This window comes from Anastrepha obliqua, chromosome 6 (genome assembly GCF_027943255.1).
Source record: "Anastrepha obliqua isolate idAnaObli1 chromosome 6, idAnaObli1_1.0, whole genome shotgun sequence".
NCBI classification, from domain to species: Eukaryota; Metazoa; Arthropoda; class Insecta; order Diptera; family Tephritidae; genus Anastrepha; species Anastrepha obliqua.
This window is the reverse complement of record NC_072897.1, coordinates 79,058,600-79,130,688: the sequence shown is the minus strand read 5'-3', so window position 1 is coordinate 79,130,688 and position 72,089 is coordinate 79,058,600. Positions and strand designations below refer to the sequence as shown.

At 36.7% G+C, this 72,089-nt stretch overlaps 2 protein-coding genes, 1 long non-coding RNA gene and 4 pseudogenes across 5 annotated transcripts; 2 read left to right on the top strand and 5 right to left on the bottom strand.

The window, feature by feature from the left end:
- Positions 1 to 10,681, bottom strand: part of LOC129250797 (uncharacterized) — a 13,092-nt pseudogene extending 2,411 nt beyond the window's left edge.
- An 8,596-nt stretch (positions 10,682 to 19,277) lies between these two features.
- Positions 19,278 to 24,801, bottom strand: LOC129250796 (uncharacterized; annotated as a pseudogene).
- Positions 24,802 to 32,210: 7,409 nt separating this feature from the next.
- LOC129250795 (uncharacterized) lies at positions 32,211 to 37,094 on the bottom strand (annotated as a pseudogene).
- A 1,800-nt stretch (positions 37,095 to 38,894) lies between these two features.
- On the bottom strand, positions 38,895 to 46,250 carry LOC129250793 (uncharacterized; annotated as a pseudogene).
- Positions 46,251 to 59,398: 13,148 nt separating this feature from the next.
- LOC129250834 (uncharacterized) lies at positions 59,399 to 60,027 on the bottom strand. Of its 2 annotated transcripts, none has more exons than XR_008582817.1 (4): positions 59,949 to 60,027; positions 59,801 to 59,889; positions 59,679 to 59,746; positions 59,399 to 59,619 (listed from the first exon to the last, which is right to left on the bottom strand). It is a non-coding gene; the product is annotated as an uncharacterized LOC129250834 (long non-coding RNA). The 2 variants fall into 2 exon arrangements; XR_008582818.1 differs by having other exon boundaries at positions 59,821 to 59,889.
- Positions 60,028 to 65,691: 5,664 nt separating this feature from the next.
- LOC129250792 (uncharacterized) lies at positions 65,692 to 67,141 on the top strand (the record flags this gene model as incomplete). The annotated part of the gene is made up of 3 exons (XM_054890386.1): positions 65,692 to 66,682; positions 66,968 to 67,078; positions 67,134 to 67,141. Coding segments are annotated over 3 exons (1,110 nt in total), but the record flags the coding sequence as incomplete, so codon positions are not given.
- On the top strand, positions 66,866 to 68,251 carry LOC129249929 (uncharacterized). Of its 2 annotated transcripts, XM_054889594.1 has the most exons (5): positions 66,866 to 67,078; positions 67,160 to 67,302; positions 67,363 to 67,575; positions 67,843 to 67,996; positions 68,062 to 68,251. In XM_054889594.1, exons 2-5 carry the CDS (start codon positions 67,204 to 67,206, stop codon positions 68,190 to 68,192), a joined length of 597 nt encoding a protein of 198 aa, XP_054745569.1. In that variant the 5' UTR covers positions 66,866 to 67,078; positions 67,160 to 67,203; the 3' UTR covers positions 68,193 to 68,251. The 2 variants fall into 2 exon arrangements, with proteins under 2 accessions (XP_054745569.1, XP_054745570.1); XM_054889595.1 differs by having other exon boundaries at positions 66,866 to 67,302; positions 68,075 to 68,251.
- Positions 68,252 to 72,089: the final 3,838 nt, after the last annotated feature.

Here is a 72,089-nt window from a genome sequence, read left to right as displayed (position 1 = left end):
AAACAATCGTATCAGCGCTGAGATATGTGCGCTCTTGACCAGGTAGCATATCGACTATATCGAGTTTATGATGGCACATTGATCATTTTTTGGACATAATATGGCTCGGTCTTTTAAATTATCAATTTCTATTATTCCATTATTTGGTTGGAAAACCCAGTCAATGAGGTTTCCGTTTTTTAAAAGAATTTGATCAGGAATTTTTACTCTTGATGCATTGTCTTGCCCTTCGCCGTGTCCTATGCGCAAAAGAAAATTACAATAGTCGGGTTCTTGACTACGCATATTGATTGTGAGCTTAAATGATTTAAAAAATTTCCACAAAGAGCAACGTTTTAAACAATTATCAACTCTGCCAGTTCGCGTACTTCTCGGTACCACAGGCAAAACTTGCCTAAAGTCTCCACCCAGAATAATAATTTTCCCACCAAAAGGCGTCTCATTTTGGTGAATATCGCGCAAAAGACGATCTAAACACAACAGAGCTCTGCCAGGTACCATGCTAGCTTCATCCCAAATAATAGTTTTTCCTGTCTTTAATGCCTGACCAACTTTAGTGTTTGGTTTTACCAAAGAAACTGACGATTCAGTCAACGGTATGGGAAATTTAAAAACGCTGTGAGCAGTTCGCCCGCCTGGCAACAAAATTGAAGCTATACCTGTCCAAGCTACGGTAATCACTGTTTCTCCAATACCACGAATATAGTGAGTAAGAGTTTTATATAGAAATGTTTTTCCAGAGCCACCAGGTCCATCAATAAAAACAGCTTTAACAGATATGCCCTCATCATTTAGCATTGTACATACTTCGTTAAAAATGTGTTTTTGTTCTCGATTAAGCTGATCTTTTAATGTTTGTGCGCATATCAAATCGACTTCAATGTCAGTTGTTAAAGTTGTAAGGTTGTCTGCAAAAGAAACTTCCGGCAAACCAAAATGTTTTAAAGATGTATTGTGGGAAAGTAAAATTTGATTAATTTCCCGCAACGCCAATATTTCACTTTCTACTACATTATTATCTCTTACAAAATCTTCAATAAAATATTCTTTAAATGTTGTCCAAAGTTCAAGGGGCGAAGTAGGTTCTCCAAACACGCAAATCATGGCAAAAATACGTCTTAACTGTGAGGGCATTTTGAAGGTAGAAACTTCTGTCAAAACAGCAACCCATTTCGAGTTATCCACTAATAGCTTTCGTTTGACGGCCGATTCCCAAAAAGAAGAGAGGAGCTCATTACCAATTGTCAATAAATCATTGTATCATTTAGGATCCTTTATGGAAACTAACAGTAAACGTAATGCAAATCGTTCTCGATCCTTTGGATCGACCGTATAAATTCTGCCTATTGCGTTGGCTAAATTTTTTCTTCTCTGCCACGAACGTGAGCCTTGCTGCCAAGTGTAATGTTCAGGAATTTCTTGGTAAGTCAATGTATTAGCAAAAGTATCTATTGTATTCAGCTTAAAGTACGCAGTAAGTGTAGTGTCTCGGAATTCCGTAATCGCTTCTGCTATAATAGCACTTTCTTCACGAAAGTAAATATTTTGTAAATTTGGAAGGTGTACCGCAAGAGGTTTTACTGTGTGTGATTTTTCCTGCATTGGAAATTCAAAAAGTCTCCAACACGCTTCTGGTGCGCTTACATACCTAGCATCTACAAAAGTCGTTATCTCATCAAAATTAATGCAGTTACTAACAGGTTGTTCAATGATCTGAATACTTGCACAATCATATCCTTTATAGATATATTTATGTAGGTACTTAACACTTTTGATTGAAGAACATATTTCAACATTGATGTGAGCGGCATATTTTTTTGTTAAGTATTTATTATATGGTACGATCCATCGATTATCTAATTCAATTTGGTTTTGATTGACTCGAACTAAAACTTTGCTCCCGTCATCGCGGCGACGATACTGGGGATACCCATTGACATCTTGCAAAGTAACTTCTTGAAATAGTTTTGGATATTTTTTTGTGCATTCTCCAGATTCAGACATGCAAGGCGATGAAGAATTAAGTGGGCCACATTTTCTAGTTCTGCTTGACGCATAACATAATCGTGTAAGCCAGCATATGTTTCAACTCGAAGCTGATGTTGGTGATTACGCAAAAACGCCAACCTTGCACCCTCTATTCTAACGTACTGATCAACTAAATATTGTTGCCAAAGTTTACCTGAAGCATGAAGTAAGCTGAAACCTCGAATCGCCATTCGATATCCAACGAATTGCAACTGTGTGACCCTGAACCTGCAACTTGTTCTGTATTCTTGCTCATGTAGTAGTGCTTCGTCGTATCGTGGCTCACCATAGGGAAATAAAAGAGGGTAAACCAAGGGATCGCAAAATCTATGTAAAGTTGAAATCGTGGTGCAATACTGTGTTTCTAAGCTGTGAGAAAATACTCTTAAATCACGGCTTGCCGGTGGTTCACCATCCTCAGTTGTGAAAACGGCTGCAATTTCAGAGCAGTTAGGCAAATTATAACGCCGATTCGCATGACTACTGAAGAAAATCACCACTTTGTGCGGAACTCGATTGGCCTGTCGTGCCCTCTATTCCTCCTCGCGTTCAACTTGTGCCATAAATTTATACTGACGGGCTAAGGGATTCACGGTTGATATCATCTCGTGTAGGCATTTCATCAAGGAACTATCGCAATTTGCATTCCTTTGTAGTCGAATGTCAGTGGCTTGGTCAGTATCAAGTATATAAAGCTGTGCGTATAATGAGTTTGAATCATTATTAGCATGAAGAGGACCCACTCGATGGTAAATTGATCCATGTATCCGAAAACAGTAAGGGCCACGTCCTGGTGGCCACGTCCTCTACAATTTTAGCTTTAAAAGATGCAAATGCGAATGAGCTATTTATTTGTCTTATATTCTCTAAGTAATGGGACCGGAAAGAGTTCAAATTATTTTCAAAAACCCTTTCCAAAAAATCAGGTACGCGAGGTATCGGTATCTGCACTTTCCCACCGTGGCAGCATGTAAGGAATTGATTTCTTCCCTATAAAAAATTTTTCTTTATCAAGTTTACCAAAGTTTTTCACATTTAAAATGTTTAGCATTGCAATGCAAACATATACTGGTTAAACCACCAAGCGTGTTATATTCTGCATTAAATGCTGGATCTAGAGCTTTTTTGTATGTACTTGTGCTTGCATGAATACGGACCTAAAAAACATGAAATCGTTTAAAACATATATTATATGAAGCGGAAGCAAAGAAATATAAGTTTTCAACAAAAACCGATTTAAGCGCACAACCACTTTGTTAAAACTCTATCTTATTTGAAGGATAGACATGTACTCTTTTCTAGTACGACACATCGCGTGCCAAATGCCAAAAGGGCGTTTACAGCAAGTAGATGGATCCATGCCAAAAGCGTATCAAATAAAAAACTAATTTGTCTCTCTATCTTCATTTTTTAAAACTATTTAAAATTTTGAGTTTTGCACAAAGGATCAAGCGGACACAAAATTTTTAAATACATGCACAGTCACCGACTAACGTTCGTTGCGTACGGTCACTATCTCTTCCGCTGTGTAGTAGTTGTACTCTCTTTGCATTCATATTCGTTTACCTACGTAAACACATTAATAAATTCACTTAAATTGCCCGTGTACAGTTGCTTTCGCGAGTGATATCCGAGGGTTTAGTGTTAATATATAGGTGTGAAACAATGCCCCTTGGGGCATCCCCACCTAGGGAAAATAGGTTCGCCCTACTTTCCCCTGGTGTTCATAGCAAGCGTAAAAAACCCAACAAAACGCGAGAATCATACCCCGAACTACCTCCAATTGTTTTTGCGAAAACAGACGACCCTAAATTTATTGTGATAAAATCAAGTGAAGAAACAAAACCAATATCCAATTATTCCTGCTTTGCAGTGCACAAAGCTATATTAGCTATCAGCAAGGACATAATTTCCATTTCTGAGTTGCGTGATGGAAGCCTCTTAGTGCTTACTAAGAATAAAAAAATCGCTGAGAAATTCATGTCTTCAAAACTTCTTCCCGGTATATGTTTAATTAATGTAACTTATCAAACAAATCTAAACTGTGTAAAAGGCACCATATTTGCCCCTTTCCTAAACAACCTAACCGATTCAGAAATCGTTGATGGCTTAAAAATGCATGGTGTGATCGCTGCATACAAATTTCAAAAGAAATCACAAGACACTCTAATTCCAACTGGCGCAATACTTCTAACATTCGACAGCTACTCTCTGCCAGAAAAAATCGACGTCGCCTGGAGGAAAGTTTCTGTTCGTCCATATTATCCAAACCCAATGCGATGTAAGTCATGCCAATTACTTGGTCATACTTTAAAATACTGCAAAAATCCTTCCACCTGCGCCATATGCAGCCTACCACCCCATGTAGGGTCCGAATGTTCCAGAACAATGTGCGCAAACTGCGCTGGCGACCACCCATCATTTGCAAGCAACTGCCCAAAATTCGTACAAGCTAAAGAAATATTAAAAATTAAAACAATAAATAAATGCAGTATGCGCGAAGCAGCAAAAAAATATAATGCCTCCACCACCTCTAAACCCTCCGCCTCAACATTCTCTCAAATCATCGCAAGCACTTCTTCTTCTGCAAAAAGCACAATCATGCAAAGCAAAGAATTGACAACTACCAACAATTCGACAACAACCCAGTCTTCTCTTGCCACCGCCTCCACTAATTCCTCCTATCCCACATATTCTCAAATAACCGCAAACACAGCTCCCTCAACAAAAAATTCAATTATACAAACACCTAAAGAATCGATAGCAACACAAAATTCAATATCATCCCATTCCTCTACTTCTATAGCTTCTACTACCTCTTTCATTCCCTTAACACACCCTCCTCTAAAAACCAGCTTCTCAGCTGACTCTATCGCAAAAACAAGTACAAAGAACGATAACCCCCCTTTGTATTCATTTCCTAATTCGAACAATATAAATTCAACAGTTTTCAACATTCTTAATACGAGTACTAAACCAATTTATACTAACAACTATGATTCCGTTTCTCAGACACAGCTCACCTCAGATTGTGATGACGAAATGTCTACTGTCTCAGTTCTCACTAAGACAAATGACATTTCACCACGCGTCAGCTCAGATTAACCTTCACAGACGACTCGCTCAGCTCTGCCTCGCAGAACTTTGATACGTAGTCAAGTCGAGCTTAATCTTTCTCTCTACTTATATCACTTTCCTTTCTTTCTATCCTTATGTTCTCAATTATACAATGGAATATCAATGGCTATTTCAACAACTATATTCACCTTGAAATCCTCATCAATTCTTACTCACCTGCAATTATTCTCTTAAGCGAAACTCACCTTCCTCACAATTACGCACCACATACACCAAGAAAATATATTGGTTACTTTCACAATTTGCCCAGTATTAATACAAATAAACAAGGCACGGCGATACTAATTAGGCGCAATATTCCACACAAACAAATATCAATCGTATCAAATGTATCTTCCATAGCGCTAGAAGTTGACTTGCCTAAAAAAATTGGTATTGTCGGCCTATATATCCACCCTACACAACGTATTGTTTCGAGTGATATCTTAGGAATCATAAAACAACTTCCTTCTGATTTAATTATGGGCGGGGATTTCAATGCTTGGAGTACAATTTGGGGTTCCGCGTATACCAACTCAAGAGGCGAATGTATCGAAGATGTTTTAATGTCCTCAAACCTTATATGTCTAAATGACGGGTCTGCAACACACTTCTCCACCCGGAATTCCTTCACTACTGTGGATCTAACTTTCTGTTCAGCTTCGATTGCACCACTATGCTCATGGCAAGTCTCTAACTCTCTTCACGGTAGCGATCATTATCCGATCACCATCCAACTAAATGCCCAAACCCAATCCACATTTAAGTCAAACGCTAAGTTTATCCTAGAATCAGCCGATTGGGCGAAATTTAGCACTAAATGTATTAATTTGTGTGAAACTGTACGTGCTTCCAGCAACGTCAACCAAGAAGCAGCCAATATTTCAAAAATTATTCGAACAGCAGCACATCACGCTATACCACAAACTTCACCAAAAAGTAGTAAGAAAAGGATTCCTTGGTGGAACTCTCATTTATCCCAACTTCGTGAAAACAAACAGAATAAATGGCACGAATACAAACGCTTTCGCACTATTTCAAACTTGGTAAGCTACAAAAAGGCAAATGCTCTTTTTAAGCGCGCCGCCAAAAATGCCAAGCGTAAGAAGTTCGAAGAGTTAACGGCTAGCATAAATCCTAACACTAAGCCCCGAAAAATATGGCATGATATTAAAATGCTCACTGGTTCAGGTAAGCAAACTACTTTCGCCCACATTAACTCCACAAATGGCGTTATCAGTTCTCCACTCGAAATAGCCAATTATTTTGCCTCCTTCTACGCTTCTAACTCAAACGACGCCAGCTTTTCAAGCAACTTTTGCTCAGCAAAATACAACTGTCTAAACGACCAAGCAAACATTATAAACAATTTATCACCTGCTGCCAGGACAATTGAATCGAAAATCACTATTAATGAATTGGAGTTCGCGCTCTCTACTGTGAAAGGTAAAACTCCTGGGCTTGATCGAATCTCTTATCCTATGATTCAAAATTTACCCAGTTGCATGAAATGCAGACTAACTAGTCTGTATAACCAAATCCTAAATTACGGCTTTTACCCTCAAGCGTGGAAAACTTCCTATATCGTACCAATTTTGAAACCCAATAAACCTCCTACTTCTGTTGAAAGCTATAGGCCCATCTCTCTGTTATCATGCCTGGGTAAACTAATGGAAAAACTGGTTGCAAATAGGTTGATGTGGTATATTAAGAACAACAAAGTTATTAGTTCTAACCAGGTAGCATATAAAAAAGGCAGTGGCACAATTGATGCTCTTTTGCACCTTGACTATGTCGTCACAAACGCACTCTCGTCAAGAAACCATGTTTCACTTCTAACAATCGATTTGGAGAAGGCTTTCGACCGAATTGGAGTGCATATCATTTTGAAACAATTAACCAAGTTGAAGGTTGGTTCCAAAATTATAAACTTTGTTAAAAGCTTTCTAACTAACAGAAAATGCAGAGTGAGAATAAATGGTTTTGCCTCAATTATTGTAAATCTAGAGAACGGAACGCCACAAGGGTCTCCACTCTCCGCGCTTCTTTTTATAATAGCGTTCGATGAAATTGCCAAGCTTTCAGCGAACTATCCCAGTATAGAATGTCAGCTCTACGCCGACGATGTTTTCTTTTTCACGAAAAATGCTAATCTTCTTTCAGTCTCGCGTATTTTCGAAAGCATTCTCCGAGACATAATGACATGGTCCTCAACCTCAGGCACATCAATTTCTTTCGAAAAATCTAAAACTTTGCACATTTGCAAAAAATCTAGTTGCTCTGGGTTGCCAACACAATTTTTTGGCCATTCCATAATGCCAGTAAATGAAATAAAAATTCTAGGTGTAATTATAGACTCTAAGTATAAGTTTAAAAAACATTGTAAATACATAAAAGATTGTATTATGACACGGTTAAATATAATTAAATACCTATCTTCTAAGAAATCTTTTGTACATCCGTCTTCACTTGTTCATGCATGCAGAGCACTCATCCTATCAAAAATCGATTACGGCCTTCCTATATACGGAAACGCAGATAAACGTTCAATTAGCCAAATATCATCGCCTTATCACTCTGCGATACGCAGGAGCATTAGAGCGTTCCCAACTACACCACTTCGAAACTTGTTTGCGGAAACCGGTTTGCCAAAGATTCCAGATCGGATCGAAGACAGTACTCATAAACTTTTACCAAAACTACTTTTCACATACAATGTCAATCTCATTAAAGATTTCAGAAACGCATCTTTAAGAAAGAGGCATCCTAAAATTATGTCGGTTGTAGCCAAATGTTTGAGCTTGCAAAGGAGACTTGAACTGCCGGGTACCCTTCGCTACCGCACAGCTGAAACGCAACCTCCATGGACGATACGCAATATTCCATTTGCTATTAACACGCTGCAGCGACCAAAAGAACATACAGCGAAGGAAATTTACAAAGCACTGTTTACATCCGAAAAAGAAAAGTACTCCAAACAGGGATGGAATTTTATATTTACAGATGGATCAAAAACTCAAACCTCAACATCTTTTGCCGTCACAAAGGAAAACGGGGACACGATCAAACATGGTTTTTTGCACCCAATATGCTCTGCTTTTACAGCAGAAACAGCGGCATTGTTAGAAGCCTCCATTTATGCCAAACAAATTAAAGGCAAAATAATTATATGCACAGACAGCCAATCATGCATCAATGCAATCGGTTGTCCAACACACGATCAAACTCATATAAATACAATTAGAAATATTCTCATAAGCTATCCAAACAAAATTAAGCTAATGTGGGTTCCAGGACATTCGGGGATTACCGGCAATGAAAACGCTGATGCCGCAGCTAGAAGCGTTTCTAATCTACCGTCAATGCTTCATAAATACTACTCTAAAAGTGACATCCTCCTAGAGATCACAAAACAACGGCGCATTTATCTGTTAGATAACTGGAAAAACTACCAACACCACTACGCTTTCTTAAATCCATCTAGATCAAAGATATCACTTCCTTCCGACCTGCCATTAAAAGTTCTCAAACCGTACTCGCGCCTACGCCTGGGCCACACTATTCTCACACATGCACACCTCCTACAACGTACGCTGCCAGCCGATTGCCCCTTCTGTGAAGAAACCGTAACCTTAGATCATATTCTACAATCTTGTCGAAATCTACACACCTCCAGACAACAATTCTTTGGATCCTCTCCTGCACTGGATTTTCTTAAAGAGCCATCTGCAAGTAATATACTGACTGTCTACAAATTTCTAAAAGCCAACGACTTGTTAAGACGGATCTAACATTTCCCTTTGTTTATTTTATTTAGTTATAAGCATTTAAATATTATATGATAATTACTTAACGTTAGACCTAATTTAAAGTACATTTACATTTTTTGTTATCTGACAGCCGATGGCCTATGCTGCTAGTGCTGCTGCTTTCTTATATTTGTATAACTTGTTATTATACAAATTTAATAATAATAATAATAATAATAATAAATACATACATACGTTTATATATTGTAGATCAATTGTACCATATATGAACGAAAACAAAAGTGGATCCTTCTACCAATCATATCCAATACGTGACGTTTCAAACATTTATCACTTACTTACCTGCTCTATTCCTCCACTTAAAGTAGGAACTCTTCTACGAACTCTTCTACGAACTCTTCTTGGGCGTCCTCTAGGCATATTTTAAAATTAAATATGTATGTACTTTTTTCTCAAAATAAATTCTATTTTGCGTCTGCCCAAAACTCTTACTAATTTGCACTGTTACCGTTGTTTTAAGTGAACTGACAAATTTCAAGTAAATTGTCAATTTATACCACATCATGGCAATACCATCACAACAAAATTTTGAAAAAAATTCGCAGCAACCGTTGGGACTATGTTCATGAATACATATGTATTTATTAGTAAGGATAACAAAACAAAACAATTATTGAGAATCCAAATGTATACAATGCTGTGCTCATTAGAAAGAGAGCTAAACAAAGCAAACGTACTCATATACATATATGCGTATATTTGTGTGTCAACCCGCTTTGCATAGACATCGCTGTTATCAATATGAAAATTTTGATAACTTTACACGCAAATATTTCATGAACTAATTAACCAATTTTAATTTTTATAATTTTCCGGAAATATGCTCATCAAAACCTTTCTTTTGATATATAATATATTTCATATCTGTACATATTGTAGTTAAGTTAGAATAAGCGCCATGTTTTAAAATAATACTATAGACTAGTATGTAAACCCCGAAAATCGGGTGGGCTTTTTTCCCACTTAAAGTAAACGGCATATGTGACACTTTTATATATTAAAAGTTATGATGATTAGAAAAGTGTATATTTTTATTCATATGTAATACCTATGTAAGAACTTATGCATGCCTATAACATTTTTAAAATTTTGTTCAGTTAAATGAGTAATTTTCTTTTTTAAATTACTTCATTATAAACTACATTCAACGTGAAGTTTTCGTTATTGCCCATTTGAACGCGTATATTTTCTCAGGATCTAACCCGGCTTAACGCAACATAAAGTTGGCCGTGGGCAAAGCAATCCTCCTTTAAATGAAGCGCCACCCTTGATAATGTTTGCCCCTGGGCCTTATTTATAGTTATGGCGAAGGCTATTATAATTGGAAATTGGCGACGCTTCAACGTGAAGGGAAGTGTGGTTTCGCTCGGCTGCAAATTTATACGAGGCAATAGAAATCGCCTTCCCTGAGCCTCTCCGCATAACACTTCCGCGTGCAAGCAATTCGGATGCATTTCTTTTACGATAAGTCGTGTGCCATTCACCAATTCTTCTGCTGGGCTTAAATTGCGAATCAACATTATCACTGTTCCAATTTTCAATTGAAGCTTATGCGGCGGAGTTCCACTAAAATTGAGGGAGTGTAAAAATTCCACTGGGAATCTTACCTGATCTTGTGAATCTTGTGAAACAATCGTATCAGCGCTGAGATATGTGCGCTCTTGACCAGGTAGCATATCGACTATATCGAGTTTATGATGGCACATTGATCATTTTGTGGACATAATATGGCTCGGTCTTTTAAATTATCAATTTCTATTATTCCATTATTTGGTTGGAAAACCCAGTCAATGAGGTTTCCGTTTTTTAAAAGAATTTGATCAGGAATTTTTACTCTTGATGCATTGTCTTGCCCTTCGCCGTGTCCTATGCGCAAAAGAAAATTACAATAGTCGGGTTCTTGACTACGCATATTGATTGTGAGCTTAAATGATTTAAAAAATTTCCACAAAGAGCAACGTTTTAAACAATTATCAACTCTGCCAGTTCGCGTACTTCTCGGTACCACAGGCAAAACTTGCCTAAAGTCTCCACCCAGAATAATAATTTTCCCACCAAAAGGCGTCTCATTTTGGTGAATATCGCGCAAAAGACGATCTAAACACAACAGAGCTCTGCCAGGTACCATGCTAGCTTCATCCCAAATAATAGTTTTTCCTGTCTTTAATGCCTGACCAACTTTAGTGTTTGGTTTTACCAAAGAAACTGACGATTCAGTCAACGGTATGGGAAATTTAAAAACGCTGTGAGCAGTTCGCCCGCCTGGCAACAAAATTGAAGCTATACCTGTCCAAGCTACGGTAATCACTGTTTCTCCAATACCACGAATATAGTGAGTAAGAGTTTTATATAGAAATGTTTTTCCAGAGCCACCAGGTCCATCAATAAAAACAGCTTTAACAGATATGCCCTCATCATTTAGCATTGTACATACTTCGTCAAAAATGTGTTTTTGTTCTCGATTAAGCTGATCTTTTAATGTTTGTGCGCATATCAAATCGACTTCAATGTTAGTTGTTAAAGTTGTAAGGTTGTCTGCAAAAGAAACTTCCGGCAAACCAAAATGTTTTAAAGATGTATTGTGGGAAAGTAAAATTTGATTAATTTCCCGCAACGCCAATATTTCACTTTCTACTACATTATTATCTCTTACAAAATCTTCAATAAAATATTCTTTAAATGTTGTCCAAAGTTCAAGGGGCGAAGTAGGTTCTCCAAACACGCAAATCATGGCAAAAATACGTCTTAACTGTGAGGGCATTTTGAAGGTAGAAACTTCTGTCAAAACAGCAACCCATTTCGAGTTATCCACTAATAGCTTTCGTTTGACGGCCGATTCCCAAAAAGAAGAGAGGAGCTCATTACCAATTGTCAATAAATCATTGTATCATTTAGGATCCTTTATGGAAACTAACAGTAAACGTAATGCAAATCGTTCTCGATCCTTTGGATCGACCGTATAAATTCTGCCTATTGCGTTGGCTAAATTTTTTCTTCTCTGCCACGAACGTGAGCCTTGCTGCCAAGTGTAATGTTCAGGAATTTCTTGGTAAGTCAATGTATTAGCAAAAGTATCTATTGTATTCAGCTTAAAGTACGCAGTAAGTGTAGTGTCTCGGAATTCCGTAATCGCTTCTGCTATAATAGCACTGTCTTCACGAAAGTAAATATTTTGTAAATTTGGAAGGTGTACCGCAAGAGGTTTTACTGTGTGTGATTTTTCCTGCATTGGAAATTCAAAAAGTCTCCAACACGCTTCTGGTGCGCTTACATACCTAGCATCTACAAAAGTCGTTATCTCATCAAAATTAATGCAGTTACTAACAGGTTGTTCAATGATCTGAATACTTGCACAATCATATCCTTTATAGATATATTTATGTAGGTACTTAACACTTTTGATTGAAGAACATATTTCAACATTGATGTGAGCGGCATATTTTTTTGTTAAGTATTTATTATATGGTACGATCCATCGATTATCTAATTCAATTTGGTTTTGATAGACTCGAACTAAAACTTTGCTCCCGTCATCGCGGCGACGATACTGAGGATACCCATTGACATCTTGCAAAGTAACTTCTTGAAATAGTTTTGGATATTTTTTTGTGCATTCTCCAGATTCAGACATGCAAGGCGATGAAGAATTAAGTGGGCCACATTTTCTAGTTCTGCTTGACGCATAACATAATCGTGTAAGCCAGCATATGTTTCAACTCGAAGCTGATGTTGGTGATTACGCAAAAACGCCAACCTTGCACCCTCTATTCTAACGTACTGATCAACTAAATATTGTTGCCAAAGTTTACCTGAAGCATGAAGTAAGCTGAAACCTCGAATCGCCATTCGATATCCAACGAATTGCAACTGTGTGACCCTGAACCTGCAACTTGTTCTGTATTCTTGCTCATGTAGTAGTGCTTCGTCGTATCGTGGCTCACCATAGGGAAATAAAAGAGGGTAAACCAAGGGATCGCAAAATCTATGTAAAGTTGAAATCGTGGTGCAATACTGTGTTTCTAAGCTGTGAGAAAATACTCTTAAATCACGGCTTGCCGGTGGTTCACCATCCTCAGTTGTGAAAACGGCTGCAATTTCAGAGCAGTTAGGCAAATTATAACGCCGATTCGCATGACTACTGAAGAAAATCACCACTTTGTGCGGAACTCGATTTGCCTGTCGTGCCCTCTATTCCTCCTCGCGTTCAACTTGTGCCATAAATTTATACTGACGGGCTAAGGGATTCACGGTTGATATCATCTCGTGTAGGCATTTCATCAAGGAACTATCGCAATTTGCATTCCTTTGTAGTCGAATGTCAGTGGCTTGGTCAGTATCAAGTATATAAAGCAGTGCGTATAATGAGTTTGAATCATGAATCCATGTATCCGAAAACAATAAGGGCCACGTCCTGGTGGCTCTACAATTTTAGCTTCAAAAGATGCAAAAGCGAATGAGCTATTTATTTGTCTTATATTCTCTAAGTAATGGGACCAGAAAGAGTTCAAATTATTTTCAAAAACCCTTTCCAAAAAATCAGGTATGCGAGGTATCGGTATCTGCACTTTCCCACCGTGGCAGCATGTAAGGAATTGATTTCTTCCCTATAAAAAATTTTTCTTTATCAAGTTTACCAAAGTTTTTCAATAATGGAAAGTTACCTTTTCACATTTAAAATGTTTAGCATTGCAATGCAAACATATACTGGTTAAACCACCAAGCGTGTTATATTCTGCATTAAATGCTGGATCTAGAGCTTTTTTGTTATGTACTTGTGCTTGCATGAATACGGACCTAAAAAACATGAAATCGTTTAAAACATATATTATATGAAGCGGAAGCAAAGAGATGTAAGTTTTCAACAAAAACCGATTTAAGCGCACAACCACTTTGTTAAAACTCTATCTTATTTGAAGGATGGACATGTACTCTTTTCTAGTACGACACATCGCGTGCCAAATGCCAAAAGGGCGTTTACAGCAAGTAGATGGATCCATGCCAAAAGCGTATCAAATATAAAACTAATTTGTCTCTCTCTCTTCATTTTTTAAAACTATTTAAAATTTTGAGTTTTGCAAAAAGGATCAAGCGGACACAAAATTTTTAAATGCATACATACGTTTATATATTGTAGATCAATTGTACCATATATGAACGAAAAGCAAAGTGGATCCTTCTACCAATCATATCCAATACGTGACGTTTCAAACATTTATCACCTACTTACCTGCTCTATTCCTCCACTTAAAGTAGGAACTCTTCTACGAACTCTTCTTGGGCGTCCTCTAGGCATATTTTAAAATTAAATATGTATGTATGTACTTTTTTCTCAAAATAAATTCTATTTTGCGTCTGCCCAAAACTCTTACTAATTTGCACTGTTACCGTTGTTTTAAGTGAACTGACAAATTTCAAGTAAATTGTCAATTTATACCACATCATGGCAATACCATCACAACAAAATTTTGAAAAAAATTCGTAGCAACCGTTGGGACTATGTTCATGAATACATATGTATTTATTAGTAAGGATAACAAAACAAAACAATTATTGAGAATCCAAATGTATACAATGCTGTGCTCATTAGAAAGAGAGCTAAACAAAGCAAACGTACTCATATATACATATATGCGTATATTTGTGTGTCAACCCGCTTTGCATAGACATCGCTGTTATCAATATGAAAATTTTGATAACTTTACACGCAAATATTTCATGAACTAATTAACCAATTTTAATTTTTATAATTTTCCGGAAATATGCTCATCAAAACCTTTCTTTTGATATATGTATAATATATTTCATATCTGTACATATTGTAGTTAAGTTAGAATAAGCGCCATGTTTTAAAATAATACTATAGACTAGTATGTAACCCCCGAAAATCGGGTGGGCTTTTTTCCCACGGAAAGTAAACAGCATATGTGACACTATTATATATTAAAAGTTATGATGATTAGAAAAGTGTATATTTTTATTCATATGTAATACCTATGTAAGAACTTATGCATGCCTATAACATTTTTAAAATTTTGTTCAGTTAAGGGGTCAGTCTACTTTGGAGACTCGAAAAAAAGGCTATATTCGTGATTTTTTTTTTGAGAAAACTATAAATGATAGTAATATAAAATTTGTTTGATTTATTAAATAAAGTCTTAAAATTCAGAAATAAATTTTTTTTTATTCAATTTTATAGTATTTTTAGTAAAAAAATAGCAGTGAAGCGTAACGTCTCAAACATGGGTTGGTGAGGCAGCTCCATCAGAACTCAAGAACGGCTTGTCTGAAACAAAAAAATCAAAATGTTTCAGATTCAGTAAGATACTGGCTACAAAATGACCCTCGGATATTAGGTTTTAATGAAGACAAAAAAAATGGCTGATAAAAATGGAAAATTTTTGATAGAACGGTTTTTTTTTCGCATATTTAAAAAAAATATATAGTAAAAATTTAAAATTTCAAAACCCCCGAGCGTCAATTTGGTGCAAATTATGTCTAGAATAGGTGATCCAAATTTTATGAAAATCGGTTGATTAGTTTTTGAGATACAGTGGAGCTAGATTTTGAAAACGTTGTTTTGAGAAAAACGCGTTTAAAGTTTTTATACGCGCAGGTAGACGAAATAAGGTACTGATGTTCAGGTAAAAAAAAAAATAGTTAGAGTGCTCGGATTTTCTTAAAATTTTTACACAATATTTCTGGATATATATACTTTCAAATTATGCAAAAAAAAAAAATTTAAAAATTTTAAAGTGACAAAGTAGACTAACCCCTTAAATGAGTAATTTTCTTTTTTAAATTACTTCATTATAAACTACATTCAACGTGAGGTTTTCGTTATTGCCCATTTGAACGCGTATATTTTCCCAGGATCTAACCCGGCTTAACGCAACATAAAGTTGGCCGTGGGCAAAGCAATCCTCCTTTAAATGAAGCCCCACCCTTGATAATGTTCGCCCCTGGGCCTTATTTATAGTTATGGCGAAGGCTATTATAATTGGAAATTGGCGACGGTTCAACGTAAAGGGAAGTGTGGTTTCGCTCGGCTGCAAATTTATACGAGGCAATAGAAATCGCCTTCCCTGAGTCTCTCCGCATAACACTTCCGCGTGCAAGCAATTCAGATGCATTTCTTTTACGATAAGTCGTGTGCCATTGTTCCAATTTTCAATTGAAGCTTATGCGGCGGAGTCCCACTAAAATTGAGGGAGTGTAAAAATTCCACTGGGAATCTTACCTGATCTTGTGAATCTTGTGAAACAATCGTATCAGCGCTGAGATATGTGCGCTCTTGACCAGGTAGCATATCGACTATACTCGAGTTTATGATGGCACATTGATCATTTTTTGGACATAATATGGCTCGGTCTTTTAAATTATCAATTTCTATTATTCCATTATTTGGTTGGAAAACCCAGTCAATGAGGTTTCCGTTTTTTAAAAGAATTTGATCAGGAATTTTTACTCTTGATGCATTGTCTTGCCCTTCGCCGTGTCCTATGCGCAAAAGAAAATTACAATAGTCGGGTTCTTGACTACGCATATTGATTGTGAGCTTAAATGATTTAAAAAATTTCCACAAAGAGCAACGTTTTAAACAATTATCAACTATGCCAGTTCGCGTACTTCTCGGTACCACAGGCAAAACTTGCCTAAAGTCTCTACCCAGAATAATAATTTTCCCACCAAAAGGCGTCTCATTTTGGTGAATATCGCGCAAAAGACGATCTAAACACAACAGAGCTCTGCCAGGTACCATGCTAGCTTCATCCCAAATAATAGCTTTTGCTGCCTTTAATGCCTGACCAACTTTAGTGTTTGGTTTTACCAAAGAAACTGACGATTCAGTCAACGGTATGGGAAATTTAAAAACGCTGTGAGCAGTTCGCCCGCCTGGCAACAAAATTGAAGCTATACCTGTCCAAGCTACGGTAATCACTGTTTCTCCAATACCACGAATATAGTGAGTAAGAATTTTATATAGAAATGTTTTTCCAGATCCACCAGGTCCATCAATAAAAACAGCTTTAACAGATATGCCCTCATCATTTAGCATTGTACACACTTCGTTAAAAATGTGTTTTTGTTCTCGATTAAGCTGATCTTTTAATGTTTGTACGCATATCAAATCGACTTCAATGTCAGTTGTTAAAATTGTAAGGTTTCTGCAAAAGAAACTTCCGGCAAACCAAAATGTTTTAAAGATGTATTGTGGGAAAGTATTGTAAAATTTGATTAATTTCCCGCAACGCCAATATTTCACTTTCTACTACATTATTATCTCTTACAAAATCTTCAATAAAATATTCTTTAAATGTTGTCCAAAGTTCAAGGGGCGAAGTAGGTTCTCCAAACACGCAAATCATGGCAAAAATACGTCTTAACTGTGAGGGCATTTTGAAGGTAGAAACTTCTGTCAAAACAGCAACCCATTCCGAGTTATCCACTAATAGCTTTCGTTTGACGGCCGATTCCCAAAAAGAAGAGAGGAGCTCATTACCAACTGTCAATAAATCATTGTATGATTAAGGACCCTTTTTGGAAACTAACAGTAAACGTAATGTAAATCGTTTTCGATCCTTTGGATCGACCGTATAAATTCTGCCTATTGCGTTGGCTAAATTTTTTCTGCTCTGCCACGAACGTGAGCCTTGTTGCCAAGTGTAATGTTCAGGAATTTCTTGGTAAGTCAATGTATTAGCAAAAGTATCTATTGTATTCAGCTTAAAGTACGCAGTAAGTGTAGTGTCTCGGAATTCCGTAATCGCTTCTGCTATAATAGCACTGTCTTCACGAAAGTAAATATTTTGTAAATTTGGAAGGTGTACCGCAAGAGGTTTTACTGTGTGAGATTTTTCCTGCATTGGAAATTCAAAAAGTCTCCAACACGCTTCTGGTGCGCTTACATACCTAGCATCTACAAAAGTCGTTATCTCATCAAAATTAATGCAGTTACTAACAGGTTGTTCAATGATCTGAATACTTGCACAATCATATCCTTTATAGATATATTTATGTAGGTACTTAACACTTTTGATTGAAGAACATATTTCAACATTGATGTGAGCGGCATATTTTTTTGTTAAGTATTTATTATATGGTACGATCCATCGATTATCTAATTCAATTTGGTTTTGATTGACTCGAACTAAAACTTTGCTCCCGTCATCGCGGCGACGATACTGGGGATACCCATTGACATCTTGCAAAGTAACTTCTTGAAATAGTTTTGGATATTTTTTTGTGCATTCTCCAGATTCAGACATGCAAGGCGATGAAGGATTAAGTGGGCCACATGGACCATGCACCATACATTTTAAAACAATTTCATGAAGTTCAGGCTCAGTTTCTTTATTTGGAATTTCAGCACAAACAGCCAAGTCTATATTAGAAGCATCAATAATGGCATCTGCATCATGAAGAGCAACCAAAATATGTGCATGCGGTAGACCTCTTTTTTGAAATTCTATTACGTATAGAAAATATTTCACCCTTCCAAATACATGCTTTTTTGAAATATCATTTAAAAGATCTTTTAGTTTTTGCTTAAAAACTCGCGCTATTAACTCAGGACGCATTTGGGGTACTTGATACTGTTCAATGTTTTGAGTTATCTCAGGCCATTTTGGATTAGAGGTAAAAGTTATGAAAAGTGACGGCTTTCCATGTTTTCTAACAATAGCCATGGCATCTTGGTAATGCATATTCATATTGCGAGGTGAGCCTGGAAAACTGGAAGGCAGAACGACAATGCGACCAGGGCGTGCATTTTCTAGTTCTGCTTGACGCATAACATAATCGTGTAAGCCAGCATATGTTTCAACTCGAAGCTGATGTTGGTGATTACGCAAAAACGCCAACCTTGCACCCTCTATTCTAACGTACTGATCAACTAAATATTGTTGCCAAAGTTTACCTGAAGCATGAAGTAAGCTGAAACCTTCTCGAATCGCCATTCGATATCCAACGAATTGCAACTGTGTGACCCTGAACCTGCGACTTGTTCTGTATTCTTGCTCATGTAGTAGTGCTTCGTCGTATCCTGGCTCACCATAGGGAAATAAAAGAGGGTAAACCAAGGGATCGCATAATCTATGTAAAGTTGAAATCGTGGTGCAATACTTTGTTTTCTGAGCTGTGAGAAAATACTCTTAAATCAGGGCTTGCCGGTGGTTCACCATCCTCAGTTGTGAAAACGGCTGCAATTTCTGAGCAGTTAGGCAAATTATAACGCCGATTCGCATGACTACTGAAGAAAATCATGTTCACTTTGTGCGGAACTCGATTTGCCTGTCGTGCCCTCTATTCCTCCTCGCGTTCAACTTGTGCCATAAATTTATACTGACGGGCTAAGGGATTCACGGTTGATATCATCTCGTGTAGGCATTTCATCAAGGAACTATCGCAATTTGCATTCCTTTGTAGTCGAATGTCAGTGGCTTGGTCAGTATCAAGTATATAAAGCTGTGCGTATAATGAGTTTGAATCATTATTAGCATGAAGAGGACCCACTCGATGGTAAATTGATCCATGTATCCGAAAACAATAAGGGCCACGTCCTGGTGGCCACGTCCTCTACAATTTTAGCTTCAAAAGATGCAAAAGCGAATGAGCTATTTATTTGTCTTATATTCTCTAAGTAATGGGACCGGAAAGAGTTCAAATTATTTTCAAAAACCCTTTCCAAAAAATCAGGTATGCGAGGTATCGGTATCTGCACTTTCCCACCGTGGCAGCATGTAAGGAATTGATTTCTTCCCTATAAAAAATTTTTCTTTATCAAGTTTACCAAAGTTTTTCAATAATGGAAAGTTACCTTTTCACATTTAAAATGTTTAGCATTGCAATGCAAACATATACTGGTTAAACCACCAAGCGTGTTATATTCTGCATTAAATGCTGGATCTAGAGCTTTTTTGTATGTACTTGTGCTTGCATGAATACGGACCTAAAAAACATGAAATCGTTTAAAACATATATTATATGAAGCGGAAGCAAAGAGATATAAGTTTTCAACAAAAACCGATTTAAGCGCACAACCACTTTGTTAAAACTCTATCTTATTTGAAGGATAGACATGTACTCTTTTCTAGTACGACACATCGCGTGCCAAATGCCAAAAGGGCGTTTACAGCAAGTAGATGGATCCATGCCAAAAGCGTATCAAAAAAAAACTAATTTGTCTCTCTCTCTTCATTTTTTAAAACTATTTAAAATTTTGAGTTTTGCAAAAAGGATCAAGCGGACACAACAATTTTAAATACATACATACGTTTATATATTGTAGATCAATTGTACCATATATGAACGAAAACAAAAGTGGATCCTTCTACCAATCATATCCAATACGTGACGTTTCAAACATTTATCACTTACTTACCTGCTCTATTCCTCCACTTAAAGTAGGAACTCTTCTACGAACTCTTCTTGGGCGTCCTCTAGGCATATTTTAAAATTAAATATGTATGTACTTTTTTCTCAAAATAAATTCTATTTTGCGTCTGCCCAAAACTCTTACTAATTTGCACTGTTACCGTTGTTTTAAGTGAACTGACAAATTTCAAGTAAATTGTCAATTTATACCACATCATGGCAATACCATCACAACAAAATTTTGAAAAAAATTCGCAGCAACCGTTGGGACTATGTTCATGAATACATATGTATTTATTAGTAAGGATAACAAAACAAAACAATTATTGAGAATCCAAATGTATACAATGCTGTGCTCATTAGAAAGAGAGCTAAACAAAGCAAACGTACTCATATACATATATGCGTATATTTGTGTGTCAACCCGCTTTGCATAGACATCGCTGTTATCAATATGAAAATTTTGATAACTTTACACGCAAATATTTCATGAACTAATTAACCAATTTTAATTTTTATAATTTTCCGGAAATATGCTCATCAAAACCTTTCTTTTGATATATAATATATTTCATATCTGTACATATTGTAGTTAAGTTAGAATAAGCGCCATGTTTTAAAATAATACTATAGACTAGTATGTAACCCCCGAAAATCGGGTGGGCTTTTTTCCCACTTAAAGTAAACAGCATATGTGACACTTTTATATATTAAAAGTTATGATGATTAGAAAAGTGTATATTTTTATTCATATGTAATACCTATGTAAGAACTTATGCATGCCTATAACATTTTTAAAATTTTGTTCAGTTAAATGAGTAATTTTCTTTTTTAAATTACTTCATTATAAACTACATTCAACGTGAAGTTTTCGTTATTGCCCATTTGAACGCGTATATTTTCTCAGGATCTAACCCGGCTTAACGCAACATAAAGTTGGCCGTGGGCAAAGCAATCCTCCTTTAAATGAAGCGCCACCCTTGATAATGTTTGCCCCTGGGCCTTATTTATAGTTATGGCGAAGGCTATTATAATTGGAAATTGGCGACGCTTCAACGTGAAGGGAAGTGTGGTTTCGCTCGGCTGCAAATTTATACGAGGCAATAGAAATCGCCTTCCCTGAGCCTCTCCGCATAACACTTCCGCGTGCAAGCAATTCGGATGCATTTCTTTTACGATAAGTCGTGTGCCATTCACCAATTCTTCTGCTGGGCTTAAATTGCGAATCAACATTATCACTGTTCCAATTTTCAATTGAAGCTTATGCGGCGGAGTTCCACTAAAATTGAGGGAGTGTAAAAATTCCACTGGGAATCTTACCTGATCTTGTGAATCTTGTGAAACAATCGTATCAGCGCTGAGATATGTGCGCTCTTGACCAGGTAGCATATCGACTATATCGAGTTTATGATGGCACATTGATCATTTTTTGGACATAATATGGCTCGGTCTTTTAAATTATCAATTTCTATTATTCCATTATTTGGTTGGAAAACCCAGTCAATGAGGTTTCCGTTTTTTAAAAGAATTTGATCAGGAATTTTTACTCTTGATGCATTGTCTTGCCCTTCGCCGTGTCCTATGCGCAAAAGAAAATTACAATAGTCGGGTTCTTGACTACGCATATTGATTGTGAGCTTAAATGATTTAAAAAATTTCCACAAAGAGCAACGTTTTAAACAATTATCAACTCTGCCAGTTCGCGTACTTCTCGGTACCACAGGCAAAACTTGCCTAAAGTCTCCACCCAGAATAATAATTTTCCCACCAAAAGGCGTCTCATTTTGGTGAATATCGCGCAAAAGACGATCTAAACACAACAGAGCTCTGCCAGGTACCATGCTAGCTTCATCCCAAATAATAGTTTTTCCTGTCTTTAATGCCTGACCAACTTTAGTGTTTGGTTTTACCAAAGAAACTGACGATTCAGTCAACGGTATGGGAAATTTAAAAACGCTGTGAGCAGTTCGCCCGCCTGGCAACAAAATTGAAGCTATACCTGTCCAAGCTACGGTAATCACTGTTTCTCCAATACCACGAATATAGTGAGTAAGAGTTTTATATAGAAATGTTTTTCCAGAGCCACCAGGTCCATCAATAAAAACAGCTTTAACAGATATGCCCTCATCATTTAGCATTGTACATACTTCGTCAAAAATGTGTTTTTGTTCTCGATTAAGCTGATCTTTTAATGTTTGTGCGCATATCAAATCGACTTCAATGTCAGTTGTTAAAGTTGTAAGGTTGTCTGCAAAAGAAACTTCCGGCAAACCAAAATGTTTTAAAGATGTATTGTGGGAAAGTAAAATTTGATTAATTTCCCGCAACGCCAATATTTCACTTTCTACTACATTATTATCTCTTACAAAATCTTCAATAAAATATTCTTTAAATGTTGTCCAAAGTTCAAGGGGCGAAGTAGGTTCTCCAAACACGCAAATCATGGCAAAAATACGTCTTAACTGTGAGGGCATTTTGAAGGTAGAAACTTCTGTCAAAACAGCAACCCATTTCGAGTTATCCACTAATAGCTTTCGTTTGACGGCCGATTCCCAAAAAGAAGAGAGGAGCTCATTACCAATTGTCAATAAATCATTGTATCATTTAGGATCCTTTATGGAAACTAACAGTAAACGTAATGCAAATCGTTCTCGATCCTTTGGATCGACCGTATAAATTCTGCCTATTGCGTTGGCTAAATTTTTTCTTCTCTGCCACGAACGTGAGCCTTGCTGCCAAGTGTAATGTTCAGGAATTTCTTGGTAAGTCAATGTATTAGCAAAAGTATCTATTGTATTCAGCTTAAAGTACGCAGTAAGTGTAGTGTCTCGGAATTCCGTAATCGCTTCTGCTATAATAGCACTGTCTTCACGAAAGTAAATATTTTGTAAATTTGGAAGGTGTACCGCAAGAGGTTTTACTGTGTGTGATTTTTCCTGCATTGGAAATTCAAAAAGTCTCCAACACGCTTCTGGTGCGCTTACATACCTAGCATCTACAAAAGTCGTTATCTCATCAAAATTAATGCAGTTACTAACAGGTTGTTCAATGATCTGAATACTTGCACAATCATATCCTTTATAGATATATTTATGTAGGTACTTAACACTTTTGATTGAAGAACATATTTCAACATTGATGTGAGCGGCATATTTTTTTGTTAAGTATTTATTATATGGTACGATCCATCGATTATCTAATTCAATTTGGTTTTGATTGACTCGAACTAAAACTTTGCTCCCGTCATCGCGGCGACGATACTGGGGATACCCATTGACATCTTGCAAAGTAACTTCTTGAAATAGTTTTGGATATTTTTTTGTGCATTCTCCAGATTCAGACATGCAAGGCGATGAAGAATTAAGTGGGCCACATTTTCTAGTTCTGCTTGACGCATAACATAATCGTGTAAGCCAGCATATGTTTCAACTCGAAGCTGATGTTGGTGATTACGCAAAAACGCCAACCTTGCACCCTCTATTCTAACGTACTGATCAACTAAATATTGTTGCCAAAGTTTACCTGAAGCGTGAAGTAAGCTGAAACCTCGAATCGCCATTCGATATCCAACGAATTGCAACTGTGTGACCCTGAACCTGCAACTTGTTCTGTATTCTTGCTCATGTAGTAGTGCTTCGTCGTATCGTGGCTCACCATAGGGAAATAAAAGAGGGTAAACCAAGGGATCGCAAAATCTATGTAAAGTTGAAATCGTGGTGCAATACTGTGTTTCTAAGCTGTGAGAAAATACTCTTAAATCACGGCTTGCCGGTGGTTCACCATCCTCAGTTGTGAAAACGGCTGCAATTTCAGAGCAGTTAGGCAAATTATAACGCCGATTCGCATGACTACTGAAGAAAATCACCACTTTGTGCGGAACTCGATTGGCCTGTCGTGCCCTCTATTCCTCCTCGCGTTCAACTTGTGCCATAAATTTATACTGACGGGCTAAGGGATTCACGGTTGATATCATCTCGTGTAGGCATTTCATCAAGGAACTATCGCAATTTGCATTCCTTTGTAGTCGAATGTCAGTGGCTTGGTCAGTATCAAGTATATAAAGCTGTGCGTATAATGAGTTTGAATCATTATTAGCATGAAGAGGACCCACTCGATGGTAAATTGATCCATGTATCCGAAAACAATAAGGGCCACGTCCTGGTGGCCACGTCCTCTACAATTTTAGCTTCAAAAGATGCAAATGCGAATGAGCTATTTATTTGTCTTATATTCTCTAAGTAATGGGACCGGAAAGAGTTCAAATTATTTTCAAAAACCCTTTCCAAAAAATCAGGTACGCGAGGTATCGGTATCTGCACTTTCCCACCGTGGCAGCATGTAAGGAATTGATTTCTTCCCTATAAAAAATTTTTCTTTATCAAGTTTACCAAAGTTTTTCACATTTAAAATGTTTAGCATTGCAATGCAAACATATACTGGTTAAACCACCAAGCGTGTTTTATTCTGCATTAAATGCTGGATCTAGAGCTTTTTTGTATGTACTTGTGCTTGCATGAATACGGACCTAAAAAACATGAAATCGTTTAAAACATATATTATATGAAGCGGAAGCAAAGAAATATAAGTTTTCAACAAAAACCGATTTAAGCGCACAACCACTTTGTTAAAACTCTATCTTATTTGAAGGATAGACATGTACTCTTTTCTAGTACGACACATCGCGTGCCAAATGCCAAAAGGGCGTTTACAGCAAGTAGATGGATCCATGCCAAAAGCGTATCAAATAAAAAACTAATTTGTCTCTCTATCTTCATTTTTTAAAACTATTTAAAATTTTGAGTTTTGCAAAAAGGATCAAGCGGACACAAAATTTTTAAATACATACACAGTCACCGACTAACATTCGTTGCGTACGGTCACTATCTCTTCCGCTGTGTAGTAGTTGTACTCTCTTTGCATTCATATTCGTTTACCTACGTAAACACATTAATAAATTCACTTAAATTGCCCGTGTACAGTTGCTTTCGCGAGTGATATCCGAGGGTTTAGTGTTAATATATAGGTGTGAAACAATGCCCCTTGGGGCATCCCCACCTAGGGAAAATAGGTTCGCCCTACTTTCCCCTGGTGTTCATAGCAAGCGTAAAAAACCCAACAAAACGCGAGAATCATACCCCGAACTACCTCCAATTGTTTTTGCGAAAACAGACGACCCTAAATTTATTGTGATAAAATCAAGTGAAGAAACAAAACCAATATCCAATTATTCCTGCTTTGCAGTGCACAAAGCTATATTAGCTATCAGCAAGGACATAATTTCCATTTCTGAGTTGCGTGATGGAAGCCTCTTAGTGCTTACTAAGAATAAAAAAATCGCTGAGAAATTCATGTCTTCAAAACTTCTTCCCGGTATATGTTTAATTAATGTAACTTATCAAACAAATCTAAACTGTGTAAAAGGCACCATATTTGCCCCTTTCCTAAACAACCTAACCGATTCAGAAATCGTTGATGGCTTAAAAATGCATGGTGTGATCGCTGCATACAAATTTCAAAAGAAATCACAAGACACTCTAATTCCAACTGGCGCAATACTTCTAACATTCGACAGCTACTCTCTGCCAGAAAAAATCGACGTCGCCTGGAGGAAAGTTTCTGTTCGTCCATATTATCCAAACCCAATGCGATGTAAGTCATGCCAATTACTTGGTCATACTTTAAAATACTGCAAAAATCCTTCCACCTGCGCCATATGCAGCCTACCACCCCATGTAGGGTCCGAATGTTCCAGAACAATGTGCGCAAACTGCGCTGGCGACCACCCATCATTTGCAAGCAACTGCCCAAAATTCGTACAAGCTAAAGAAATATTAAAAATTAAAACAATAAATAAATGCAGTATGCGCGAAGCAGCAAAAAAATATAATGCCTCCACCACCTCTAAACCCTCCGCCTCAACATTCTCTCAAATCATCGCAAGCACTTCTTCTTCTGCAAAAAGCACAATCATGCAAAGCAAAGAATTGACAACTACCAACAATTCGACAACAACCCAGTCTTCTCTTGCCACCGCCTCCACTAATTCCTCCTATCCCACATATTCTCAAATAACCGCAAACACAGCTCCCTCAACAAAAAATTCAATTATACAAACACCTAAAGAATCGATAGCAACACAAAATTCAATATCATCCCATTCCTCTACTTCTATAGCTTCTACTACCTCTTTCATTCCCTTAACACACCCTCCTCTAAAAACCAGCTTCTCAGCTGACTCTATCGCAAAAACAAGTACAAAGAACGATAACCCCCCTTTGTATTCATTTCCTAATTCGAACAATATAAATTCAACAGTTTTCAACATTCTTAATACGAGTACTAAACCAATTTATACTAACAACTATGATTCCGTTTCTCAGACACAGCTCACCTCAGATTGTGATGACGAAATGTCTACTGTCTCAGTTCTCACTAAGACAAATGACATTTCACCACGCGTCAGCTCAGATTAACCTTCACAGACGACTCGCTCAGCTCTGCCTCGCAGAACTTTGATACGTAGTCAAGTCGAGCTTAATCTTTCTCTCTACTTATATCACTTTCCTTTCTTTCTATCCTTATGTTCTCAATTATACAATGGAATATCAATGGCTATTTCAACAACTATATTCACCTTGAAATCCTCATCAATTCTTACTCACCTGCAATTATTCTCTTAAGCGAAACTCACCTTCCTCACAATTACGCACCACATACACCAAGAAAATATATTGGTTACTTTCACAATTTGCCCAGTATTAATACAAATAAACAAGGCACGGCGATACTAATTAGGCGCAATATTCCACACAAACAAATATCAATCGTATCAAATGTATCTTCCATAGCGCTAGAAGTTGACTTGCCTAAAAAAATTGGTATTGTCGGCCTATATATCCACCCTACACAACGTATTGTTTCGAGTGATATCTTAGGAATCATAAAACAACTTCCTTCTGATTTAATTATGGGCGGGGATTTCAATGCTTGGAGTACAATTTGGGGTTCCGCGTATACCAACTCAAGAGGCGAATGTATCGAAGATGTTTTAATGTCCTCAAACCTTATATGTCTAAATGACGGGTCTGCAACACACTTCTCCACCCGGAATTCCTTCACTACTGTGGATCTAACTTTCTGTTCAGCTTCGATTGCACCACTATGCTCATGGCAAGTCTCTAACTCTCTTCACGGTAGCGATCATTATCCGATCACCATCCAACTAAATGCCCAAACCCAATCCACATTTAAGTCAAACGCTAAGTTTATCCTAGAATCAGCCGATTGGGCGAAATTTAGCACTAAATGTATTAATTTGTGTGAAACTGTACGTGCTTCCAGCAACGTCAACCAAGAAGCAGCCAATATTTCAAAAATTATTCGAACAGCAGCACATCACGCTATACCACAAACTTCACCAAAAAGTAGTAAGAAAAGGATTCCTTGGTGGAACTCTCATTTATCCCAACTTCGTGAAAACAAACAGAATAAATGGCACGAATACAAACGCTTTCGCACTATTTCAAACTTGGTAAGCTACAAAAAGGCAAATGCTCTTTTTAAGCGCGCCGCCAAAAATGCCAAGCGTAAGAAGTTCGAAGAGTTAACGGCTAGCATAAATCCTAACACTAAGCCCCGAAAAATATGGCATGATATTAAAATGCTCACTGGTTCAGGTAAGCAAACTACTTTCGCCCACATTAACTCCACAAATGGCGTTATCAGTTCTCCACTCGAAATAGCCAATTATTTTGCCTCCTTCTACGCTTCTAACTCAAACGACGCCAGCTTTTCAAGCAACTTTTGCTCAGCAAAATACAACTGTCTAAACGACCAAGCAAACATTATAAACAATTTATCACCTGCTGCCAGGACAATTGAATCGAAAATCACTATTAATGAATTGGAGTTCGCGCTCTCTACTGTGAAAGGTAAAACTCCTGGGCTTGATCGAATCTCTTATCCTATGATTCAAAATTTACCCAGTTGCATGAAATGCAGACTAACTAGTCTGTATAACCAAATCCTAAATTACGGCTTTTACCCTCAAGCGTGGAAAACTTCCTATATCGTACCAATTTTGAAACCCAATAAACCTCCTACTTCTGTTGAAAGCTATAGGCCCATCTCTCTGTTATCATGCCTGGGTAAACTAATGGAAAAACTGGTTGCAAATAGGTTGATGTGGTATATTAAGAACAACAAAGTTATTAGTTCTAACCAGGTAGCATATAAAAAAGGCAGTGGCACAATTGATGCTCTTTTGCACCTTGACTATGTCGTCACAAACGCACTCTCGTCAAGAAACCATGTTTCACTTCTAACAATCGATTTGGAGAAGGCTTTCGACCGAATTGGAGTGCATATCATTTTGAAACAATTAACCAAGTTGAAGGTTGGTTCCAAAATTATAAACTTTGTTAAAAGCTTTCTAACTAACAGAAAATGCAGAGTGAGAATAAATGGTTTTGCCTCAATTATTGTAAATCTAGAGAACGGAACGCCACAAGGGTCTCCACTCTCCGCGCTTCTTTTTATAATAGCGTTCGATGAAATTGCCAAGCTTTCAGCGAACTATCCCAGTATAGAATGTCAGCTCTACGCCGACGATGTTTTCTTTTTCACGAAAAATGCTAATCTTCTTTCAGTCTCGCGTATTTTCGAAAGCATTCTCCGAGACATAATGACATGGTCCTCAACCTCAGGCACATCAATTTTTTCGAAAAATCTAAAACTTTGCACATTTGCAAAAAATCTAGTTGCTCTGGGTTGCCAACACAATTTTTTGGCCATTCCATAATGCCAGTAAATGAAATAAAAATTCTAGGTGTAATTATAGACTCTAAGTATAAGTTTAAAAAACATTGTAAATACATAAAAGATTGTATTGTGACACGGTTAAATATAATTAAATACCTATCTTCTAAGAAATCTTTTGTACATCCGTCTTCACTTGTTCATGCATGCAGAGCACTCATCCTATCAAAAATCGATTACGGCCTTCCTATATACGGATACGCAGATAAACGTTCAATTAGCCAAATATCATCGCCTTATCACTCTGCGATACGCAGGAGCATTAGAGTGTTCCCAACTACACCACTTCGAAACTTGTTTGCGGAAACCGGTTTGCCAAAGATTCCAGATCGGATCGAAGACAGTACTCATAAACTTTTACCAAAACTACTTTTCACATACAATGTCAATCTCATTAAAGATTTCAGAAACGCATCTTTAAGAAAGAGGCATCCTAAAATTATGTCGGTTGTAGCCAAATGTTTGAGCTTGCAAAGGAGACTTGAACTGCCGGGTACCCTTCGCTACCGCACAGCTGAAACGCAACCTCCATGGACGATACGCAATATTCCATTTGCTATTAACACGCTGCAGCGACCAAAAGAACATACAGCGAAGGAAATTTACAAAGCACTGTTTACATCCGAAAAAGAAAAGTACTCCAAACAGGGATGGAATTTTATATTTACAGATGGATCAAAAACTCAAACCTCAACATCTTTTGCCGTCACAAAGGAAAACGGGGACACGATCAAACATGGTTTTTTGCACCCAATATGCTCTGCTTTTACAGCAGAAACAGCGGCATTGTTAGAAGCCTCCATTTATGCCAAACAAATTAAAGGCAAAATAATTATATGCACAGACAGCCAATCATGCATCAATGCAATCGGTTGTCCAACACACGATCAAACTCATATAAATACAATTAGAAATATTCTCATAAGCTATCCAAACAAAATTAAGCTAATGTGGGTTCCAGGACATTCGGGGATTACCGGCAATGAAAACGCTGATGCCGCAGCTAGAAGCGTTTCTAATCTACCGTCAATGCTTCATAAATACTACTCTAAAAGTGACATCCTCCTAGAGATCACAAAACAACGGCGCATTTATCTGTTAGATAACTGGAAAAACTACCAACACCACTACGCTTTCTTAAATCCATCTAGATCAAAGATATCACTTCCTTCCGACCTGCCATTAAAAGTTCTCAAACCGTACTCGCGCCTACGCCTGGGCCACACTATTCTCACACATGCACACCTCCTACAACGTACGCTGCCAGCCGATTGCCCCTTCTGTGAAGAAACCGTAACCTTAGATCATATTCTACAATCTTGTCGAAATCTACACACCTCCAGACAACAATTCTTTGGATCCTCTCCTGCACTGGATTTTCTTAAAGAGCCATCTGCAAGTAATATACTGACTGTCTACAAATTTCTAAAAGCCAACGACTTGTTAAGACGGATCTAACATTTCCCTTTGTTTATTTTATTTAGTTATAAGCATTTAAATATTATATGATAATTACTTAACGTTAGACCTAATTTAAAGTACATTTACATTTTTTGTTATCTGACAGCCGATGGCCTATGCTGCTAGTGCTGCTGCTTTCTTATATTTGTATAACTTGTTATTATACAAATTTAATAATAATAATAATAATAATAATAAATACATACATACGTTTATATATTGTAGATCAATTGTACCTTATATGAACGAAAACAAAAGTGGATCCTTCTACCAATCATATCCAATACGTGACGTTTCAAACATTTATCACTTACTTACCTGCTCTATTCCTCCACTTAAAGTAGGAACTCTTCTACGAACTCTTCTACGAACTCTTCTTGGGCGTCCTCTAGGCATATTTTAAAATTAAATATGTATGTACTTTTTTCTCAAAATAAATTCTATTTTGCATCTGCCCAAAACTCTTACTAATTTGCACTGTTACCGTTGTTTTAAGTGAACTGACAAATTTCAAGTAAATTGTCAATTTATACCACATCATGGCAATACCATCACAACAAAATTTTGAAAAAAATTCGCAGCAACCGTTGGGACTATGTTCATGAATACATATGTATTTATTAGTAAGGATAACAAAACAAAACAATTATTGAGAATCCAAATGTATACAATGCTGTGCTCATTAGAAAGAGAGCTAAACAAAGCAAACGTACTCATATACATATATGCGTATATTTGTGTGTCAACCCGCTTTGCATAGACATCGCTGTTATCAATATGAAAATTTTGATAACTTTACACGCAAATATTTCATGAACTAATTAACCAATTTTAATTTTTATAATTTTCCGGAAATATGCTCATCAAAACCTTTCTTTTGATATATAATATATTTCATATCTGTACATATTGTAGTTAAGTTAGAATAAGCGCCATGTTTTAAAATAATACTATAGACTAGTATGTAAACCCCGAAAATCGGGTGGGCTTTTTTCCCACTTAAAGTAAACGGCATATGTGACACTTTTATATATTAAAAGTTATGATGATTAGAAAAGTGTATATTTTTATTCATATGTAATACCTATGTAAGAACTTATGCATGCCTATAACATTTTTAAAATTTTGTTCAGTTAAATGAGTAATTTTCTTTTTTAAATTACTTCATTATAAACTACATTCAACGTGAAGTTTTCGTTATTGCCCATTTGAACGCGTATATTTTCTCAGGATCTAACCCGGCTTAACGCAACATAAAGTTGGCCGTGGGCAAAGCAATCCTCCTTTAAATGAAGCGCCACCCTTGATAATGTTTGCCCCTGGGCCTTATTTATAGTTATGGCGAAGGCTATTATAATTGGAAATTGGCGACGCTTCAACGTGAAGGGAAGTGTGGTTTCGCTCGGCTGCAAATTTATACGAGGCAATAGAAATCGCCTTCCCTGAGCCTCTCCGCATAACACTTCCGCGTGCAAGCAATTCGGATGCATTTCTTTTACGATAAGTCGTGTGCCATTCACCAATTCTTCTGCTGGGCTTAAATTGCGAATCAACATTATCACTGTTCCAATTTTCAATTGAAGCTTATGCGGCGGAGTTCCACTAAAATTGAGGGAGTGTAAAAATTCCACTGGGAATCTTACCTGATCTTGTGAATCTTGTGAAACAATCGTATCAGCGCTGAGATATGTGCGCTCTTGACCAGGTAGCATATCGACTATATCGAGTTTATGATGGCACATTGATCATTTTTTGGACATAATATGGCTCGGTCTTTTAAATTATCAATTTCTATTATTCCATTATTTGGTTGGAAAACCCAGTCAATGAGGTTTCCGTTTTTTAAAAGAATTTGATCAGGAATTTTTACTCTTGATGCATTGTCTTGCCCTTCGCCGTGTCCTATGCGCAAAAGAAAATTACAATAGTCGGGTTCTTGACTACGCATATTGATTGTGAGCTTAAATGATTTAAAAAATTTCCACAAAGAGCAACGTTTTAAACAATTATCAACTATGCCAGTTCGCGTACTTCTCGGTACCACAGGCAAAACTTGCCTAAAGTCTCCACCCAGAATAATAATTTTCCCACCAAAAGGCGTCTCATTTTGGTGAATATCGCGCAAAAGACGATCTAAACACAACAGAGCTCTGCCAGGTACCATGCTAGCTTCATCCCAAATAATAGTTTTTCCTGTCTTTAATGCCTGACCAACTTTAGTGTTTGGTTTTACCAAAGAAACTGACGATTCAGTCAACGGTATGGGAAATTTAAAAACGCTGTGAGCAGTTCGCCCGCCTGGCAACAAAATTGAAGCTATACCTGTCCAAGCTACGGTAATCACTGTTTCTCCAATACCACGAATATAGTGAGTAAGAGTTTTATATAGAAATGTTTTTCCAGAGCCACCAGGTCCATCAATAAAAACAGCTTTAACAGATATGCCCTCATCATTTAGCATTGTACATACTTCGTCAAAAATGTGTTTTTGTTCTCGATTAAGCTGATCTTTTAATGTTTGTGCGCATATCAAATCGACTTCAATGTCAGTTGTTAAAGTTGTAAGGTTGTCTGCAAAAGAAACTTCCGGCAAACCAAAATGTTTTAAAGATGTATTGTGGGAAAGTAAAATTTGATTAATTTCCCGCAACGCCAATATTTCACTTTCTACTACATTATTATCTCTTACAAAATCTTCAATAAAATATTCTTTAAATGTTGTCCAAAGTTCAAGGGGCGAAGTAGGTTCTCCAAACACGCAAATCATGGCAAAAATACGTCTTAACTGTGAGGGCATTTTGAAGGTAGAAACTTCTGTCAAAACAGCAACCCATTTCGAGTTATCCACTAATAGCTTTCGTTTGACGGCCGATTCCCAAAAAGAAGAGAGGAGCTCATTACCAATTGTCAATAAATCATTGTATCATTTAGGATCCTTTATGGAAACTAACAGTAAACGTAATGCAAATCGTTCTCGATCCTTTGGATCGACCGTATAAATTCTGCCTATTGCGTTGGCTAAATTTTTTCTTCTCTGCCACGAACGTGAGCCTTGCTGCCAAGTGTAATGTTCAGGAATTTCTTGGTAAGTCAATGTATTAGCAAAAGTATCTATTGTATTCAGCTTAAAGTACGCAGTAAGTGTAGTGTCTCGGAATTCCGTAATCGCTTCTGCTATAATAGCACTGTCTTCACGAAAGTAAATATTTTGTAAATTTGGAAGGTGTACCGCAAGAGGTTTTACTGTGTGTGATTTTTCCTGCATTGGAAATTCAAAAAGTCTCCAACACGCTTCTGGTGCGCTTACATACCTAGCATCTACAAAAGTCGTTATCTCATCAAAATTAATGCAGTTACTAACAGGTTGTTCAATGATCTGAATACTTGCACAATCATATCCTTTATAGATATATTTATGTAGGTACTTAACACTTTTGATTGAAGAACATATTTCAACATTGATGTGAGCGGCATATTTTTTTGTTAAGTATTTATTATATGGTACGATCCATCGATTATCTAATTCAATTTGGTTTTGATTGACTCGAACTAAAACTTTGCTCCCGTCATCGCGGCGACGATACTGGGGATACCCATTGACATCTTGCAAAGTAACTTCTTGAAATAGTTTTGGATATTTTTTTGTGCATTCTCCAGATTCAGACATGCAAGGCGATGAAGAATTAAGTGGGCCACATTTTCTAGTTCTGCTTGACGCATAACATAATCGTGTAAGCCAGCATATGTTTCAACTCGAAGCTGATGTTGGTGATTACGCAAAAACGCCAACCTTGCACCCTCTATTCTAACGTACTGATCAACTAAATATTGTTGCCAAAGTTTACCTGAAGCATGAAGTAAGCTGAAACCTCGAATCGCCATTCGATATCCAACGAATTGCAACTGTGTGACCCTGAACCTGCAACTTGTTCTGTATTCTTGCTCATGTAGTTGTGCTTCGTCGTATCGTGGCTCACCATAGGGAAATAAAAGAGGGTAAACCAAGGGATCGCAAAATCTATGTAAAGTTGAAATCGTGGTGCAATACTGTGTTTCTAAGCTGTGAGAAAATACTCTTAAATCACGGCTTGCCGGTGGTTCACCATCCTCAGTTGTGAAAACGGCTGCAATTTCAGAGCAGTTAGGCAAATTATAACGCCGATTCGCATGACTACTGAAGAAAATCACCACTTTGTGCGGAACTCGATTTGCCTGTCGTGCCCTCTATTCCTCCTCGCGTTCAACTTGTGCCATAAATTTATACTGACGGGCTAAGGGATTCACGGTTGATATCATCTCGTGTAGGCATTTCATCAAGGAACTATCGCAATTTGCATTCCTTTGTAGTCGAATGTCAGTGGCTTGGTCAGTATCAAGTATATAAAGCTGTGCGTATAATGAGTTTGAATCATTATTAGCATGAAGAGGACCCACTCGATGGTAAATTGATCCATGTATCCGAAAACAATAAGGGCCACGTCCTGGTGGCCACGTCCTCTACAATTTTAGCTTCAAAAGATGCAAATCCGAATGAGCTATTTATTTGTCTTATATTCTCTAAGTAATGGGACCGGAAAGAGTTCAAATTATTTTCAAAAACCCTTTCCAAAAAATCAGGTACGCGAGGTATCGGTATCTGCACTTTCCCACCGTGGCAGCATGTAAGGAATTGATTTCTTCCCTATAAAAAATTTTTCTTTATCAAGTTTACCAAAGTTTTTCACATTTAAAATGTTTAGCATTGCAATGCAAACATATACTGGTTAAACCACCAAGCGTGTTATATTCTGCATTAAATGCTGGATCTAGAGCTTTTTTGTATGTACTTGTGCTTGCATGAATACGGACCTAAAAAACATGAAATCGTTTAAAACATATATTATATGAAGCGGAAGCAAAGAAATATAAGTTTTCAACAAAAACCGATTTAAGCGCACAACCACTTTGTTAAAACTCTATCTTATTTGAAGGATAGACATGTACTCTTTTCTAGTACGACACATCGCGTGCCAAATGCCAAAAGGGCGTTTACAGCAAGTAGATGGATCCATGCCAAAAGCGTATCAAATAAAAAACTAATTTGTCTCTCTATCTTCATTTTTTAAAACTATTTAAAATTTTGAGTTTTGCAAAAAGGATCAAGCGGACACAAAATTTTTAAATACATACATACGTTTAATTATTGTAGATCAATTGTACCATATATGAACGAAAACAAAAGTGGATCCTTCTACCAATCATATCCAATACGTGACGTTTCAAACATTTATCACTTACTTACCTGCTCTATTCCTCCACTTAAAGTAGGAACTCTTCTACGAACTCTTCTTGGGCGTCCTCTAGGCATATTTTAAAATTAAATATGTATGTACTTTTTTCTCAAAATAAATTCTATTTTGCGTCTGCCCAAAACTCTTACTAATTTGCACTGTTACCGTTGTTTTAAGTGAACTGCGTATATTTGTGTGTCAACCCGCTTTGCATAGACATCGCTGTTATCAATATGAAAATTTTGATAACTTTACACGCAAATATTTCATGAACTAATTAACCAATTTTAATTTTTATAATTTTCCGGAAATATGCTCATCAAAACCTTTCTTTTGATATATAATATATTTCATATCTGTACATATTGTAGTTAAGTTAGAATAAGCGCCATGTTTTAAAATAATACTATAGACTAGTATGTAACCCCCGAAAATCGGGTGGGCTTTTTTCCCACGGAAAGTAAACAGTATATGTGACACTTTTATATATTAAAAGTTATGATGATTAGAAAAGTGTATATTTTTATTCATATGTAATACCTATGTAAGAACTTATGCATGCCTATAACATTTTTAAAATTTTGTTCAGTTAAATGAGTAATTTTCTTTTTTAAATTACTTCATTATAAACTACATTCAACGTGAAGTTTTCGTTATTGCCCATTTGAACGCGTATATTTTCTCAGGATCTAACCCGGCTTAACGCAACATAAAGTTGGCCGTGGGCAAAGCAATCCTCCTTTAAATGAAGCGCCACCCTTGATAATGTTTGCCCCTGGGCCTTATTTATAGTTATGGCGAAGGCTATTATAATTGGAAATTGGCGACGCTTCAACGTAAAGGGAGGTGTGGTTTCGCTCGGCTGCAAATTTATACGAGGCAATAGAAATCGCCTTCCCTGAGCCTCTCCGCATAACACTTCCGCGTGCAAGCAATTCGGATGCATTTCTTTTACGATAAGTCGTGTGCCATTCACCAATCCATCTGCTGGGCTTAAATTGCGAATCAACATTATCACTGTTCCAATTTTCAATTGAAGCTTATGCGGCGGAGTTCCACTAAAATTGAGGGAGTGTAAAAATTCCACTGGGAATCTTACCTGATCTTGTGAATCTTGTGAAACAATCGTATCAGCGCTGAGATATGTGCGCTCTTGACCAGGTAGCATATCGACTATATCGAGTTTATGATGGCACATTGATCATTTTTTGGACATAATATGGCTCGGTCTTTTAAATTATCAATTTCTATTATTCCATTATTTGGTTGGAAAACCCAGTCAATGAGGTTTCCGTTTTTTAAAAGAATTTGATCAGGAATTTTTACTCTTGATGCATTGTCTTGCCCTTCGCCGTGTCCTATGCGCAAAAGAAAATTACAATAGTCGGGTTCTTGACTACGCATATTGATTGTGAGCTTAAATGATTTAAAAAATTTCCACAAAGAGCAACGTTTTAAACAATTATCAACTCTGCCAGTTCGCGTACTTCTCGGTACCACAGGCAAAACTTGCCTAAAGTCTCCACCCAGAATAATAATTTTCCCACCAAAAGGCGTCTCATTTTGGTGAATATCGCGCAAAAGACGATCTAAACACAACAGAGCTCTGCCAGGTACCATGCTAGCTTCATCCCAAATAATAGCTTTTGCTGCCTTTAATGCCTGACCAACTTTAGTGTTTGGTTTTACCAAAGAAACTGACGATTCAGTCAACGGTATGGGAAATTTAAAAACGCTGTGAGCAGTTCGCCCGCCTGGCAACAAAATTGAAGCTATACCTGTCCAAGCTACGGTAATCACTGTTTCTCCAATACCACGAATATAGTGAGTAAGAGTTTTATATAGAAATGTTTTTCCAGAGCCACCAGGTCCATCAATAAAAACAGCTTTAACAGATATGCCCTCATCATTTAGCATTGTACATACTTCGTCAAAAATGTGTTTTTGTTCTCGATTAAGCTGATCTTTTAATGTTTGTGCGCATATCAAATCGACTTCAATGTCAGTTGTTAAAGTTGTAAGGTTGTCTGCAAAAGAAACTTCCGGCAAACCAAAATGTTTTAAAGATGTATTGTGGGAAAGTAAAATTTGATTAATTTCCCGCAACGCCAATATTTCACTTTCTACTACATTATTATCTCTTACAAAATCTTCAATAAAATATTCTTTAAATGTTGTCCAAAGTTCAAGGGGCGAAGTAGGTTCTCCAAACACGCAAATCATGGCAAAAATACGTCTTAACTGTGAGGGCATTTTGAAGGTAGAAACTTCTGTCAAAACAGCAACCCATTCCGAGTTATCCACTAATAGCTGACGGCCGATTCCCAAAAAGAAGAGAGGAGCTCATTACCAATTGTCAATAAATCATTGTATCATTTAGGATCCTTTATGGAAACTAACAGTAAACGTAATGCAAATCGTTCTCGATCCTTTGGATCGACCGTATAAATTCTGCCTATTGCGTTGGCTAAATTTTTTCTTCTCTGCCACGAACGTGAGCCTTGCTGCCAAGTGTAATGTTCAGGAATTTCTTGGTAAGTCAATGTATTAGCAAAAGTATCTATTGTATTCAGCTTAAAGTACGCAGTAAGTGTAGTGTCTCGGAATTCCGTAATCGCTTCTGCTATAATAGCACTGTCTTCACGAAAGTAAATATTTTGTAAATTTGGAAGGTGTACCGCAAGAGGTTTTACTGTGTGTGATTTTTCCTGCATTGGAAATTCAAAAAGTCTCCAACACGCTTCTGGTGCGCTTACATACCTAGCATCTACAAAAGTCGTTATCTCATCAAAATTAATGCAGTTACTAACAGGTTGTTCAATGATCTGAATACTTGCACAATCATATCCTTTATAGATATATTTATGTAGGTACTTAACACTTTTGATTGAAGAACATATTTCAACATTGATGTGAGCGGCATATTTTTTTGTTAAGTATTTATTATATGGTACGATCCATCGATTATCTAATTCAATTTGGTTTTGATTGACTCGAACTAAAACTTTGCTCCCGTCATCGCGGCGACGATACTGGGGATACCCATTGACATCTTGCAAAGTAACTTCTTGAAATAGTTTTGGATATTTTTTTGTGCATTCTCCAGATTCAGACATGCAAGGCGATGAAGAATTAAGTGGGCCACATTTTCTAGTTCTGCTTGACGCATAACATAATCGTGTAAGCCAGCATATGTTTCAACTCGAAGCTGATGTTGGTGATTACGCAAAAACGCCAACCTTGCACCCTCTATTCTAACGTACTGATCAACTAAATCTTGTTGCCAAAGTTTACCTGAAGCATGAAGTAAGCTGAAACCTTCCCGAATCGCCATTCGATATCCAACGAATTGCAACTGTGTGACCCTGAACCTGCGACTTGTTCTGTATTCTTGCTCATGTAGTAGTGCTTCGTCGTATCCTGGCTCACCATAGGGAAATAAAAGAGGGTAAACCAAGGGATCGCAAAATCTATGTAAAGTTGAAATCGTGGTGCAATACTGTGTTTCTAAGCTGTGAGAAAATACTCTTAAATCACGGCTTGCCGGTGGTTCACCATCCTCAGTTGTGAAAACGGCTGCAATTTCAGAGCAGTTAGGCAAATTATAACGCCGATTCGCATGACTACTGAAGAAAATCATGCTCACTTTGTGCGGAACTCGATTTGCCTGTCGTGCCCTCTGTTCCTCCTCGCGTTCAACTTGTGCCATAAATTTATACTGACGGGCTAAGGGATTCACGGTTGATATCATCTCGTGTAGGCATTTCATCAAGGAACTATCGCAATTTGCATTCCTTTGTAGTCGAATGTCAGTGGCTTGGTCAGTATCAAGTATATAAAGCTGTGCGTATAATGAGTTTGAATCATTATTAGCATGAAGAGGACCCACTCGATGGTAAATTGATCCATGTATCCGAAAACAATAAGGGCCACGTCCTGGTGGCCACGTCCTCTACAATTTTAGCTTCAAAAGATGCAAAAGCGAATGAGCTATTTATTTGTCTTATATTCTCTAAGTAATGGGACCGGAAAGAGTTCAAATTATTTTCAAAAACCCTTTCCAAAAAATCAGGTACGCGAGGTATCGGTATCTGCAGTTTCCCACCGTGGCAGCATGTAAGGAATTGATTTCTTCCCTATAAAAAATTTTTCTTTATCAAGTTTACCAAAGTTTTTCAATAATGGAAAGTTACCTTTTCACATTTAAAATGTTTAGCATTGCAATGCAAACATATACTGGTTAAACCACCAAGTGTGTTATATTCTGCATTAAATGCTGGATCTAGAGCTTTTCTGTATGTACTTGTGCTTGCATGAATACGGACCTAAAAAACATGAAATCGTTTAAAACATATATTATATGAAGCGGAAGCAAAGAGATGTAAGTTTTCAACAAAAACCGATTTAAGCGCACAACCACTTTGTTAAAACTCTATCTTATTTGAAGGATAGACATGTACTCTTTTCTAGTACGACACATCGCGTGCCAAATGCCAAAAGGGCGTTTACAGCAAGTAGATGGATCCATGCCAAAAGCGTATCAAAAAAAAACTAATTTGTCTCTCTCTCTCTTCATTTTTTAAAACTATTTAAAATTTTGAGTTTTGCAAAAAGAATCAAGCGGACACAAAATTTTTAAATACATACATACGTTTATATATTGTAGATCAATTGTACCATATATGAACGAAAAGCAAAGTGGATGCTTCTACCAATCATATCCAATACGTGACGTTTCAAACATTTATCACCTACTTACCTGCTCTATTCCTCCACTTAAAGTAGGAACTCTTCTACGAGCTCTTCTTGGGCGTCCTCTAGGCATATTTTAAAATTAAATATGTATGTATGTACTTTTTTCTCAAAATAAATTCTATTTTGCGTATGCCCAAAACTCTATCTAATTTGCACTGTTTAATTTGCACTGTCTAATTTGCACTGTTACCGTTGTTTTAAGTGAACTGACAAATTTCAAGTAAATTGTCAATTTATACCACATCATGGCAATACCATCACAACAAAATTTTGAAAAAAATTCGCAGCAACCGTTGGGACTATGTTCATGAATACATATGTATTTATTAGTAAGGATAACAAAACAAAACAATTATTGAGAATCCAAATGTATACAATGCTGTGCTCATTAGAAAGAGAGCTAAACAAAGCAAACGTACTCATATATACATATGCGTTTGTGTGTCATCCCGCTTTGCATAGACATCGCTGTTATCAATATGAAAATTTTGATAACTTTACACGCAAATATTTCATGAACAAATTAACCAATTTTAATTTTTATAATTTTCCGGAAATATGCTCATCAAAACCTTTCTTTTGATATATAATATATTTCATATCTGTGCATATTGTAGTTAAGTCAGAATAAGCGCCATGTTTTAAAATAATAAAATAATACTATAGAAGAAGATAAAACAAGAAGATTATTGCGATCACAACAAAATTCTGAAAAAAATTCACAGCAACCGTTGGGACTATGTTCATGAATACATATGTATTTATTAGTAAGGATAACAAAGCAAAACAATTATTGAGAATCCAAATGTATACAATGCTGTGCTCATTAGAAAGGGAGCTAAACAAAGCAAACGTACTCATATACATACATATATGCGTATATTTGTGTGTCAACCCGCTTTGCATAGACATCGCTGTTATCAATATGAAAATTTTGATAACTTTACACGCAAATATTTCATGAACTAATTAACCAATTTTAATTTTTATAATTTTCCGGAAATATGCTTATCAAAACCTTTCTTTTGATATATATTTCATATCTGTACGTGTTGTAGTTTAGTCAGAATAAGCGCCATGTTTTAAAATAATACTATAGATTATATTATATTAATTTTTATCGGTATGGGAAATTTAAAAACGCTGTGAGCAGTTCGCCCGCCTGGCAACAAAATTGAAGCTATACCTGTCCAAGCTACGGTAATCACTGTTTCTCCAATACCACGAATATAGTGAGTAAGAGTTTTATATAGAAATGTTTTTCCAGAGCCACCAGGTCCATCAATAAAAACAGCTTTAACAGATATGCCCTCATCATTTAGCATTGTACATACTTCGTCAAAAATGTGTTTTTGTTCTCGATTAAGCTGATCTTTTAATGTTTGTGCGCATATCAAATCGACTTCAATGTCAGTTGTTAAAGTTGTAAGGTTGTCTGCAAAAGAAACTTCCGGCAAACCAAAATGTTTTAAAGATGTATTGTGGGAAAGTATTGTAAAATTTGATTAATTTCCCGCAACGCCAATATTCACTTTCTACTACATTATTATCTCTTACAAAATCTTCAATAAAATATTCTTTAAATGTTGTCCAAAGTTCAAGGGGCGAAGTAGGTTCTCCAAACACGCAAATCATGGCAAAAATACGTCTTAACTGTGAGGGCATTTTGAAGGTAGAAACTTCTGTCAAAACAGCAACCCATTCCGAGTTATCCACTAATAGCTTTCGTTTGACGGCGGAAGTCGTTATCTCATCAAAATTAATGCAGTTAATATACTAACAGGTTGTTCAATGATCTGAGTACTTGCACAATCATTTATAGATATATTTATGTAGGTACTTAACACTTTTGATTGAAGAACATATTTCAACATTGATGTGAGCGGCGTATTTTTTTGTTAAGTATTTATTATATGGTACGATCCATCGATTATCTAATTCAATTTGGTTTTGATTGACTCGAACTAAAACTTTGCTCCCGTCATCGCGGCGACGATACTGGGGATACCCATTGACATCTTGCAAAGTAACTTCTTGAAATAGTTTTGGATATTTTTTTGTGCATTCTCCAGATTCAGACATGCAAGGCGATGAAGGATTAAGTGGGCCACATGGACCATGCACCATACATTTTAAAACAATTTCATGAAGTTCAGGCTCAGTTTTATTCGGAATTTCAGCACAAACAGCCAAGTCTATAATAGAGGCATCAATAATGGCATCTGCATCATGAAGATCAACCAAAATATGTGCATGCGGTAGACCTCTTTTTTGAAATTCTATTATGTATAGAAAATATTTCACCCTTCTAAATACATGCTTTTTTGAAATATCATTTAAAAGATCTTTTAGTTTTTGCTTAAAAACTCGCGCTATTAGCTCAGGACGCATTTGCGGTACTTGATACTGTTCAATGTTTTGAGTTATCTCAGGCCATTTTGGATTAGAGGTAAAAGTTATGAAAAGTGACGGCTTTCCATGTTTTCTAACAATAGCCATGGCATCTTGGTAATGCATATTCATATTGCGAGGTGAGCCTGGAAAACTGGAAGGCAGAACGACAATGCGACCAGGGCGTGCATTTTCTAGTTCTGCTTGACGCATAACATAATCGTGTAAGCCAGCATATGTTTCAACTCGAAGCTGATGTTGGTGATTACGCAAAAACGCCAACCTTGCACCCTCTATTCTAACGTACTGATCAACTAAATATTGTTGCCAAAGTTTACCTGAAGCATGAAGTAAGCTGAAACCTCGAATCGCCATTCGATATCCAACGAATTGCAACTGTGTGACCCTGAACCTGCGACTTGTTCTGTATTCTTGCTCATGTAGTAGTGCTTCGTCGTATCGTGGCTCACCATAGGGAAATAAAAGAGGGTAAACCAAGGGATCGCAAAATCTATGTAAAGTTGAAATCGTGGTGCAATACTGTGTTTCTAAGCTGTGAGAAAATACTCTTAAATCACGGCTTGCCGGTGGTTCACCATCCTCAGTTGTGAAAACGGCTGCAATTTCAGAGCAGTTAGGCAAATTATAACGCCGATTCGCATGACTACTGAAGAAAATCACCACTTTGTGCGGAACTCGATTTGCCTGTCGTGCCCTCTATTCCTCCTCGCGTTCAACTTGTGCCATAAATTTATACTGACGGGCTAAGGGATTCACGGTTGATATCATCTCGTGTAGGCATTTCATCAAGGAACTATCGCAATTTGCATTCCTTTGTAGTCGAATGTCAGTGGCTTTGTCAGTATCAAGTATATAAAGCTGTGCGTATAATGAGTTTGAATCATTATTAGCATGAAGAGGACCCACTCGATGGTAAATTGATCCATGTATCCGAAAACAATAAGGGCCACGTCCTGGTGGCCACGTCCTCTACAATTTTAGCTTCAAAAGATGCAAAAGCGAATGAGCTATTTATTTGTCTTATATTCTCTAAGTAATGGGACCGGAAAGAGTTCAAATTATTTTCAAAAACACTTTCCAAAAAATCAGGTACGCGAGGTATCGGTATCTGCACTTTCCCACCGTGGCAGCATGTAAGGAATTGATTTCTTCCCTATAAAAAATTTTTCTTTATCAAGTTTACCAAAGTTTTTCAATAATGGAAAGTTACCTTTTCACATTTAAAATGTTTAGCATTGCAATGCAAACATATACTGGTTAAACCACCAAGCGTGTTATATTCTGCATTAAATGCTGGATCTAGAGCTTTTTTGTATGTACTTGTGCTTGCATGAATACGGACCTAAAAAACATGAAATCGTTTAAAACATATATTATATGAAGCGGAAGCAAAGAAATATAAGTTTTCAACAAAAACCGATTTAAGCGCACAACCACTTTGTTAAAACTCTATCTTATTTGAAGGATAGACATGTACTCTTTTCTAGTACGACACATCGCGTGCCAAATGCCAAAAGGGCGTTTACAGCAAGTAGATGGATCCATGCCAAAAGCGTATCAAATAAAAAACTAATTTGTCTCTCTATCTTCATTTTTTAAAACTATTTAAAATTTTGAGTTTTGCAAAAAGGATCAAGCGGACACAAAATTTTTAAATACATACATACGTTTATATATTGTAGATCAATTGTACCATATATGAACGAAAACAAAAGTGGATCCTTCTACCAATCATATCCAATACGTGACGTTTCAAACATTTATCACTTACTTACCTGCTCTATTCCTCCACTTAAAGTAGGAACTCTTCTACGAACTCTTCTTGGGCGTCCTCTAGGCATATTTTAAAATTAAATATGTATGTACTTTTTTCTCAAAATAAATTCTATTTTGCGTCTGCCCAAAACTCTTACTAATTTGCACTGTTACCGTTGTTTTAACTGAACTGACAAATTTCAAGTAAATTGTCAATTTATACCACATCATGGCAATACCATCACAACAAAATTTTGAAAAAAATTCGCAGCAACCGTTGGGACTATGTTCATGAATACATATGTATTTATTAGTAAGGATAACAAAACAAAACAATTATTGAGAATCCAAATGTATACAATGCTGTGCTCATTAGAAAGAGAGCTAAACAAAGCAAACGTACTCATATACATATATGCGTATATTTGTGTGTCAACCCGCTTTGCATAGACATCGCTGTTATCAATATGAAAATTTTGATAACTTTACACGCAAATATTTCATGAACTAATTAACCAATTTTAATTTTTATAATTTTCCGGAAATATGCTCATCAAAACCTTTCTTTTGATATATAATATATTTCATATCTGTACATATTGTAGTTAAGTTAGAATAAGCGCCATGTTTTAAAATAATACTATAGACTAGTATGTAACCCCCGAAAATCGGGTGGGCTTTTTTCCCACGGAAAGTAAACAGCATATGTGACACTTTTATATATTAAAAGTTATGATGATTAGAAAAGTGTATATTTTTATTCATATGTAATACCTATGTAAGAACTTATGCATGCCTATAACATTTTTAAAATTTTGTTCAGTTAAATGAGTAATTTTCTTTTTTAAATTACTTCATTATAAACTACATTCAACGTGAAGTTTTCGTTATTGCCCATTTGAACGCGTATATTTTCTCAGGATCTAACCCGGCTTAACGCAACATAAAGTTGGCCGTGGGCAAAGCAATCCTCCTTTAAATGAAGCGCCACCCTTGATAATGTTTGCCCCTGGGCCTTATTTATAGTTATGGCGAAGGCTATTATAATTGGAAATTGGCGACGCTTCAACGTAAAGGGAAGTGTGGTTTCGCTCGGCTGCAAATTTATACGAGGCAATAGAAATCGCCTTCCCTGAGCCTCTCCGCATAACACTTCCGCGTGCAAGCAATTCGGATGCATTTCTTTTACGATAAGTCGTGTGCCATTCACCAATTCTTCTGCTGGGCTTAAATTGCGAATCAACATTATCACTGTTCCAATTTTCAATTGAAGCTTATGCGGCGGAGTTCCACTAAAATTGAGGGAGTGTAAAAATTCCACTGGGAATCTTACCTGATCTTGTGAATCTTGTGAAACAATCGTATCAGCGCTGAGATATGTGCGCTCTTGACCAGGTAGCATATCGACTATATCGAGTTTATGATGGCACATTGATCATTTTTTGGACATAATATGGCTCGGTCTTTTAAATTATCAATTTCTATTATTCCATTATTTGGTTGGAAAACCCAGTCAATGAGGTTTCCGTTTTTTAAAAGAATTTGATCAGGAATTTTTACTCTTGATGCATTGTCTTGCCCTTCGCCGTGTCCTATGCGCAAAAGAAAATTACAATAGTCGGGTTCTTGACTACGCATATTGATTGTGAGCTTAAATGATTTAAAAAATTTCCACAAAGAGCAACGTTTTAAACAATTATCAACTCTGCCAGTTCGCGTACTTCTCGGTACCACAGGCAAAACTTGCCTAAAGTCTCCACCCAGAATAATAATTTTCCCACCAAAAGGCGTCTCATTTTGGTGAATATCGCGCAAAAGACGATCTAAACACAACAGAGCTCTGCCAGGTACCATGCTAGCTTCATCCCAAATAATAGCTTTTGCTGCCTTTAATGCCTGACCAACTTTAGTGTTTGGTTTTACCAAAGAAACTGACGATTCAGTCAACGGTATGGGAAATTTAAAAACGCTGTGAGCAGTTCGCCCGCCTGGCAACAAAATTGAAGCTATACCTGTCCAAGCTACGGTAATCACTGTTTCTCCAATACCACGAATATAGTGAGTAAGAGTTTTATATAGAAATGTTTTTCCAGAGCCACCAGGTCCATCAATAAAAACAGCTTTAACAGATATGCCCTCATCATTTAGCATTGTACATACTTCGTCAAAAATGTGTTTTTGTTCTCGATTAAGCTGATCTTTTAATGTTTGTGCGCATATCAAATCGACTTCAATGTCAGTTGTTAAAGTTGTGAGGTTGTCTGCAAAAGAAACTTCCGGCAAACCAAAATGTTTTAAAGATGTATTGTGGGAAAGTATTGTAAAATTTGATTAATTTCCCGCAACGCCAATATTTCACTTTCTACTACATTATTATCTCTTACAAAATCTTCAATAAAATATTCTTTAAATGTTGTCCAAAGTTCAAGGGGCGAAGTAGGTTCTCCAAACACGCAAATCATGGCAAAAATACGTCTTAACTGTGAGGGCATTTTGAAGGTAGAAACTTCTGTCAAAACAGCAACCCATTTCGAGTTATCCACTAATAGCTTTCGTTTGACGGCCGATTCCCAAAAAGAAGAGAGGAGCTCATTACCAATTGTCAATAAATCATTGTATCATTTAGGATCCTTTATGGAAACTAACAGTAAACGTAATGCAAATCGTTCTCGATCCTTTGGATCGACCGTATAAATTCTGCCTATTGCGTTGGCTAAATTTTTTCTTCTCTGCCACGAACGTGAGCCTTGCTGCCAAGTGTAATGTTCAGGAATTTCTTGGTAAGTCAATGTATTAGCAAAAGTATCTATTGTATTCAGCTTAAAGTACGCAGTAAGTGTAGTGTCTCGGAATTCCGTAATCGCTTCTGCTATAATAGCACTGTCTTCACGAAAGTAAATATTTTGTAAATTTGGAAGGTGTACCGCAAGAGGTTTTACTGTGTGTGATTTTTCCTGCATTGGAAATTCAAAAAGTCTCCAACACGCTTCTGGTGCGCTTACATACCTAGCATCTACAAAAGTCGTTATCTCATCAAAATTAATGCAGTTACTAACAGGTTGTTCAATGATCTGAATACTTGCACAATCATATCCTTTATAGATATATTTATGTAGGTACTTAACACTTTTGATTGAAGAACATATTTCAACATTGATGTGAGCGGCATATTTTTTTGTTAAGTATTTATTATATGGTACGATCCATCGATTATCTAATTCAATTTGGTTTTGATTGACTCGAACTAAAACTTTGCTCCCGTCATCGCGGCGACGATACTGAGGATACCCATTGACATCTTGCAAAGTAACTTCTTGAAATAGTTTTGGATATTTTTTTGTGCATTCTCCAGATTCAGACATGCAAGGCGATGAAGAATTAAGTGGGCCACATTTTCTAGTTCTGCTTGACGCATAACATAATCGTGTAAGCCAGCATATGTTTCAACTCGAAGCTGATGTTGGTGGTTACGCAAAAACGCCAACCTTGCACCCTCTATTCTAACGTACGGATCAACTAAATCTTGTTGCCAAAGTTTACCTGAAGCATGAAGTAAGCTGAAACCTTCCCGAATCGCCATTCGATATCCAACGAATTGCAACTGTGTGACCCTGAACCTGCGACTTGTTCTGTATTCTTGCTCATGTAGTAGTGCTTCGTCGTATCCTGGCTCACCATAGGGAAATATAAGAGGGTAAACCAAGGGATCGCATAATCTATGTAAAGTTGAAATCGTGGTGCAATACTGTGTTTCTAAGCTGTGAGAAAATACTCTTAAATCACGGCTTGCCGGTGGTTCACCATCCTCAGTTGTGAAAACGGCTGCAATTTCAGAGCAGTTAGGCAAATTATAACGCCGATTCGCATGACTACTGAAGAAAATCATGCTCACTTTGTGCGGAACTCGATTTGCCTGTCGTGCCCTCTGTTCCTCCTCGCGTTCAACTTGTGCCATAAATTTATACTGACGGGCTAAGGGATTCACGGTTGATATCATCTCGTGTAGGCATTTCATCAAGGAACTATCGCAATTTGCATTCCTTTGTAGTCGTATGTCAGTGCCTTGGTCAGTATCAAGTATATAAAGCTGTGCGTATAATGAGTTTGAATCATTATTAGCATGAAGAGGACCCACTCGATGGTAAATTGATCCATGTATCCGAAAACAATAAGGGCCACGTCCTGGTGGCCACGTCCTCTACAATTTTAGCTTCAAAAGATGCAAAAGCGAATGAGCTATTTATTTGTCTTATATTCTCTAAGTAATGGGACCGGAAAGAGTTCAAATTATTTTCAAAAACCCTTTCCAAAAAATCAGGTACGCGAGGTATCGGTATCTGCACTTTCCCACCGTGGCAGCATGTAAGGAATTGATTTCTTCCCTATAAAAAATTTTTCTTTATCAAGTTTACCAAAGTTTTTCAATAATGGAAAGTTACCTTTTCACATTTAAAATGTTTAGCATTGCAATGCAAACATATACTGGTTAAACCACCAAGTGTGTTATATTCTGCATTAAATGCTGGATCTAGAGCTTTTTTGTATGTACTTGTGCTTGCATGAATACGGACCTAAAAAACATGAAATCGTTTAAAACATATATTATATGAAGCGGAAGCAAAGAGATGTAAGTTTTCAACAAAAACCGATTTAAGCGCACAACCACTTTGTTAAAACTCTATCTTATTTGAAGGATAGACATGTACTCTTTTCTAGTACGACACATCGCGTGCCAAATGCCAAAAGGGCGTTTACAGCAAGTAGATGGATCCATGCCAAAAGCGTATCAAAAAAAAACTAATTTGTCTCTCTCTCTCTTCATTTTCTAAAACTATTTAAAATTTTGAGTTTTGCAAAAAGAATCAAGCGGACACAAAATTTTTAAATACATACATACGTTTATATATTGTAGATCAATTGTACCATATATGAACGAAAAGCAAAGTGGATGCTTCTACCAATCATATCCAATACGTGACGTTTCAAACATTTATCACCTACTTACCTGCTCTATTCCTCCACTTAAAGTAGGAACTCTTCTACGAGCTCTTCTTGGGCGTCCTCTAGGCATATTTTAAAATTGAATATGTATGTATGTACTTTTTTCTCAAAATAAATTCTATTTTGCGTCTGCCCAAAACTCTATCTAATTTGCACTGTTTAATTTGCACTGTCTAATTTGCACTGTTACCGTTGTTTTAAGTGAACTGACAAATTTCAAGTAAATTGTCAATTTATACCACATCATGGCAATACCATCACAACAAAATTTTGAAAAAAATTCGCAGCAACCGTTGGGACTATGTTCATGAATACATATGTATTTATTAGTAAGGATAACAAAACAAAACAATTATTGAGAATCCAAATGTATACAATGCTGTGCTCATTAGAAAGAGAGCTAAACAAAGCAAACGTACTCATATATACATATGCGTTTGTGTGTCATCCCGCTTTGCATAGACATCGCTGTTATCAATATGAAAATTTTGATAACTTTACACGCAAATATTTCATGAACAAATTAACCAATTTTAATTTTTATAATTTTCCGGAAATATGCTCATCAAAACCTTTCTTTTGATATATATATCACATATCTGTACGTGTTGTACAATAGTTTAGTCAGAATAAGCGCCATGTTTTAAAATAATACTATAGATACTATAGAAGAAGATAAAAGAAGAAGATTATTGCGATCACAACAAAATTCTGAAAAAAATTTGCAGCAACCGTTGGGACTATGTTCATGAATACATATGTATTTATTAGTAAGGATAACAAAGCAAAACAATTATTGAGAATCCAAATGTATACAATGCTGTGCTCATTAGAAAGAGAGCTAAACAAAGCAAACGTACTTATATACAGTGCACTCGCGATAACTCGAACTAATTAAAACAGGCGCTGTTCGATTTATCGAATTTGTTCGACTTATCAATTGAGTGTGCTATGTTAAAAAAACAGTCATCGATATCGATTTTTTTCAGTTAAATTTATTTATTTATTTACATATGGATATGAACATGAATATGTTTAAAATAATTAATTCGTTTCAATATTTTTCATCAAATATTTGGCAGTCTTTGTGTCAGTTACACAAAAAAAGTCAGCTTTAACAGAAAAGTTAGGCCGAAAAGAAAGTTGTAATGTGTGTTTTTCTTTTCTTGCCTGCAGCAATGTTGTAGAGTGTTAACCTTTGCGGGGCTTACTTGTTCAGTTGTGGCCCACTGAATTACCTTATTGATAGAGCTAACTGCCTCCTCAGATGATATCCGCTCACATGTCTCAGTTGTGTTGTTAAACTCAGACTCAGAATCACTAGTTTCAATTATTACTTTTGTGTCGGTAAATTCGGCACCATCATTCCATTTGTTAACATCATAAAGCGTAAATTCGACCTGTAAATTATGTTTTTCATGTTATGTTCTTTCAAGATGAGTCCACTTATTGGGTAATTCTTTTTTCTTTGGGACAGAAACCATTTGTATAAAGCGGCTTTCATTTTAGGAAACTCAGAAGCTTTTAAAGTTCTCCTCTTCCCAGGACCCAAAATCGTGTTGTTTACTGCTTTTAAAATTGCCTTGTCTTTCTTTTTTATAAGACTTATGGTGGACTTGGCTACCCCATATTCCTTCGCTAGAGAAGTAACACTACATCCACGTTTAATTTTGTTAAGGACTTCAGCCCTCTCTTTTAATGTTAAACACTTCAACCTTTTACGATCCATTACTCACATGCACTGATACACTACAAATGACAAATTTAAAGCAATTTGGTCAATGCAAGATGTTGTTCCCAGAAAACTAACGGGATATTAACGTCGAAATATTCATATGGACAATACACTAGTATACATATAATTTATATACATATACTATTACATATGTATGTATGTACAAAATGTACATGTTTGAAAAGAATGTGTGTACAAATAAATTTGTTTTTTTGTTCGAGTTATAGCGCTTTAATATTGTTCGAGTTACAAACTAGTCAATAGGGAAAAAAATGTGTTCGAGTTAGCACGTCGTTCGACTTAGCGGCTATTCGAGTTACCGCGAGTGCACTGTACATATATGCGTATATTTGTGTGTCAACCCGCTTTGCATAGACATCGCTGTAATCAATATGAAAATTTTGATAACTTTACACGCAAATATTTCATGAACTAATTAACCAATTTTAATTTTTATAATTTTCCGGAAATATGCTCATCAAAACCTTTCTTTTGATATATATTTCATATCTGTACGTGTTGTAGTTTAGTCAGAATAAGCGCCATGTTTTAAAATAATACTATAGATACTATAGAAGAAGATAGAAGAAGAAGATTATTGCGATCACAACAAAATTCTGAAAAAAAATCGCAGCAACCGTTGGGACTATGTTCATGAATACATATGTATTTATTAGTAAGGATAACAAAGCAAAACAATTATTGAGAATCCAAATGTATACAATGCTGTGCTCATTAGAAAGGGAGCTAAACAAAGCAAACGTACTTTTTTTTTTTTTTTTTTTTTTTTTTTTATGGAGGTGGCACAAAGCATTGAAAGCCGAAAAGTGTGAGACTTGCCTTTCGGCTCACCCACTAAAAACCCACCCCAGCTCCGTTTCCCTCCCGCGGGACAACCGTTAAGTAGTACTTCACGAAAGGGGGAGCGGCCTATTGCCTCTTCATGAAGATCTGCGCTGTTGTTCAGCGCGACGCAGTTTGGAGATTATTATTTTTGCCATATTACATACAGCGGACCAATATTCTTCGGACTCTAACATAATATCGACTAGGTTATCAGCCGTAATTGGCTTCCCCACCCTAGTGCTTAGTTCCTCCCTTTCTAACGCAAATCGCGGACAGACAAACAAAACATGTTCTGCGTCTTCTACAGCTGGTGCACAATAAGAACAGTACGGGTCGTCTTCGTGCTTAAACCTATATAGATAGGATTTAAAACACCCATGTCCCGTCAGTATTTGGGTCAGATGATAGTCTAACTGTCCATGCTTACGGCTGACCCATTTGGCTATTAAGGGAATCAGACGGTACGTCCAGCGTCCGTTCAGGGACGAACTCCAACTTCCCTGCCATGAACGCATGCTACGCTCTCTTGCTTCCTTGCGTATTGTCTGTCGTTCTGAAGTAGCTTTGTTTTGGTAAACTTCAGCGTACTCTTTTGCCATTAAATTTATTGGGAGTAGTCCTGCAATAACCATAATGGTGTCTTCTGATACCGTTCGAAACGCGCAGCACACTCTGAGGGCACTCAGTCGATACACTGATTTCATACAACTCACATATGAGCTGCAATTAGTTGCTTCCGCCCATGCTGGAGCTGCATACAGCAAAATCGATGAGACCACGGTATTAAGTAGTCTCCTACGGTTTTGCCTAGGGCCTCTAGTGTTCATCATTATGCGCGTCAGTGCTGTTACTGCCTCTGCCGCTTTGCTGCTTGCGTATGATAGGTGATCTCTGAAGTTCAGCCTATGGTCGATTAATACGCCCAGGTATTTAATGAACGGTTTCGATCCTATGGTATTTTCGCCCACCATTATATTTGCCGACTCCACCTTCTTCCTGCTGCTAATGAGCACTGCCTCCGTCTTATGATCAGCAAGAGTTAGACCATTCTTGCGCAGCCATTCTTTTACCACGCCTACAGCCTGGTTGCAGGTTGCTTCTGCTTGCTGTAGTACTTTAGCTACGACCACAACAGCGATATCGTCAGCAAACCCTATAATTTTGGACCCTGGGGGTAAACTGAGACGTAAGACTCCGTCGTACATAATATTCCACAGCAAGGGGCCTAGGACTGAGCCTTGTGGAACTCCGCCAGTTATTTTATATTCCCTAACACCCGCATCGGTATTATAGCGGAGGGTTCTGTCAGTGAAATAACTGAGTATAATATTTCGTATATACGTTGGAACCTGGAAGCAATCAAGCGCCATCAGAATCTGGTTCCAGTTCGCGGTATTGAAGGCATTCTTTACGTCTAGCGTTGCCATTAGGCAGTATTCCTTGCTACCGTATAACCACCGAGTTCCTTCGATTGCCTTCTGCGCAATGTTTTTAACCGCAACTACAGCATCTGTAGTTGAGCGAGCCTTACGGAATCCGAATTGCGAGGATGATAGACCGCCTGCGTCATCAATGGCGGCCTCCAGACGATTAGCGATCAACCGTTCTAGAATTTTACCTGCGGTGTCGAGCATGCAAAGGGGGCGGTAGCCTGTAGGATCTTCCGCTGGTTTAGATCCTTTTGGAATCAGCACCAGTTTCTGTAACTTCCACTGAGTTGGAAATGTGCCTTCTTTTAGACATGTATTGTAGAGATCTACAAAAATGTCGGTATGGCTTCGAATTGCCACTTTTAGTGCCTCGTTGGGGACTCCGTCTGGGCCAGGAGCTTTATTGTTTTTGATCCGTTTAGTGATCATCAGGAGCTCATCTTTGTCTGTCAACTGCATATTTTGGTCCCCCTCACAACATTTTTCCAAATCATAGGCTCGGAGAGCATCTTGTACTGGGAACAATGTTTCAACTACATTACGCAGTGTGGCCGGGCACGTTGTTGGGAGTGGCTTGAAAACTTTCAGTTTTTTCATGACTAGCCTATACCCGAGTCCCCAAGGGTTACTATCGACTTCGTCACATAGTTGGAGGAAACATTGTCGTTTACTCCCTTTAATTGCCTTTTTCAGGGCCTTCCTTTTTTGCTTATACTGGAGCTGATTCCCTTGGAAACTGTGCGTGCCCCTAGAACGTTGATAAACTCGCCTTGCTCTGTTGCACTCGCTACGCAATTCCGCAATCTCCGCTGTCCACCAGTAAACGGGTTCACTATTATGCCTGTTAGGCCTTGTTTTAGACATGGCTGCGTCGCATGCTTTTGTTAGGTGCTTCATAGTTTGTGTAGCCTTCTCAGTTGCATCACCAGTGAGTGTTACATCTGCCAGCATGACTTCGATTACTTCAGCCTCCATTGAGTCGACCCTGTATCTCGCGTCGTATGTATATGGCACCTTTGATTCGTCATGTTTCTTTATTTCGCATATTATCGCGAGATGGTCACTCCGGGTATAATGCTGGCTAACAAACCATTTCGTCGAGCGAGCAAGGTTGGGACTCATGAAGGTAAGGTCAATTATCGATCCCGTTCCTGCCTTTTGGAATGTCTGCTGGTTCCCTGTATTCATAAGGACTATGTCTAACATGGCGAAAGTTTCCAAGAGGGCTTGACCTCTTTGACTTGTTCGCGGGCATCCCCAGTTCACAGCCCATGCGTTGAAATCACCAGCTACGACCACAGGTCTGTGGTCTTTAATATCTTGGGCGAGATTCTCTAGGATGCAGGTAGCTTCGGTAAGAGTTAAGCTGGGTGGTAGGTAGCAGCTATAGACGTATGTTTCCCCAATACGCGCTCGTACAAATCCGCGAGCTGCCTTCACGCTCATAAGTCGGGAGCTATTTGTCCCACAGTTCCAGATTGACGACTTGCCAGTAATATCAGAGGCCCAGCCATTGCCTTCTAGGTGTTTATAGGGTTCACTGAGTACAGCAACGTCTATTTTGTGTTCCCGTATAGACTGCGTGAGTAGGTCTTGCGCGCTTTCGCAGTGGTTAAGGTTTAGTTGTAAGATCTTCATTTCTGTCGTATTTCTTTCAGAGCTCTCTGGTATTCTGGGCACTTACTGCTGGTCATCGCATGCCCTGTGTCACTTACATTTTTCTTCTTGCATATTATGCAGTTTGCTGCTTGTGTGCAATTTTTGGCCTGATGATCTTTGTTGCCACATTTAAAGCAGACGCTAGTGTAGTCAGCTGGGCTTTTGCAACTTCCTGCCACATGCCCATATTCCATACATTTGAAGCATCTTTTTGGTTCTATTTTCTCTCGTATGCGACAAATTACAAGGCCTATTCGAATTTTGTTTGCTTCAAGCAGCTTGGTAGCGGTCTCCGGCGTTACTCTTAGCGTCGCTGTTTGTGTGCCTCCATATGCTTTTCGTAGGCCCAGAATCGCTGAGGCTGGTACGTCAAGTTCCTTGAACTGTTTTGTTATCACCTCATGTACTTCTTCTTTTGTGGTGATTTCATCCAGGTCTCGGATTTCCACTTGCCGCAGCTCCGTTAGAGCCCTGACTTCTACCGCTTCTCCTAAAGCCGCCTTAACAGCTTTATGGATTTTCAGGGTGTTTGGGTCAGATGGTTTTGCCAGCACCAAAAGTAACTCCCTTTTGGCAGTTTTTTTGACCCCTTGAATGTCATTATTCAGCTCCTTTAGGTTTGGCTCTGACTTAACCCGCTTTAGGATTTCCGCATATGATATGCTGCCAACGCTTTTTACTACTATGGCATCCTTTCGCGGTGGCCTCTGCCGTTTTCGAATTTTCCTTGCCTCGTTTCTTTCTGACTTTTCATCTGCTTTGGGTGTATTTTGCGTTAAATCCTTCCGGGTTTTCTTTGATTTAACCATCTCCCATTTTCCGGTTGCAACATGCTCTGTTCTCAGAGCTTCAACGCGGTTATTTTTGTTTTTTTTAGCAGGACTTTTCCTTGCAGCGGCGTTGTCGATAGCCCTTTTTGGCGTAGAATCTATACGCTTAAAAAGAGGTGAAGTTTGGGTACATCCATCTTTGACAGTAGATGGTTCACTATGTGCCCCTCTTATCGCCAGGTTTTCCGGAGTTAGGATAGATCCCTCCAGTTTCTTGTGTAGGTCCGTTATGTACGTGACCAAATCTCGCATTGGCTGGTTTATGTTCCTCTTCGGAAGCTCCATCATTTCGGCTAGTTCTTTGACCTTATCGCCGATGGCTCGATATATTTCTTCGGCCGTCATCGCTTTCATGAAGCCAAAGTGCTGCATGCACGGTGATGCCGACCTGGTTCTTTCCGTGCCTGGTGGTGAATATGCCAACCTTGAGCTCCGTTGGAACGGGTTTTTGAGCCATTCACCGCTGCCGTTATTGCCATTTGCAATAGTTGTTGTTACCTCTGATGCTATTTTTGTAACAACTTCACTTCCTTGGTTTGTTTGTGTTTTTAGTTGATTTGAAGACATTTCTAGGTTTTTTTGGGCCCCAACTCATAAGTCGTTATCCATATCCTGATGCGTAGTCACTTGTATATGATTCCATGGTTATCTTTGCGAGCAGGGAGGCCATGCGAGGGTTGACAAAAGCTCCTTATGAGAGCTTAAGTTCAGAGCCGAATCAGTGTTAACTAGGAATGTTACATCTAGACCTACGCCGACACTTAATGGCGACAGGATATGGAGCGTTCTTAGAGACTTGCCATCATTTTAACGGGGCGGGGGCAACTGGATTATTAGCCTGAATGCCGTTTCAGCTAGATATCACTCCGCTTACTAGGGAAACAGAATAATACAGTCGTCAGCTCGTGGCAGTATGTCCTAACGAATTCCAGTATTCCATGATTAAGACCTTACTGGGCTCGGTCTTAATGTAGATCGTATTAAGTTAACAGCCGCCCCTAACATGGAGGACAGACGCTGACCAGGGAGCCGCCCAATATGAGTCAGTCGCTTCTGGATTTTTGTATTTTCACCATGCCTTTGCATGATGAGGGGTGACACTTATTTTATTAAAGGCGGTGTCGTTTCGCCTTTGTCACAGGAACCTCTTCGGATTTGCTAGCTTTTAGACCGCTTCCTCCGTTTCTGCCGCTCATTGTCGGGGGCTGCTTATTTGTTAGAACTTATTCGCAACTAACCTGCTACTACAGGCCGTCCGGCTATCCGCAACCTGCCGACCCCCACGGTAGCTTAGAGCCCAGCTTAGTCGCCCAATCCCATGGAACGCGACCTCGTGAAAGCAAACGTACTTATATACATGTATGCGTATATTTGTGTGTCAACCCGCTTTGCATAGGCATCGCTGTTATCAATATGAAAATTTTGATAACTTTACACGCAAATATTTCATGAACAAATTAACCAATTTTAATTTTTATAATTTTCCGGAAATATGCTCATCAAAACCTTTCTTTTGATATATAATATATTTCATATCTGTACATATTGTAGTTAAGTCAGAATAAGCGCCATGTTTTAAAATAATAAAATAATACTGTAGAAGAAGATAAAAGAAGAAGATTATTGCGATCACCATGATTCAATTATAGGAGGTTAGGTAAGTAGTGACAAGGGCGCTTTGACACTCCCTTATTTTAGGGCTGCATTTACGAAGGATGGGAAAAAGGGAAAAATGTTTTCCCCTTCTTGCCTAAAGGTAGTAAAAAAGTACGTAAAGTAACTAATTAGTCCTGTACTAAGAGAAAAACAAGTATATTGGTTATTTAATCTACATTAAAACAAAACGACAGAAATATTATATTTTTTTCTTTAAACAAATGTAATATTTATTTAGAATATTTTCGATGTTTATCTAACACAAGAGCACGCAGAACTATGCGATGTTACTTCTGTATGTGTTTTTTTTTCTGCCGTTCGGAGTCGGCTTGAAACTATAGGTCCCTCCATTTGTGGAATAACATCAAGACGCACACCACAAATAGGAGGAAGAGCTCGTGTACGCGCCAATTAATCTTGCAATAGATTTGAGTATATTTTGTGGAAGAGAACAAAAAATAGTCATAATAAAGGAATTTAATGTGTTTAATTTACTACAATAGTACAAGTCTTTTAATACACCAAAGGTCAAAATATAAAGCGTTTTTCAGTAAGCGCGCTTCAACTTTTTTTTTGAATAAAACACAAACGGTTTGACTTTTTTAACTAATTTTTTTTTATTATCGAGTTTGAACATATACATTTAATGTATACTAATGAAGTTTACAAATGACAAGCGAAAAATAAAAAATATTGCGTCGTTCGCCCTCCCTATCAGAAAAAAGTTGAAGCGCACCTATTGAAAAACGCTTTACTTAATCGACAAGAATGAGATGAAACAGAAAGTTTAATTTTTTTTTCTTATTTCGTACATAACAATACATGTAGATACATGTAGATACATGTAGTATGTTACTGTAAAGACATTGCGAAAGCAGAAGTTCAGTCGATCATTTCTAAATATAAGAAAAAAATTGAAATTAGAAGAGTTAAAATAGTTTGCAATAAAAATTACAAATTTACTAGTTTATAGTTTAAAATTTGTCTACCTTAATATACTTTGCGTCCCTAATATTAATAGGAAAATGTATTAATATAAACTAAAACTAAAACTAATACATCGAAAAATTTTAGATATTGGTAATATAATCCACTTATAGTAATTGTGATGGTTTGTAAATTTAGGTATATCAATACCACGTGTCTCAGTAATGAATCAGAGGGGAAATATGAGGAATGTGGGTGCACTTGCTCGTATAGGTGTTGGAACGCTGCACTTACTTCAGGCAGAAATCAAAAACCTGTAAACCAAAAACTTAAAAATAACTCACAAATATATCATTACAACTTATCTGTAATTGTAGACTTAAAGCGCGAGGACTTGCTCGTGTAGGTGTTGCGCATACATCTATGTACAGCATATTGTTCTAGACAGGGTAAGGTATCGACGTGGACAGCCAGTTCGGAAGTCAATTTCATTTCAGAGGTAGCAGTACTAGGCACATAATAACCGTCACATGTTAAACAGGTATTTGCACCATCATACACAACACGCTCAATGTCTCCTATGAAATTGTCCGTAGCACCATATGAGACAATGGTAGAAATACGCGCATACGTGCTTTCGTTTCTAAAAACCACAATAGTTGGGCCACCTAGCTCTTCAACACACACCTTCCGCAGCAATTGCTCGTCTGTGAAGTCCTACAAATAAAAACTTTTATTTATTACAATTTATTAGCAAATATTCTAAAAGATTTTACTAACTGTAGTTTATGTATTGTATGTAAGGTGGTCTCTGTTATATTTGCAAAAACGCTGCTATAAAAACCTATGAATGAAAAAGTTTAATAAGAATTTTTACAAATGTCTGATCTGGACTTACTTGTATGAAAATTCACAAACCGGTGGTTTTCTGCAGCAGAAAGCCGACTCCAAATAATCGACTATCACCATATGTAAGACATAATCGACCTAAATAATGAAAAACGACATTAATTTACAAAATAATTAGCTTTTATTATTATACTTACTTGAATGTTTACAAACAGATAAAAGATTTTCAACGAATAATAACAAAACAAAGCGTCAAAGTGGAAACAGTGTTGCCGACCAAATAATTTGCACCAAAAGTTTAGTTTTTACTACAATTCAAAAATTTTTTTGTGAAATAGGTACTTTTTTTTGTAAAGAAGCAACACGTTTTCAAATAAGGAAGCCGATATGTCAAGAGGGAGCGAGAAAGCTGTTTACTTACCTAACCTTCTATAATTAAATCATGGCGATCACAACAAAATTCTGAAAAAAATTCGCAGCAACCGTTGGGACTATGTTCATGAATACATATGTATTTATTAGTAAGGATAACAAAGCAAAACAATTATTGAGAATCCAAATGTATACAATGCTGTGCTCATTAGAAAGGGAGCTAAACAAAGCAAACGTACTCATATACATATATGCGTATATTTGTGTGTCAACCCGCATTGCATAGCCATCGCTGTTATCAATATGAAAATTTTGATAACTTTACACGCAAATATTTCATGAACTAATTAACCAATTTTAATTTTTATAATTTTCCGGAAATATGCTCATCAAAACCTTTCTTTTGATATATATTTCATATCTGTACGTGTTGTAGTTTAGTCAGAATAAGCGCCATGTTTTAAAATAATACTATAGATTATATTATATTAATTTTTATCGGTATGGGAAATTTAAAAACGCTGTGAGCAGTTCGCCCGCCTGGCAACAAAATTGAAGCTATACCTGTCCAAGCTACGGTAATCACTGTTTCTCCAATACCACGAATATAGTGAGTAAGAGTTTTATATAGAAATGTTTTTCCAGAGCCACCAGGTCCATCAATAAAAACAGCTTTAACAGATATGCCCTCATCATTTAGCATTGTACATACTTCGTCAAAAATGTGTTTTTGTTCTCGATTAAGCTGATCTTTTAATGTTTGTGCGCATATCAAATCGACTTCAATGTCAGTTGTTAAAGTTGTAAGGTTGTCTGCAAAAGAAACTTCCGGCAAACCAAAATGTTTTAAAGATGTATTGTGGGAAAGTAAAATTTGATTAATTTCCCGCAACGCCAATATTTCACTTTCTACTACATTATTATCTCTTACAAAATCTTCAATAAAATATTCTTTAAATGTTGTCCAAAGTTCAAGGGGCGAAGTAGGTTCTCCAAACACGCAAATCATGGCAAAAATACGTCTTAACTGTGAGGGCATTTTGAAGGTAGAAACTTCTGTCAAAACAGCAACCCATTCCGAGTTATCCACTAATAGCTTTCGTTTGACGGCGGAAGTCGTTATCTCATCAAAATTAATGCAGTTACTAACAGGTTGTTCAATGATCTGAATACTTGCACAATCATATCCTTTATAGATATATTTATGTAGGTACTTAACACTTTTGATTGAAGAACATATTTCAACATTGATGTGAGCGGCGTATTTTTTTGTTAAGTATTTATTATATGGTACGATCCATCGATTATCTAATTCAATTTGGTTTTGATTGACTCGAACTAAAACTTTGCTCCCGTCATCGCGGCGACGATACTGGGGATACCCATTGACATCTTGCAAAGTAACTTCTTGAAATAGTTTTGGATATTTTTTTGTGCATTCTCCAGATTCAGACATGCAAGGCGATGAAGGATTAAGTGGGCCACATGGACCATGCACCATACATTTTAAAACAATTTCATGAAGTTCAGGCTAAGTTTCTTTATTCGGAATTTCAGCACAAACAGCCAAGTCTATAATAGAAGCATCAATAATGGCATCTGCATCATGAAGAGCAACCAAAATATGTGCATGCGGTAGACCTCTTTTTTGAAATTCTATTACGTATAGAAAATATTTCACCCTTCCAAATACATGCTTTTTTGAAATTTCATTTAAAAGATCTTTTAGTTTTTGCTTAAAAACTCGCGCTATTAACTCAGGACGCATTTGGGGTACTTGATACTGTTCAATGTTTTGAGTTATCTCAGGCCATTTTGGATTAGAGGTAAAAGTTATGAAAAGTGACGGCTTTCCATGTTTTCTAACAATAGCCATGGCATCTTAGTAATGCATATTCATATTGCGAGGTGAGCCTAGAAAACTGGAAGGCAGAACGACAATGCGACCAGGGCGTGCATTTTCTAGTTCTGCTTGACGCATAACATAATCGTGTAAGCCAGCATATGTTTCAACTCGAAGCTGTTGGTGATTACGCAAAAACGCCAACCTTGCACCCTCTATTCTAACGTACTGATCAACTAAATATTGTTGCCAAAGTTTACCTGAAGCATGAAGTAAGCTGAAACCTTCTCGAATCGCCATTCGATATCCAACGAATTGCAACTGTGTGACCCTGAACCTGCGACTTGTTCTGTATTCTTGCTCATGTAGTAGTGCTTCGTCGTATCCTGGCTCACCATAGGGAAATAAAAGAGGGTAAACCAAGGGATCGCATAATCTATGTAAAGTTGAAATCGTGGTGCAATACTGTGTTTCTGAGCTGTGAGAAAATACTCTTAAATCACGGCTTGCCGGTGGTTCACCATCCTCAGTTGTGAAAACGGCTGCAATTTCAGAGCAGTTAGGCAAATTATAACGCCGATTCGCATGACTACTGAAGAAAATCATGCTCACTTTGTGCGGAACTCGATTTGCCTGTCGTGCCCTCTATTCCTCCTCGCGTTCAACTTGTGCCATAAATTTATACTGACGGGCTAAGGGATTCACGGTTGATATCATCTCGTGTAGGCATTTCAAGTATATAAAGCTGTGCGTATAATGAGTTTGAATCATTATTAGCATGAAGAGGACCCACTCGATGGTAAATTGATCCATGTATCCGAAAACAATAAGGGCCACGTCCTGGTGGCTATACAATTTTAGCTTCAAAAGATGCAAAAGCGAATGAGCTATATTATTTATTTGTCTTATATTCTCTAAGTAATGGGACCGGAAAGAGTTCAAATTATTTTCAAAAACCCTTTCCAAAAAATCAGGTATGCAAGGTATCGGTATCTGCACTTTCCCACCGTGGCAGCATGTAGGGAATTGATTTCTTCCCTATAAAAAATTTTTCTTTATCAAGTTTACCAAAGTTTTTCAATAATGGAAAGTTACCTTTTCACATTTAAAATGTTTAGCATTGCAATGCAAACATATACTGGTTAAACCACCAAGCGTGTTATATTCTGCATTAAATGCTGGATCTAGAGCTTTTTTGTATGTACTTGTGCTTGCATGAATACGGACCTAAAAAACATGAAATCGTTTAAAACATATATTATATGAAGCGGAAGCAAAGAGATGTAAGTTTTCAACAAAAACCGATTTAAGCGCACAACCACTTTGTTAAAACTCTATCTTATTTGAAGGATAGACATGTACTCTTTTCTAGTACGACACATCGCGTGCCAAATGCCAAAAGGGCGTTTACAGCAAGTAGATGGATCCATGCCAAAAGCGTATCAAATAAAAAACTAATTTGTCTCTCTCTCTTCATTTTTTAAAACTATTTAAAATTTTGAGTTTTGCAAAAAGGATCAAGCGGACACAAAATTTTTAAATACATACATACGTTTATATATTGTAGATCAATTGTACCATATATGAACGAAAACAAAAGTGGATGCTTCTACCAATCATACCCAATACGTGACGTTTCAAACATTTATCACTTACTTACCTGCTCATTCCTCCACTTAAAGTAGGAACTCTTCTACGAACTCTTCTTGGGCGTCCTCTAGGCATATTTTAAAATTAAATATGTATGTATGTACTTTTTTCTCAAAATAAATTCTATTTTGCGTCTGTCCAAAACTCTTACTAATTTGCACTGTTACCGTTGTTTTAAGTGAACTGACAAATTTCAAGTAAATTGTCAATTTATACCACATCATGGCAATACCATCACAACAAAATTTTGAAAAAAATTCGCAGCAACCGTTGGGACTATGTTCATGAATACATATGTATTTATTAGTAAGGATAACAAAACAAAACAATTATTGAGAATCCAAATGTATACAATGCTGTGCTTATTACCCTGCAAACCAACGTTCACCAGTTTTTCCAATTTTACCAACACATTCACTCAATTTTTCCACTAATACCCACACAATCACATTTAATTCTTTTGTCATTTTTGATGGGTTATACATATATTTATCTCATAATTTTCGTGAATACTTATTAAACTTAACTATAGTGAGTGCGAAAGTGACAGCAAAAAACAAATGTCAAATACAAAAATGAATCGCGTTTAATTCTGTGAAAATCTTCAAGCGAAAAGGTAAGTTGAACAATTTTTAGTAAATTTTGCAATTATATATATATTTAAACTAATAAAATGTACTTTTATTTTCAGAAAAACGTATTCACAACTTCAAGAGGTGCATGAAAAGCAATTCAATTCCAAATTAAACAAGAAAACAAAGCGGGCATCTTTCTTTTGGTAAGTTTGCTCAATGTAAACAAATTCTTTTTCGCTTATAAAATGTGCAAAAGCTATGACCACCGGCACTGGCCAAAAGCATGACCAGTGCCGGTGGTCATAGCTTTTGCATCCATACGTACACTGCGCAGTGTGTTTTGTGAGAAATAAGGGTTGAAAAGCAATTTGTTGCCCATACAGGATCAGTGCGGGGATCCTAACCTCAAATACATATGTGTTTCTCATAGATATGGGCAACAAATCTTTTCAATATGTCCGCTGCGTAGTGTATATGAATTAAATATGCAATATATGTATGTACATATATACTGCGAAGTAAAATTCTTATGCATGTACATACATACTTTGCATTCCATACACTGTATGTAAATATGCACGGTTGGTGCATGAAATATGTATAAAACCTCTAATTTAATCTTTTCCATTTTGTATTAATAACATCTTTTTTATACTATATAGGTACAGCAATATAAACGGCGATACAATCAGGAAATTTAAAAGGGATCTGCATCTGACTCGGTAAGTATTAAATCAGTGAATGTGAAATGGAAGATATGGAAAGTGAAAATGAAGATATGGAAAGGCATGACCAGTGCGGTTGGACATAGCTTTTGTTTATACACTGTGCAGTGAATTTATATGCCAATTGTTGGCATTATAAATTTCTATTTGTGGTTTGGTTAATAGCAATCGCCTGCGCAGTGTAAGTAAATGGGAAAAATGTATGCACGTTTGTAGGATAAGAATAAAATTGTGATATACATATATGTATGTAAATATTTATATACACGAACATGCATACACTTTTCCATTTATGCATAAGAAATATGCATATATATTACATATAAGCAATTTGTGAAAAGTTGTGTATATCTACATATGTTATGTAAATAATCCATATTATTAAACTAATAAATCTTTTTTAACCTTAACTTGTAGCTCGTAAGCGATTTAATTAAAAGGGAGACGTGCAACATTTACCAACATACAACATTTACCAGCATCCAGCAAAGCTACCAGGGCAGATTCAGTAAGTATTTTGTAATTTTTCAATTATTATTTTATTTTTAGTCTGATATTATATCTTTCACATATGTATTTTTTCTAATTATTGAAATTTGTGTTTAATTTTTCTTACAGAACACATTAATACACACACACGTACACGCAGCGGACGTATTTGTTAAGTATCGTAGTTAGAAAAATGAGTAAAAGAACGTTGTCTAATTTATTGGGAAAAGAAAAAAAATTATGAGGAAAATGTAGCGAAATTTCGCAAATTAAATGAAAATGTTAACGTGTAGGAAATGAAAACTTTCCCAACAGATTAGACGACGATGATTTTCCATCAACAAGTAGAGTAGCTTTGCAAAATTTAGAATATGATATAGATAGCGGAGATGACAGTGTGTTTTTAAGATCAGATAGTACATTTAAAAATAGAATAGATTTAAGTTATCATAGTTTAGAATTTAAGCAAGCAGAAAGTTTGTTAGAATCTTTTAACTTTGGCATGGTTTCACAATTTCCTCTTGAACCCATGCATTTAGTAGATTTGGGTGTAACAAAAAAGTTGCTCCAGTTACTTATCAAGAAAGGTAACGTTACGAAAATGAATGAGAAGCTTTTGCTTCTTAACAGGTTCGTACCGTCTGAGTTTAGCCGGCTTAGCCGAGACCTTGACCAGATAAGTAATTGGAAGTCAACTGAATTCCGGCAGTTTTTATTATATACCGGGATATTTGTTTTGAAAGACTGCATTAATGAAGATTTATATTATCATTTTCTTTTACTACACGCCGGAATTCGATTTCTCTCTTGTGAGAAATCTTTTAACGTAGAATCGAATGTCGCCAATGAATTGTTAAAGGAATTTGTTGATTTGTTCGGAAATATTTATGGCGATCATCTAATAAGTTATAATGTTCACGGGTTGTTACACCTTTCGGATTGTGTTAGAGAATTTGGTCCTTTAGACAATTTTTCCGCGTACAAATTTGAGAACTACATGCAGCATTTAAAAAAAATAATTAATAAACCTAATAAAATTTTGCAGCAAATGTTTTTCAGAATATCGGAAAGATTAAAAATTTCAGATTCTAGCAAACTTTCTAAAAACGACCTTTTTATAATAGATTTTAACAAAGATAAAGATAGTTATTTTCAATGTAATAAGGGGCCCATTAAAATTGTTGGATTAGATAAGGAAACCAACAGTTTTAAAGCACTCCTTATTTCTAATTTAGAAAATTATTTTATCGAGCCAGTAGAATCTATGTCAGGGCTAGGTATTTGTATAGGTGAAATATTAAGTAATGAAATCCTAATTAGTCGTAGTGATATAAGTTATAAATATTTTTGTATAAATGATAGAAATAAGCTTATTCTTGTCCCCATTCTACATAATTTATTTCGTTCTTTTTTTTAAGTACAATGGAGGACATTTTTTTCCGGAAACCGAAATGATCTCTCCACCACGCTCGGGCCCCCCTACTTTTACAGGCATAAATATAAAAATATATTAACAGAATTGTAAATACTTATATTCATACTTAAAACTAATTCCATTTTAGGGTCTGCCGTGCAGCGTAAGCGGTTTGCTGTATCGCAGCCCTACGAAAGGCGTACAGCAATCCCAGATTCCCCCAGCGCAACGGTATCCAACCATGCTACTGCGGTTCCAAGTAAATTTTTTTATATTTTAATAAATTTCAATTCTTACCATTATTTTTTTGCGAGGTTGTTAAAAAAAACACTTATTTCAGGTGAACCAGTTTCTCTGGCTTCGTTGCAAAAGGAGCTGAGAGAAATGCGGAGCGATATCCGTGAATCACTGGGGGAAATAAAGACCACCTCACGGGACCTAGAAAGTAAGGTGGAAAGAAATTTCAAGGACTTCGAAAAGAAGGTTATACAAGTATCTTTCTGAAGTAATGAATTATAACTTTATAAGCTCTTTATTATTTAGATGCCAGAAAGAGCGGAAAGTCAGGTCCAGGGGCAGCTGATGAGGGAGGTGAAAGTGGTGATGACAAGAGTTCACCAGAGTATTGCGCGCATCACGGGAGATGCTCTGAGTCCTGAGTATATCAAGATTCAGAGTATGCTCCCAATAACATCGCAGGATGCGATTAATACTCTGGAGGAGCTCTTAAATACCAAGTCATTCTCCGAAGCAATGGTAACTATTATTTCTACTATACAATATACACATGTGATCGATCATGGTTGCTTGAGTTAAATTGTAAAATTAAAATTGTAACATCTAAGAATTCTCCGTATAGCGTCTTCAAAATTTGCCGAAATAAGAGATTTCACAAATTTTGATATGCCTATTTCCACTCAAACAACTGTGATTTACATAAAATTACGTACAATAGGGCGTTCAATATCAAATAAGCTCAAAAAAATTTTAATAAAATAAATAACTTAATTTTATCTTTTCTAGCTAAATATTTTGCTGAAGCTGAGGGGTGCTAAAGGATGCATCAAAGGGGTGATGAAGCGCGTTTACTCCGACGCCTTGATGTTCCATTACAATTTTGAGGGGAAAGCCAACAAATCGGCGCTTTTGGGCCTCAAAAGTCTGGAACTCATTTTCGGTATTTACATTTTTTCGTTTATACTTTTTTTTTATATATATATGTTTTTTATGTATATCCAACAGATACATTTTATAGCACCCCGAAAAGCGAAGTCATCGCTGAAATTCGGAAAGCGGTTTTAATGAGCCACAACCGACATAAGCAAGTAGTTAGGAAACAAAAACCAAAAATTAATATTCAAAATAACAACTAAAACTAAAATATTTCTAAACCTAATTTTATAATGTCAAATTACTTTGATTCATGTTCATTTTCTAACACCAAAACCTAATTTAAGAATGTAAATATTATACTAATATAATTTACTAAAACGTAAACTTTTCTAATAGCTAAACCAATTAATGTATATAAATAACTAAAACTAAACTATGTCTAACACCAAACCTAATTTTATAATGTCAAATTACTTTAATTCATGTTCATTTTCTAACACCAAAACCTAATTTAAGAATGTAAATATTATACTAATTTATGTTCATAAAAACTAAAACGTAAACTTTTCTAATAACTAAACTAATTAATGTATATAAATAACTAAAACTAAAAAGTTAATTTGTCTAACACCAAACCTAATTTTACAATGTAAATATTAAAATAAATAACTAAAACTTAACCTAATTTTATAATGTAAATAGTAATATAAATTAATATAAATAGCTGTACATAAATAGAACATACTAAAAATATTATTATATATTGTATTAATTTTCTTTAGAAACTAAAAATTAACTAAATAAATATTAAAATTATTCATTAAATAAATAATATTCAATAAATAACCATTTGTATCAGTAATTTTGAAGGATTATTGTATATAGGATCCGTAAGTATTACCTACAAAATTACCCTGTTGAAGAGATTCTGTTAACTATGTGTTAACAACGAAATTCACTTATTCATGAGATTCTGTTAGCTACATGTTAACAACGAAATTCACTAGTTTATGAAATTCTGTTAACTACATGTTAGCAATAACATTCACCAACCCAAAAGATTCTGTTCACTACATGTTAACAATGAAATTCACTAGTTTATGATATTCTGTTAACTACATGTTCACAATAACATTCACCAGCCCAAAAGATTCTGTTCACTACATGTTAACAATAACATTCACCGGTCCAAAAGATTCTGTTCACTACATGTTAACAACGAAATTCACTAGCTCATGAAATTCTGTTCACTACATGTTAACAACAACATTCATGAGTTCAGAAGGTTTTGTTCACTACATGTTACCTACATCATTCACAACTTGAATGTCAATTAGAGCAGCACAGCAGTATTGAGAAATTTCTGTTAGTGCGAGCGAATAAAATCATCACACGTATAGACTGGAAGTAGGCAGCAAGTGCACGGCGTAGAACCAGTGATGGTAAATGTAGGGAAAATTCCCTACATGTAGGGATTTTTGTCGAAAAATGTGGGTGTAGGGAAAAGAAGGACAGATTTTTTTAAATTCTGTAAATGTAGGGGGTTTTCAAGAAGGACAGAAAATATTTTAAAACAGCTGGGTAAAATTAAAAAAGTTCATTTAAAATAAAAATCCGCAGTAAGATTTCATGCCAGACTTATTTTCCTTATGACAGCATACTTTTAAAAGCGTTAATACGGCAACATTGCCCTTTTTTCTTCGTTAACGCTAGCACGATTTTTTCTTTGTGCGAAAATTGTTAGTTGTCCCACGTTTTCTGGTGCTTTTCACTTTGAAGTAAGTTTGCAATTATTTTTGTTTTAGCTTTTTTTATATTTAAAATGCATATACAATATTTTACAGAAATTAGCCCTCCCCTTCGATTAACTCTTCGGAGGAACACCAGGAAAAACAATGTAAGTATCGGAAACAAAAGTTCAATAAGAAGTGACTTGACGACGACAATTTAAGTGGCTAGTTTGAAGTGGTGGCTAACGATCCATTCAAATGCAAATGCACTGCGTGCGACAAAGTTTTGAGCTGTGGCAAGTCTGATTTACAGAAGCACGCCGAAACAAAAATGCCCCAAAAAATATGAAGGCAATTAAAAGGACATCTAAAATAAACAGCTTTTTTTAGAAAACTCGAGTAAACCAAATGGTTCCAGAAATTTTGAAATAAGACTTAGCATGTTCTTCGCTGAGCATAATGTTGGACCATTTAATCCCACTCTTAAAGGTAATCGTGCCCGATTCTGAAATAATAAAAAACTCTGAGCTCGGAAGAAAGAAGTGCACCAGCATAATAAAAATGAATTGGCAAAAGAGGAAAAAGACAATTTAGTTAAAAAATTAAAAGTAAACAAATTTTCCATAATGATCGATGAGAGCACAGACATCGGACTCAATAAGCATATATGTCTCAAGGTGAGACTTTTCGACGAGGAAAGCGAGCGGCTTGTGGTTAAGCTGCTGGACCTAATTCCAATAAGAACTGATTGCATTGCAGGAGCTCTGTACCGAAAATCTTAAGCAAACAATTCAATTGCCTCATTATAGTGTAAACACAGGAGAAAAAAATGTAGGGAATTTCGTAGGGAAAATTTGTTTCCAGTGTAGGGAAAAGTAAGGAATTTTTTTGGGCTGTGTAGGGATTTTTCAAAAAACCATTTACCATCACTGCGTAGAACATAAAATTACTACAAAGCTCACAACTTCACAGGTGAACGATACCCACAATTTAGCAGTGTAAATAGCAGGTAGTTGGTTTGCAGGGTAGAAAGGGAGCTAAACAACGCAAACGTACTCATATACATACACATGGTAGAAAAAGTCTGCGTTCACCCACTGTTATAAAGTATTAAAATCATTTAACGTGTTTATCTTAAAACTCTCAGTTATTTCTTTTCACTTATTTCAAAGAAAATTATTCGTAGAGGGTATGAACAAAAGTGTGCGTTCATTTCGAATAGTGACGATTATTTGCATGGCAATTACGTTAAATTTAATTTTAAATCATTCATGCAGTTGACGCGGTTAAGAACAAATCTAAAGAGGGAAAAATTGATATTAGAAATACATTTTTTGTTACTATGGACCAAAGGCGAAAAGAAATAGATACTGGTGAAAGGAAAATCATTGTAAGTTTATGGCAAAATAGTAAGAGCTATAGGGAGATCGCGAAAATTGTTGGGAGGCAATACTCCTCGGTCCAAAGAGTGATAAACAACTTAAGCAAACGAATTGTTTGGAGTCTAAACCTCGTTCTGGGCGTCCAAAAAAACTGACGGAAAGAGAAGAACGCAACATAACTATTCTTGTGAAGTCTAATGCACGACTAACAGCAAGCCAAATTTCAAAAGACATACAAGTAAACTACCAAAAGAAAGTACATCCAGATACAGTAAGAAAAGTTCTAAAAAGAATCGGATTTCACGGCAGAGGGGCCCGAAAAAAACCCTTCATATCGCGAGTAAATCGACTTAAGCGGATGGCTTTCGCCAAGGAATACGTAAACAAGCCACCTGAGTTTTGGAATAGTGTGATTCTTTCAGATGAGAGCAAGTTTTGCATTTTCGGAATAAAAGGTCGTAAAATTATTTGGAGGAAAAACGGAACGGCACTTGGACAGCAAAATCTGGTACCTACGGTAAAGCATGGGGGAGGAGGTGCCATGATATGGGGGTGTATGGCTAGTTCGGGCGTTGGAAATATACAGTTTATTGAGTCGATAATGAACAGACATGATTATCTCGATATTTTAAAAGCGAATTTGAGAGAAAGTGCAATCAAACTGGGACCCGGTGAAAGATTTGTTTTCCAACAGGACAACGACCCGAAACACACATCAGAGGTTGCTAGGTTGTGGTTGTTGTATAATGTTCCAAAACAACTTCGCACACCCCCACAATCACCTGACCTTAACCCCATTGAGCACTTATGGGACGTTCTAGAAAAAAAATACGAGAGCGTACAATAACTAGCAAGGAAATGCTTAAGAACGCGCTTAAAGAGGAATGGGAAGCCCTAAGTCCAGAAATAACAGCCAAACTAGGTGGATCAATGAAAAGACGCCTTCTAGAAGTCATAAAAAGGCGTGGATATCCAACTAGCTATTAATTTTAAAACATTTCTATGATCTTAAGCCTTTTATTTTATTATTATTGAAGTGAACGCA

Excerpts from the sequence above, each read along its gene's own strand:
- LOC129249929 (XM_054889594.1), top strand. The coding sequence starts at position 67,204 with ATGCGGAGCGATATCCGTGAATCACTGGGGGAAATAAAGACCACCTCA. Across the intron at positions 67,303-67,362 it reads TCAAGGACTTCGAAAAGAAG|ATGCCAGAAAGAGCGGAAAG; the intron begins GTTATACAAGTA and ends TTTATTATTTAG. Across the intron at positions 67,576-67,842 it reads AGTCATTCTCCGAAGCAATG|CTAAATATTTTGCTGAAGCT; the intron begins GTAACTATTATT and ends TATCTTTTCTAG.